At 41.3% G+C, this 72,089-nt stretch overlaps 1 protein-coding gene and 1 long non-coding RNA gene across 6 annotated transcripts; one reads left to right on the top strand and one right to left on the bottom strand.

The window, feature by feature from the left end:
* Window positions 1-14,466: 14,466 nt before the first annotated feature.
* LOC116408665 lies at window positions 14,467-16,864 on the bottom strand. The gene is made up of 6 exons (XR_004221132.1): window positions 16,095-16,864; window positions 15,973-16,008; window positions 15,815-15,856; window positions 15,498-15,690; window positions 15,076-15,287; window positions 14,467-14,612 (listed from the first exon to the last, which is right to left on the bottom strand). It is a non-coding gene; the product is annotated as an uncharacterized LOC116408665 (long non-coding RNA).
* A 15,651-nt stretch (window positions 16,865-32,515) lies between these two features.
* arl6 (ADP ribosylation factor like GTPase 6) lies at window positions 32,516-57,257 on the top strand. Of its 5 annotated transcripts, XM_031896581.1 has the most exons (10): window positions 32,516-32,644; window positions 36,165-36,269; window positions 39,003-39,153; window positions 43,513-43,574; window positions 46,666-46,734; window positions 49,382-49,476; window positions 54,405-54,534; window positions 54,912-54,967; window positions 55,108-55,120; window positions 56,812-57,257. In XM_031896581.1, the coding sequence occupies exons 3-10, from the start codon at window positions 39,031-39,033 to the stop codon at window positions 56,843-56,845; spliced, it is 582 nt and encodes a 193-aa protein (XP_031752441.1). In that variant the 5' UTR covers window positions 32,516-32,644; window positions 36,165-36,269; window positions 39,003-39,030; the 3' UTR covers window positions 56,846-57,257. The 5 variants fall into 5 exon arrangements, with proteins under 5 accessions (XP_031752441.1, XP_031752440.1, XP_031752442.1 ...); XM_031896580.1 differs by lacking the exon at window positions 36,165-36,269; XM_031896582.1 differs by lacking the exon at window positions 36,165-36,269 and having other exon boundaries at window positions 32,516-32,669.
* Window positions 57,258-72,089: the final 14,832 nt, after the last annotated feature.

The following is a 72,089-nucleotide window of genomic DNA, read 5'->3' as shown; positions in this document are numbered from 1 at the left end:
TTTTAAGAGATGCAACCCTCATTTAGTAAAGCCTAGACACAACTTGCACCCAATTTGCAAACACGGGTGCAACGCGGAGCTTGGCACCCTGCCCCTACTGCCTAAATGACCCCTTCAGGGGTGCATTCTCCTAGTCAGCGATCACCACCACAGAGTAGAGGCACAGAAGCCATGATGGGCGACAACCCTGCCAATGGCAAAATGCCGACATTCACTGCGAATCCATACCTGCGGAAAAAATTCACTCATCGCTAGTTCTAGGATTACTTTATGCCTGCTTGCCACTCTATACTCCCGAGGTCAGCCTGATGCCCATAGGCTCAATGTGGCTACCCAGTGCATTAAAAGGCTGGTTTGGTAATATGTGCTACAGTAACCTACAACATAGAGAGAGGCAGTCAGCCTCAGCGGACTATAAAGGAAGCAGGAGGGCCATTACACTGCCCCTACTGTCTAAATGACCCCTTCAGGGGCGCATTCTCCTAGTCAGTGATCCCTACAACAGAGTAGAGGTCCAGAAGTCATGATGGGTGAAAACCCTGCTGTGCAACTGCATCTCCATGAGCGATTATAAGAGAGCGGGCCCCTCCTGTGGGGGTACCCGAGACAGAAGAGGAAACTGATTCAATTTACTTTGTTCCTGACAGACAAATTATTGTAAGAGGAGGTCAACATGAATAAATACACAAGTTCATACCGCTGCCTGTCTACTTAATGTCCCCTGCATACCTGCCATCTGCAAATATTTGCCGCTCAAATGAAGCGGATTGACCCTGTTGCTGATACACACAAATATATTATGCAGAAATGACATCGATTCATTTTCCCCACCAGAGCAGCCGAGGACAAGCGTGAATTTTATAGTAAGCCTTTATACCAAATTGATTATATATTGACTCAAGATTAATTGGAGCAGCAAATCTTTACAGCTAAAATTGTATTTCAGAAACCCATTTTTATTCTCAGAAACTATTAATTCAAGATAATACACTTTTTTGGTTATGTTCTAGCAGAATACTGTGCAATGAAATTAACTTTATTTACTCATTAAGTCTTATGAAGCGTGCCATATTTGCCATATTATTGGTGGAACTGTATAGTCCCAGCTCATCTATGCCCATAAAGCATACAGTTTATACAGTATATTACATATGAGGCCAAGGTATGTTAACTGAAAAAGGACAAAATAAATTCCAAAACCTAAAAATTCCGTACCCTAAAAACACACAATAATGAGATATTTCGGGAAAAGGTAGTTAAAGGTAAAGATACCTTTCTTTAATCTACAAAGCAACAATGTGCAGCTCACAAAACCCACAGAACAAGCAGGTTTGTTTGCTTTCTGGCAGGTTTCCCAAGCAAACAGAGTCCTTCTGTGACATCAGAGATGGGTGGGTCTGGTGCAGTTCTATATAATGCCCCCTCTTAAAGAAGAAGGAACATGTAAATCACTTGGGGTGCCTATAACAGATTTTGTCATTACTTATCAGTGGATACACATGCTCCATATGGAGAACACATTGGTTTCTGAGCTGCAATGTAATGTGAATCTGAACTAATTATTAATTAGTTTTGTATTGTGACTATTATATCAAACATATGCTATATCATGCACATGACAGTCCGTAAGCTCAGTAAGTGACAGCAGCACAGAGCACGTGTTGGCAATCAGCAGAAAAGAAGATGGGGGGCTACTGTGGGGCATCAGAGATCTTCTTGCTAAAGGTCGGTGATTGTCTTGGCCTAGAAAAGAGGGACAAAAAAAAAATATGGATCATTTACAATTGCAAATGCAGTGCATATACTGCAATTTCTGACAATTTTCCTGTTTTTTACCCAGTTTGCAGTATTTTTCAAGTGTAGTTACGGCCACATGGGGGAGCTGTGCCTGATGTAGCAAAACGCTTAAAATTGTGTGTGTGTGCAGCACTTTTTTTAGGATTTTTTTAGGCGCTGGCCTGGTGTGCCTATTGATGCTACTGCAGTAGAATTACCACCAGTTTTAGGGTGGCTGTAGCTACAAGGTTCTACCGAGTCACCAGGCACAACTGCCGGAACAGAGAGTGAGACAGAAGCATTGGCACCAAGCACAACTTTAAGTTTGTACAAGGATTTACGTTAAGGCTAATGAATGGCCCCAATGTGTGCCACGATTGCATTCACAGCTGTAAGCATGGTTACGGACTTAAATGAGCCCAATTGTATAGTATTTTGAGCCTGATTATTTGTTAAACTTTAGATCTCCTTTTAGAAAGGACAACTATTCATGTACTTTAATGTATGACTGCGGTGCCACCATGGTGCCTTCTGACCCTGCTTTTACCGAGACTGGAGGGTAGAAAGTCACTTTCAGAAATGGTTTATATCTAAAGAATCATTTTGCGACTCCCCTGTAGTGTAATCATGAGATTAGCAGCAGCTAATGTTCCCAAAGCTATTGCAAGTAGAGATCATAAAGAGTCTGCCAGAGAATAGTTCTGCCCTGCCTTATTGTCACATTACATTACAGTACATTACACAAATAAACTCTGCTGCTTATTTTAGATACAAACCTTCCCTTATAAATCGGCCCGCCTGGGGCTAAAACATGGCACATTATTTCCAACATTTTTAAGATGTCTTGAATGTAAGATTAAATTTTAACAATGTTTCTGTTATGTGCGAAACTTTGTATTTTGTCACCTGCCAAAAATATAACAAAACAAATACTGCCAATGTCCTCAATATTCCATACCACCTCTTAAAAACATGGCATTATTTACTAGTGCCATATTGAAAATAAACATCCTGCCCCATAAAACTAATAGCTATCAGGGTACAGACAGGGCAAGGCAGGAGGGCCTACCATATATATTAAGTGAAAAATGATATTCTAAAGTTATGCAGAATGCACTGTATGTATGTATAACTTTATCTATACGGAACTACTATAATATGCAGAGCTGCACAATTTTACTATACACAAAAATGCACACAGGTGGATATTTAAACAAATAGATATAAATACACAGATTTTGAGTGCCAAGGGGAGCAGAAGGAAGGCATTAGCCTAGGTACTGGATATACAACAGACAACTGGACTCTTTACCATAAGGCTGGAAGGGTGCAAGGGCACACTCAGGTACTGGTACTGTGGGTTGTATAAAGGGAACTCTGTAAACATGTGGATGGTCTTGGGACAAGAACAAGGTACATACACAGTATAGTAAAACTGGAAAATTGGTACAAGCATGGGATCCATAATCTGGAAAGTTCTGAATGATTTAATCAAACAATTCAAATTTGTAAAATTTCTCTATGTAATAATAAAACAGTACCGTGTATTCGATCCCAACTAAGATATAATTACCCCTTATTGGGGGCAGAACAGCCCTATTGGGTTTATTTAATGGTTAAATGGTTCCCTTTTCTCTGTAATAATAAAACAGTACCTGTACTTGATCCCAACTAAGATATAATTACCCCTTATTGGGGGCAGAACAGCCCTATTGGGTTTATTTAATGGTTAAATGATTCCCTTTTCTCTGTAATAATAAAACAGTACCTGTACTTGATCCCAACTAAGATATAATTACCCCTTATTGGGGGCAGAACAGCCCTATTGGGTTTATTTAATGGTTAAATGATTCCCTTTTCTCTGTAATAATAAAACAGTACCTGTACTTGATCCCAACTAAGATATAATTACCCCTTATTGGGGGCAGAACAGCCCTATTGGGTTTATTTAATGGTTAAATGATTCCCTTTTCTCTGTAATAATAAAACAGTACCTGTACTTGATCCCAACTAAGATACAATTAATCCTTATTGGAAAAAAACAATCCTATTGGGTTTAACTGATGTTTAAATTATTTTTTTAGTAGACTAAAGATATGAAGGTCCAAATTACGGAAAGAGCACTATTTCAGAAAACCCCTGGTCCCAAGCATTCGGGATAATAGGCCCTATACCTGTATTATACTGCCCACGTGTACCACTGAGACCTCTGAAATAAAGAACAGGGCAGGGTAAAAATTACTAAATGCTTTTTATGCCCCCCCTTTCTTTTCCTTGAACTTTTAAAAGGAAATCTGTACTGCTAATTTCGGGAACCTTGGATCACTTTAGGGAAACTTGCTCCATTTCCCCAAAGACTTTGTACCCCAAAGTTTGAATTCTCTATCTGAACATTAAAGTACAGTGGGTTTCCGTTTTGTGCCAGTTTCTGTCACACATGTATTGTGATTCTTACAAGACCATTTAAAGAATCAGAAGTATTTTAATGAATAGACATTTCTGCCAGTATAGTTAAAATATCCCTCATTTTTTACAAGCATAAATAACACTTTATATAAAATTACATCAGAAAAATACAATAATAAAATGATTATTAAAACAAAAAGAAATCAAAGTGCACCTTTAAGAAACATGCCCAAACTGAAATGGGCTTCTCAAGCAGTTTCCATTGCTAACCACACTGCTTTTTATAGCACTGATAGACATACGAATTTCTGACGGCGTCCCACATTTGCGTTTTTGTAACCGAACATTCCCCGTAATTGTATTACCTTAACAGCTAATGAAGGATCTGCAGTATTGAGCACATAAAGCAGTTTTAATTCCACGCTGTTGTTCGTTTAAGCAGAGACTCTGCAGAATGCTGTGTGCCATGGAAAGGGCACCAGTGGGCAAAGTGACACCTACATTCTGTTTAGGAAAGAAGTAAATAAAGCAGCACATTTAACAGATATCATTGGTTTGAACTGCTGCTTATAGGCGCCTTGGAAACCAAATTAATATACTGGAATGAAAGAGAATGACTTATTACTATCTTGCAATCATTTGGCAAATTAAATGTCTGTTACTGATAAATCTGCTTAAGAACATAAGATGAGTCACAGAAATATCATGAGAGAAAATAGATAAGTCACATTTTATAATGAATTTTCCCATTTTGTTTCCAAGTACTGACAGGTTCAAGAGTCCAGTTACTGATCAAAACTGATTCATTAAAACTTTATTAAAAATACAAGTATCAGTATTTAAGGGCAACATCATAAATGATTTAATAAATAAATGACATTCCAATATTATATAACAGAACAGACAGAAGAACTGATACAAATCAAATCTATCCGTGTACAGTGCATTTTATAAAGCAGAAAACAAATCTGTAGTCATGAGAAATTACTTGTAAAGCAAAGCAAATAGTCTACCATATTTGTGACAATCTGGCCTTCAGAGGACGCTCTTTTGCTGGAGTTTATAAATAAGATATATCTTTTTTTTTTTTTTCAAAAACTTATTATGGCTGTTCTTTACATACACATACAAAAACACAAATATGATTACAAACAAGAGGCTTATCAGGCAATATAATAAATTCTGATACATTTGTTTAAGAGGACATACAGTATAACCACCCTTATAACCCTTCTTAGTACACTTAGTGCAATTTATATTATCTTTCTTTTAGATTTCATGATATAAGCACTTATTCACTGTTAATATCACAAATGTAACAGGAGTGCCCTCTGCTGTTCTGCCCATCTCTGCTCAGTTCCAGCTCTAAATGTGACATAAGTAATAGTACTGAGCAGAGACAAGTCAGGAGATGCTTCCTGCATCAGTATCTTCCCCCCAACCATGATAGAACAGCAATGTGTTTTAAATGAATTTAAAGACAGACTGAGTGCCCTTTCTGCTTGGTCTACATATTATTTGCTAATCAATACATGATACGCTCACCTATGTTAATTACCAACTACTAGTACAGTATGTCCTATTCTTAGCAACATTTTACTTGGTCATCAACATGACCAAAATCAACATTTTTTTATTGTTTTTAAATTGATCTTTTTCTTCTGTGTCTTTCCAGCTGTCAGATGCAGGTCACAGACCTACTTTTAATTACTTCTAATTCTATTCAGACCCTCTCCTATACATCTTCCAGTCTTTCATGCAAACTGTTGTTAGGTTGTTAGGGTAAACTGGGCCCCAGAAACCAGATAGCTGCTGTAATTACAAACTGGAGAGCTGCTGAACAAAAACCTACATTTTTAATAAACAAAATGTAAAAAAATAATAAATGAAAACCACCTGTAAATAGTTTTAAGATATGAATACCTACATTATACTAAAAGTTAATTTAAAGGTAAAACCCCTTTACCACCGGAGAGTAGAGGGGCCCCATTGCACATTGAATCAGACACACTTTCTGGTACCTAATAAATGTTAAGGGGACATGGAGCTGCAAGTTTCACCAATTGTAGGCAATTCTCTGCCAAGCAAAAGCCTTTAAACCTCCAGAATGAAGAACAAATACATATGCCTAATGGGAGCCAATATGGAGAACAAGTAGCATCATGGGCAAAAGAAACATAGCAAGCTGTGCCTGTTTTTTTATTTTGCACATTGCAAAATCACTTCCTTTTGTTACTGGTTTTAGGTTCCTATTAATACTTGATAGTGATTTTATCAGACATCACATTGTTATTGTAATTAAGGAATTTCACATTCTGCTATGTCAACTGCATTCCTTCACTGGTAGCTGTTTTGACTGGCTTTTTTGGAGACCTAGAAGCTCCATGAATTGGCATTTCCAACAGAAACCAGAAGGGCCGTGACAGACGGGGAGATTAGTCGCCCACTAATCTCCCCGATATGCCATCCCACCAGCTAGAGTGTAAATCGCCGTAAATTGCCTCGAGAGGTGACTAATCTCTCCATGTGCCACAGCCCGAAAAATGTGGCATTACTACTTTCCTTGCTTTCTAGACAGGACTCTAAAAATCCTGAAGGAAAATAGAAATTGTGAGTTTTCTCCAATGAGCTCTAATCTCACACTTTGATAAATCTGTCCCAACGTATTGAAGTACATTCTTTTTATTCCCATTTTGCTTGGTATTCTAGGGGGGCTGCCAGTTCCCCATAATCTGCCTTTCAAATTCTGCCACCAGTCGGAGCTTCTCTAAGAGGCAACACACACAAGGTATTCACTTTGCCTTATGGAAGAAACAGCACTGATGCTGCTACAGATGCCTAGCATTGTTCCCACCAGTGAAGACTACAGTGGGACTTCATGGAGAAGACATCTGTGCCTAAGGATAATCAAGATATAATTCAGTCCCACTGTTCATAAACTTCTCTGCTGGGGATTAAAGTCGATTTTATTCCCTTGTGGTCATTACAGCAAATACATACCAGCCTAAAATTAGCAATAACATTTGAAGTGTTCAACCAACACAGCTGTACAGGGCACCTAATGGAATGTAGGTGCAAAATGATCACCCTACTTCAGTATTTAGTGTAACACACTTCCTGTAGTTAGCTAATGTTATAAAATGCTGACATTTAATTGTGTACTACAATTTATAGCATATATAATTATATCGGATATGACTTAGGGGCAAATTTATGATTGTTCGAGGCTTTCCATTTGAGCAATCATAAAGGAAACCCTGCGTGAGTTAAGAAACTCATGTGGGGTTTCAGGGGAAAAAACTTTGTTAGTTGAGGTACTTTTCCCTGAGTAGGCTTTCTTGAATAAGAAAAAGTTTGGAAGCTTTTATGCTATTTTCTAACCGTCAAGGGGAGGCCATTGTGATATTTTACAAAGTGCACCCTAATGCCAGCTCTGCCCCAAACTTACCTGGTAAGCTAAGAATGTCTTCCAGCACATAGGTATAAGTCTAAAGAAAAGATCTTCAGGAAAAACAATCTAGCTGTGTTTGGTTATAGCCTCAGGCATGCTACTGGCTAAATAAACAGACAATTGTAAAAAAAAGTATCAAACTCCTGATGACATAAAGCAATTGATAAGGGCAGAGGAAACTGCACAAGTATTTTACATTCAGTTTTAGGAAGTCTTTTAAAAAGTTGCTCTGGAGAGCGACACATGAGATGTCTTCTCGAAAAAATCCAGCTCTGAATAACTGATTGGATCTGGTTGTGTATGCTGCAAGGGTCGGACTGGGGGGGGCAGGGCCCACCAGGGCAGCCACCAAAGGGGCCCCACACCCCCAGTGTCGGACTGGGACCCCAGGGGCCCACCAGAAAACCTTAGACCATGGGCCCACTCTCCAAACTAATTTTCCTCCTTTCCTCACTAAAACCACTTTATTCTCCAAGTCTCTTTTATTTACATGCTAGCATCTATATCTCCTCTTTGTTCCCATTCAGAAATGGGTAATAAGCATGAAACAGGCCAAATGGGCAGGAGCAGGAGGGCCCACTGGGAGTTTTCCTGGTATCCTGGTGGGCCAGTCCGACTCTGTGTATGTATAACTTTATTTGTAAAGCGCCACAAGGGTACGCATTGCTGTACAAACTCACATCATACACAATTACACACAGGGAGGACAAGTGTTATAATAAATACAATAAATATATATAAATGCACAGGGAATAAGTGCCATGTGGTATGAGACACAGGAGGAAGGAGGTCCCTGCCCCATAGAGCTTACAGTCTAAGTGGTTGGGTAACATACAGGCACAAATTGGAAGGTAAGAGTGCACCAGGTATGGGCATTTGCCCTTAAGCGCAGGACTGGGCAAAATAATGTTTTAGTGCTCCAGAAGGTAACATCTGAGTTTTTTCTTAAAAAGAGTGGGTGAGTGTTCCCTACGGAGGGATTCAGGGATAGAGTTCCAAAGGTAAGGAGCAGCGAGATAGAAAGGTTTAAGAAGGAGGGATTCAGGGATAGAGTTCCAGAGGTAAGGAGCAGCGATATAGAAAGGTTTTAGAAGGAGGGATTCAGGGATAGAGTTCCAGAGGTAAGGAGCAGTGAGATAGAAAGGTTTAAGAAGGAGGGATTCAGGGATAGAGTTCCAGAGGTAAAGGGCAGTGAGATAGAAAGGTTTAAGAAGGAGGGATTCAGGGATAGAGTTCCAAAGGTAAGGAGCAGCGAGATAGAAAGGTTTAAGAAGGAGGGATTCAGGGATAGAGTTCCAGAGGTAAGGAGCAGCGAGATAGAAAGGTTTAAGAAGGAGGGATTCAGGGATAGAGTTCCAGAGGTAAGGAGCAGCAAGATAGAAAGGTTTAAGAAGGAGGGATTCAGGGATAGAGTTCCAGAGGTAAGGAGCAGTGAGATAGAAAGGTTTAAGAAGGAGGGATTCAGGGATAGAGTTCCAGAGGTAAGGGGCAGTGAGATAGAAAGGTTTAAGAAGGAGGGATTCAGGGATAGAGTTCCAGAGGTAAGGAGCAGCGAGATAGAAAGGTTTAAGAAGGAGGGATTCAGGGATAGAGTTCCAGAGGTAAGGAGCAGCGAGATAGAAAGGTTTAAGAAGGAGGGATTCAGGGATAGAGTTCCAGAGGTAAGGAGCAGCGAGATAGAAAGGTTTAAGAAGGAGGGATTCAGGGATAGAGTTCCAGAGGTAAGGAGCAGCAAGATAGAAAGGTTTAAGAAGGAGGGATTCAGGGATAGAGTTCCAGAGGTAAGGAGCAGCGAGATAGAAAGGTTTAAGAAGGAGGGATTCAGGGATAGAGTTCCAGAGGTAAGGAGCAGCGAGATAGAAAGGTTTAAGAAGGAGGGATTCAGGGATAGAGTTCCAGAGGTAAGGAGCAGCGAGATAGAAAGGTTTAAGAAGGAGGGATTCAGGGATAGAGTTCCAGAGGTAAGGGCAGCGAGATAGAAAGGTTTAAGAAGGAGGGATTCAGGGATAGAGTTCCAGAGGTAAGGAGCAGCGAGATAGAAAGGTTTAAGAAGGAGGGATTCAGGGATAGAGTTCCAGAGGTAAGGAGCAGCGAGATAGAAAGGTTTAAGAAGGAGGGATTCAGGGATAGAGTTCCAGAGGGAAGGAGCAGCGAGCTAGAAAGGTTTAAGAAGGAGGGATTCAGGGATAGAGTTCCAGAGGTAAGGGGCAGCGAGATAGAAAGGTTTAAGAAGGAGGGATTCAGGGATAGAGTTCCAGAGGGAAGGAGCAGCGAGCTAGAAAGGTTTAAGAAGGAGGGATTCAGGGATAGAGTTCCAGAGGTAAGGAGCAGCAAGATAGAAAGGTTTAAGAAGGAGGGATTCAGGGATAGAGTTCCAGAGGTAAGGGGCTGCGAGATAGAAAGGTTTAAGATGAGAGAGCGCAGTGGGTGTGGATGGTGTAAGAAGACGGAGGCTCTGAGAGGAGCAGAGGAGACGACCAGGAACATGCAGGGACACCAGTGAAGAAATGTAGTGAGGAGCAGAGGAGGGAAGGGCTGAATATTAGCAGAATGTATGCTATGTATGATTAGGCTGATCATTTTGTACAGCTGAAAGGGCCACAGATTATTGCAGCTTTACCCTGTGGGCGGAGAGGTGCTTTATGCTTTTGCATAAATGTTAGTGATTGATGTTCTGGGTAGCGAACAAAAAAGTTGCATTTTGCTAATTTTTAACCGCTTTGCGTTCTGCAAAATGGGACAGATTTGCTCATCGCTAGTTCTAGGTTATAAAGCCTGTCTGTAGAATCTTATTAAAGGCAAACTATACCCACAAACAATGTAAGTCTCTATAAAAATATATTGCATAAACAGCTCATATGTAAAAACCTGCTTCATCTAATTAAACCATTTTCCAAAAAATATACTTTTTAGTAGTATGTACCATTGGGTAATCCTAAATAGAAAACTGCCATTTTAAGTACTAAGGGCCGCCCCCTGGGATCATAGGATTCACAGTGCACACAAACAAGCCAAGGCACACATACATGCTAGGCCCCATCAGCCAATGAATGGACAGAGTTCTGCCTTTTGCTCCCACACTACTTCCTGTTATGGTTAGTACACCCATGTCTGAAGCAGCCATATTGTTCTGAGCCACCATTCTAATAGGCAACTAAGGGTCTATCAGTAGTGATGAGTGAATCTGTCCCATTTCAATTCGCTGGAAAATTTGCGAAACTATGTAAAAATTTGCGAAACTACTTGTTTTGACGTGACCACACCTTTTTTTGATGCGGCCGCACCCTTTTTTGACATGAAAACATTTTGTAGGAGTTTCGCAAAACAGTTTGCCAAATGCAGATATTGAATGTGAATCCATGCCTGTCGAAATAATTCACTCATCGCTATCTATCAGAAGAAAAATAACTTACCCCCCCAGAAGCCCCATGTGTCATTGCTGTTAAGGGGATATACATTGAGCTAATGACCCCTCTGACCCCCAGACACCTCACAGGCATGGTCTCACCCCCCATGTATAAATTCCCCCAACATTGGCCATCAATAGACTTTTTCCCCTTACATTTACAGTAGTAGTGAGAAGCTGAACATCCTTGTCTGGAATGTCCCCCGTCAGGGCCCAGCTGTTCTCTGCTTACACAGCCATTCCCTTCCTTGTGTACAAACAATCCAGCATCTCAGGTTTCTTCCTTGGGCCTCTGGGTCCGGCTTTCCTCACATCTCTGTACAATGTACAGTATGTATCTGTGGGGCTTTTATCTTGGGATGATTAAAGGGGTTGTTCACCTTTAAAATTAACTTTTAGTATGATGTAGACAATGATATTCTAAGACAATTTGCAACCGGTCTTCATTTTCTATTATTTGTGGTTTTTCTGTTATTTAGCTTTTTGTTAAGCAGCTCTGTAGTTTGGAATTTCAGCAACTATCTGGTTGCTAGGGTTATATTTACCTTAGCAACCAGGCAGTGGTTTGAAAGAGAGACTGGAATATAAGTAGGAGGGACCTGAATAGAAGAATAAGGAATCAAAATAACAATAGTAATAGAAATGGAAGCTTACAGAGTAATAGTTCTTTAGCTGCCGGGGTCAGTGACCCCAATTTGAAAGCTGGAAAGATGCTGAAGAGGAATGCAAATAATTCAAAAACTCTAAAAATGCACAATAAGGACCAGTTGCATAGTTTCTAGGAACAGGACATTCTGTAACATATTAAAAGTTAATTTAAAGGTGAACCACCCCTTTAAGGTCTGAACTAACATAAAGGAACCTATGGCAGGAGAATGCAGATGTGTTTAGAGGCAGCATTACGGCCATGGGTACCCAACATACACACACGGGTACCCGACTTACACACACGGGTACCCAACATACACACACGGGTACCCGACTTACACACACGGGTACCCAACATACACACCTGGGTACACAACATACACACACGGGTACACAACATACACACACTGATACACAACATACACACCTGGGTACACAACATAGCATTACCCCTCTAACCTGGCACAAACACAGTTATATTGCACTACTTGGCTCCTCATTTTATAGCAAAACTACGTTTGACCCATTTTTTGGAGCAACAAAAGTTCTTCTTTATGGTATTGTTGTGCTGCTGTGTATGACTGAATAATTCCTTGTCCATCAAAAAGAGACGTGCACGACAAAACAAGGCACGGGTAACAAAAAAAGTTACGCGACAAACGCATTTTGCAGATTTTTCCTCGAAGCAAAGCGGGACAGATTCACTCATCACTACTGATAATTGTCTCTACATGTGTTTTAGCAGAGGCAATTCTCAGTACTGTCTATGGCAGGGGATTTTCTGGCGTTTAGTAGCCGTGACAAGTAGCTGCTACTAAGTAGCTCTGTGTGTCTTCACCCAACAGACTTTTTTTCAGACCTAGGGTATGGAGATGTAAATTATGGAAAGACCCCTTATCCGGAAACCCCAGGTACCAAGCATTCTGGATATAAGGTCCCATACCTGCACTAAAAAGTTAATTAAAAGGTGAATTACCCCTTTAACACTATGTAGGTGCAACAGCACGTACAGCCTGTCTGTCCGTCTATCTATGGTTCCTGATAGAACTGACCATAGTGTATGTGAATGTGTCAGCACTATATAAATAAAGGCTAATTAATAGAATGGATATTTAAACACTTATAAAATTAAATTTTAAAAATGCACATTTTTTTCTAGACAAGAGCCTATAAGATTTCTCTTATATAGAAGTCACAGTCTCAAAAAAGTCACAACTTTTCCCCACAACGTTTTAGGTTTGAGACATTTTTGTGTCAAAAACCTGAACCGAAAAAGCTATTTAGTAAATGCCCCCCCCATAGTTTCTCGGTTGTGTCGGCAACAAAAACTCCAGTCCCCCTTCCCTGTTCCACCAACCTTTCCCTGTCTCTCTAATAAGCAAACAGAGCTGCTCAGTGTCACACAACAATGGAACATTTATTATATAAATGTGTCTCTTTATAAAAAGAGAAAATATGTCAGGCTGACTTTTATTTGATTTAGCATCAGATGCACTTGGCAAGTGTTTTCTGAATTCCATATTTCTTTCCTTTGTTGCAGAAGAGGCTAGCCATCGGGGACCAGATGTTATTGTGGGGCCCAAGGATGACAAATGGGCCCCAATGCCCCTACCCCACCCCCCGATGGCTGCTTTGTAGTAGAATTTAGTTTTAAACAACTGGACTTATCTGAGTCTATCTTGGGAACGTTTCCCCAACTCATCCGAGCGGCTTCTTCAGTCCAGATGACTGGTAGGGAATTCCTCGGCACTCAAACCCTTGAGGGTAGTACAGTCACAGACATCCAATCGCAATAGTTCCATTGGACTTATTCAGTTAGGTGTAGATAGATTGCTGAGTCTTCTCCTTTTTGTTTCCTGTACACTTCAATATCCAGGTTCCTCCCCTCTTTGATGACTATTACACAGCCCAAAAATGCCAGTTTCCTGTCTTTCACATCTTCTCTTGTCAACCTGATGTTTTTGTCCAGGTGTCATCCACATATCTTCCCTTGAAGGTGTCCACGGCTTTCTTTTCCACTTTTTCCATGTAAGGGTTCGCTACAATTGGAGAAACAGGCAAACCTTGTGCTTGGAGTAAGTGGTATTGAGACACAGGTCAAATTTGTTCTGGATTCAGCTTTGTTCTGCTGCTGAGGGTGGTGTCTTGTTTCAGCCATTTCATCGCTGGTTTAATTGCCTCTGTAGTGGGCATGTGTGTGAACAGAGGGGTAACGTCATAAGACACCATTCTTTCATCAATTTCCAGCTTTACCTCCTGCATGTTTTTGACAAAGCCCATTGAGTTCTGAATGGGGTGTACTGCCTTCGGAGGAAACTTCGGCTACTTTGGCAAATCTTGACGCCGCGTATTCCATCCCATTGCAATTTACATTCTAGCCGGTGGGATGGCATTGCGGGGATATTAGCGACTTATCTCCCCGTGTGTCTCGGCCCTAAGGCAGAAGCCCCGGTGGGCCCTGCACCCTCCAGTCCGAACCTGAACTTAGGGAACACAGTACACCAGGCTGGAGAAAACATCCCTTAACAGAAGAGGGGCCCTGAGACACCGCTTGGCATCAACATACAATGCCGCTTTGACGTCTTTACCGCGGCGGTTTAACAACAGTTCACACTTCCAGTCATGTTCATTGAAGGGTTAACGCCTGCATCAATAAGAATCCTGGTACCATTGTGACTGGAACAAAAAGGAGAAGACTCCGCAATCTATCTACACCTAACTGAACAAGTTCAATGGAACCATTGTGATTGGATGTCTGTGAGTGTATTGCCCTCAAGGGTTCAAATGCCGGGGAATTCCCTACCAGTCATCTGAACTGAAGAAGCCACTGGGATGAGTTGGTGAAAAGTTTCCAAGATGAACTCCGAAAAGTCCAGTTGCTTTAGACATAATTCTACTACATTCTGCCTCCAGATGTTGCTCGACCTGAGGAAGACAAAAGGGTTTTATTATATGAATTCAGTGTATTAGGTAAAGTGTTACAATAAATATATAAAGGACAAGGAATGGTTAAATCACTGTTGGTATATCATTATCTTAGGTAAAATTTTAGTTGGGTTCTCACATCTAGGGGGAAATATATAAATAGTTCGAGTTTGATTTTGATGATGTCTGTTATTTATTAAGTGCAAAAAGACCTGAAACAAAATTGTGAAACTTCACCATCTAAATGTGAGTTTATATAGAAGTAAATGGGAGTTGTCCTAGGCAAAGTCATGCCATGTTATTTTCAAATTAGAATAGTATATATAAAATTTTGAGGTATTCGAGTTTTCCTTATTAATAAATAAGAGCTTTCGATATGTGAGTTTATTAAATGTAGAAAAACAAAGAAATTAGCCAATGATATATATAATGGATACAATAAAATATGTAATATTATCCCTACCTCAGGCTGGCTGATCTTATTGCCGTGGCCTCTCTGGACCTGGTTTAAACCAGTCAATGTCCATCAAACCCCAACAGTAGTCCTCGCTGTCCTCATCCTGTTTATAAAAGAGAGAAGATCAAAAATGAATATTTCACAGGGCAAATGAATGCAAAGTTTGTAAAAGTCTTTTTTCTGCTTACACTTGTGTCACTGCTGTACTCCTCTGAGTCCTGTTGAAAAGACAGGAAAAGGGATTAAAATTAAATCTTTAATCTTCTAATCTTTAGACTACAGTCTGTATATAAAAACTATTCACATCACTTCAGCCCCACAAAAAACTACATTAACTTAGTTCCCTAGAGAAGGTGCTAAAATGAATGTTATGTAGTGCGATTTGATTCTGAGATTGAAGTTATAGTATAATTGTCGTTGCTGGTTACCTCAGAGGCAGGCTGGAATGGTGGAATGTCCCGCCTGTTTTCCTCGCAGTTACAGGAGTGATGTGATGATGATTCGTCCTGGTTATAAAAAGAGAGAAGATCAGAAACAAATATTTCACAGGGGAAATGAATGCAAAGTTTGTAAAAGTCTTTTTTTTCTGCTTACACTGCTGTCACTACTCTCCTCTGAGTCCTGTTGAAAAGACAGGAAAAGGGGATTCAAATATTAAAATCTTTAGACTACAGTCTGCATATTGCAGTCTAACGCAACATATAAAAACTATTTGCATTTTAATATAATTGTCGTTGATGGTTACCTTAAAGGCAGGCTCGAACGGTGGCATGTCCCGCCTGTTTTCCTGGTTAAGATAAGAAAACATCATTTTATAACTCAGATCAGTAGAGAATATGATAAAACAAATCTTTAACATTTCTTTAATGACACTTTTCGGCTCACTGATTATGTTCTGCTTACCTCGCAGTGGCACGAGTGATCTGATGATGATGAATCCTGGTAAAAACAGAGAGAAGATCAGAAACAAATATTTCACAGCACAACTGAATGCAAAGTTTGTAAAAGGTTTTTTTTCTTCTTACATCATCAGGGGACTCCTCAGGTTGATGTTGACACTCCTAATGAAAATACAGAAAGGGGGGGATTAAACTCAGCTCTGTTAAAATGATTAAAACATGGACTGAGTATTGCAGTGCAACACAACATACACAGTAAAAGTAATATAATTTGCCCATCGCTGCTTACCTGAGTCTGAGCTTCATCTGGACCCTCCTAGTTTTGGGGATAAAAAAGAATGATATTGTATTAACTTAGCCCCATGAAACATTCTGAAACAAAACTTCTATAAAGGAAAGTAATACATTCACAATACACAATACTTAGAGATGGCATTTTCAAAATTTGGCTCCCTTCCCTTTTACTTACTTGACAGATGTTACAGTCTGAGGGCTCTTCGGGTTCCTCCTAGTTAAGAAATGAAAAAGGCCCATATCAGATCAATTCAATGTACTAATGAGGATTTTGAGACATTCCCTAAAATTATTTTTGGTGTTTTTATCATATTATTTCTTCTTACCTGGCAGGTCTCCGCACCAGATGTTTTTGGGTGCTCCTGGTTGAGAAAGGGAAAATAAAAGATGAGCAAAGTTGTATGATTTCTGTTGTAAATAAGCTGATTGGCTGATAAGTGATTATGATTTACAGTTATTCCACTCTCTTAAGGTGGCCATACATGTAAAGATCCGATCACCTGGCGAAGTCGCCAAGCAAGAGGATCCTCTCCTGATATCCACCACCTACGGATGGGGGATATCAGGTGAATTCAGGCTAATTCGGTCGCTTGGCCCTGGGGTCAAACGATCGAATTAGAACACCGGTAATAGGTGCAATCGGTTCTGGGACCGCATCAACAAGCCCCGATCCGACAGAATTTTTTAACCTGCTCGACCGATATCTGCCCGATTGCAGGCTAGATGTCGGCCGGGTAGGCCCGTCATTTGTGCCCCTATACGGGCCGATAAGCTGCCAAATCGGTCTAAGGGACCAATATCGGCAGCTACAATCGGCCCGTCTATGGCCACCATTAGCCTTATTCTTACCTGGGAGACCTCGTTGTCAGGAATTATCTGCTCTTGCTCCTCCTGATAAAGAGGGATACAATTAGTTATGTGATCAACTTCCTTTAGTTCTGTAGTTCATTCCCTTTACTAAAGCAAATGAACTCAGTTTCAGAAAATAAAACAATTTCTATTTGTTTCTTTACTACTTACCTGGCTGATGTTAATACCAGGGGGCAGGCAGATTTTGGTGGTCTCTGGAAGAGCCTGGGTATGAGATAAAAAAAAGTGATGTTATTTTATAGAATTATTATTGCTAGAAGATAGGAATCTATTTATTCTGCTATCAATTCAAAGGTGAAGGGACTATCTCTTGCCGGGGAAAAAGAACAGATTTAAAAAGGTTTCAACAATACAATTATATATTTTCATATGTTATAGAATGTGCCATATATGGCTCGTGGTAATGAATGATTTTGTTTTTTACATTTAGGTCTAAAAGTGAGAAAGGAGAAATGACGGGAGAATGTGGTCAATTGTGAATGTAAATTCTCAGCGTCATCAAGGTCTTTGGACAACATCACATATAAATCTACAGGTCAGTAAATTAAAAGGTTTCAATAACACAAATAGGAAAATTGTGTTTTTTAATTTTGTTTTGCCCAAATTGCTGCTTACCACAATGATGTCGTCGATGCTCTCATCTTGGTGTTGCTAGAAAGAATAAAAACATGTTTTATTGCAAATATAAATGAGCAAAAATGGCAAACTATAATTGTAAATCCAATGGCTGGAATAGCACAAATAGTGAGCACATTGTGATCATTATATTGTGTTAACCAGTTCTTCTCTGCTTACCACGACGATAGCAACGACTTCATCTTTTTGATTCTAGAAAGAATAAAAACATGTTTTATTACAAAATTAAATGGGCAAAAAGGCAAACAAATTCTAAATGTGTGATTTTTATATTGTGTGAATCAGTTCTTCTCTGCTTACCGCAAGCAAATCACGGGGAGTTTTATTCCGCCGTTTCTAGTAAGAAATAAAAAAAAAGGTTTTATTATAAAAAGAAAGAAATAGGCAAACTCGAATGAATTCAGCAATACAATAGGGCGACCAGATCACTTAGAAATTCAGGGACATGTCTAAAACTTTAATCAGTGCTGCCCTACAACATGTATTTATTAGACGTGTTCCTGAATTTTCAAGTGATCTGATCACCCTCCAATAACAATCAAACTTAGCTCAGTTAAAAGAAAATGTCTAAATATATAGATAAATTTATAAAGGTGAAGGTAAAACTATTGGCTGTGTTTTTCTAGGTAAAAGAATCACATTTTATATACATTTTGTATTTAATGTAATTTTCAATACAACGTGCCATAGAAGCACACAGCCTTTTGTGGTTTTTAGTGGAGATGCTGTTATACGTTATTATATAGCAAGGCTATGAATAGCATGAACAATATATGCGATATTAGAGTAAAAAGAATAAAGTTCTTACCCTTGGAACACAAGGCAAAAACGAGATAATTCTCCGCCACATATTCGCTCAAATTTCTTTCTATGGAGACAAAAAAAATATCACTTTAGTTACAATAATTAGTGATGAGTGAATCTGTTCTGTTTCGCTTTGCTGAAAACGTAGCAAAACTGTGAAAACATATGTGAAACGCCGTGGATCCATACCTGCCCAAAAAATTTTAGCTCATCTGTAACAATAATGTGCTGCCTATTCTGTGTATGTGTATGTGTGTGTATATATATATATATATATACAAAGTCTGATGGTTAAGGCCCCCCAAAAAAAGAAACAAACTAATCAGTAAACCTGGGTGCTACCCAAGCCAGTAGTACACAGAATCACAATACAGATGCACACCAGTATTTTTACTAAGAAAAAACTAAACTTTTAATCAGCATCATTAAAAAGAAAACAGGCAGACTTTTCGGCCCCCAACACTTAAGAAAGGTCTGAGTTGGGGACCGAAATGTCGGCCTGTTAACTTTTAATGATGCTGATTAAAAGTTATGTTTTTTCTTAGTAAAATACCTGGTGTGCATCTGTATTTTGATTTTATATATATATATATATATATAAAGTCTTTTGGTAGTACAGCACCCTGCTCTTTTAGCAACTAGATGTGTGGTGCACGTCTTCAATGGGTTCCGACTCCCATTATAAAATAGACATTTTGCAAAAAATGGACAGCACACACTATTAAAGTGCAAAGAGTATATTGTATAAAAAGATGTTTCGAGCCTGGCCGGGCTCTTCATCAAGGCTTGTGAGCAGTAACTCCATATATCCATTACAAAACTAAGTATTTATACTCTCAAGGGAGGAAATGACAACATCATAATTATATATACCACACATATATATATATATATATATATACCACATACTATTATAACATATGCTGTGAATTGAGATCCCACTGTAATTTCTAACATATTCACAACACAACTAGCATTCTCTAAGTTCACACAGTACCAGTATTAAAATGATTAGTTACTTTTATTTCTTATTTTTGCACAAAAATACCCAGAGCTCCACCTACCTCAGTCGCCTGATCAAGAATGAGCCAATTTGGCCCACTGCTTGGTCACTTTGACTGTGTCTATTATGACATCACAACATCACTCACAACAAATGCTAATTAAATCTATTCCAAGCTTTGTGAGGGTCAAACCATTGTGACATGGGAATGGTATGTAGTACAATAAGTAATAACATTAAATAAAGACAACGACAATGTTAATTTTGGGTGGATAAAATTGGCCGCAGCTGTTTATTAAGATTTGCCTTAAACAAAAGCATAACATTCTCTTAAAGCCATATACTCTTTAAAACAGAGGACAATGTTGTTCTTAAACTTCCTAGCCAGCCCAGGGAGAACAAATAGTCCTAGGCCGCCTAATTATTTAAAAGAGAAGAGTACTTAGCCCCGCCTTACGTTCCAAGCCGGGATGTAGCCTCAACCCGAAAACCAACTTATCACATACAAATCCCTCCAGCTGCGACAATATACATTTTTTTTTTTTTTTTTTGGGTGGGTGGGTGGGATCTTGAGAGCATTCCGACGATCTTGCAGCCTCCAAGCCAGCTCACAGACGAATGAAGGTAAGTATGCTGCGGGCCCCAAATATATAGCCAGCCGATGTCCTTACATGACCCTGGACCACCAATGCAAAGAGACTCCTGAACTCTACCCTCTGACCTCACCGTCCAGGCAACAGGATTCAACCAATAGGGTGACAGCTGTTCTAAACCAAAACTTTACCTCAGGAAAAAATTCCCCGTGTGTTAACCCTATGCCTGCCAACCTTCCCATGTATTATTACAAGAACTAAGCGTTCTTGATAATAGCATTACATGTGCAATTGATGACTGGGAATGTGGGTTAGCAATTAGATAGTGATTAGTGGGACGGTATCAAATATTGCAGATCACTGGGTTGTGTTTGTTCCAAATAAATGTAAAATGTGTGATTTTATAGTGCCTGCATCATCATGGCACCATTAAAGCAGGTATAAAATATTTGTAGAAGGAACTGTGCCTTTATTGTACAAATAAATATATCACTAAATAGACTAAATTAGTATTGAGTATAGAGAATGCAACATTGACTAATAGTCTAACTGAGCTACCATGGATCCTTGCTGATAGCGAAACTATAGTTGTTAAGGTTCAAATATTTTTTAAGTATCCACAAGTTTCCATATAAGATGATCATAGGGAACGTGCTGTTATTGAATGTACATAATATCAGTATGGGAAATGCTGCCATTAAAGTATGCATATGAATTCAGCATTGGGAATGGGCAATTATATGTATGAGATATCAGTGTAGGGAATGGCACAGTTGTATAGACAGTACAACATTTTAGTTCAAAGTCAAAGTCGCAGTAATTCTATATATTTTATCCTATTGACAATCTCTTAACCGACAATCCCCAACAGCCCAATACCGAGAGCTCTACTCACCTCAGTCACCCGATCAAGAATGAGTCATTCCAGGCTGCTGCTAGAGATTCTGCCTGTGCACATTGTGACATCACAATACAGTAACACAGACGCTGCATTGGCTTCATTACTAATTAGCCGCTAGGTATCATGTTACAAATACAAATGACAGCTTATGTTTAAAATGAAGTGCGATGTTACTGTGAGTCCATTCTCACTACAAGCAGTGACGCTATAAATGGCGCCATTATTGCACCAATAATATCCCATTGCAAAGAATACAGGGATCCTGCCCATTTTGACACCTAAAACAGTTATAAAGCAGGAAATATTGCAGCTTTATTGATTCACACTTTGCCATAATTACTTTGATGGATTGTAGCGCAGAGAGGGATTTTTTTAGAAACGTGAAATTTACCACATTTGAAGAGGTTTGCAACCTGTGTCAGAAGATACCCCGGTATCTGCGGGGTATCTTCTGACACAGGTTGCAAACCTCTTCAAATGTGGTAAATTTCACGTTTCTAAAAAAATCCCTCTCTGCGCTACAAGGGCAATTAACCACCGTTTGTCGTAGACCCATGAATGAGGTGTCAAACCGTGCGGCTTATTCGGGAATAGGGTGCTATGACTTTTCTGAGGGGTGGGCGGTTAATTGCCCCAGCAGGGGGCAATTAACCACCGTTTGTCGTAGACCCATGAATGAGGTGTCAAACCGTGCGGCTTATTCGGGAATGGGGTGCTATGACTTTTCTGAGGTGTGGGCGGTTAATTGCCCCAGCAGGGGGCAATTAACCACCGTTTGTCGTAGACCCATGAATGAGGTGTCAAACCGTGCGGCTTATTCGGGAATAGGGTGCTATGACTTTTCTGAGGGGTGGGCGGTTAATTGCCCCAGCAGGGGGCAATTAACCGCCCATAGACTTAACATTGAGACCAACTTTGACTGAGTCCCGCACCGTTCGTCGTAGACCCATGAATGAGGTGTCAAACCGTGCGGCTTATTCGGGAATGGGGTGCTATGACTTTTCTAGGGGGTGGGCGGTTAATTGCCCCAGCAGGGGGCAATTAACCACCGTTTGTCATAGACCCATGAATGAGGTGTCAAACCGTGCGGCTTATGCGGGAATAGGGTGCTATGACTTTTCTGAGGGGTGGGCGGTTAATTGCCCCAGCAGGGGGCAATAAACCGCCCATAGACTTAACATTGAGACCAATAATGGGGATTTTGGCAAATAACTAGTTTGTCGTAGACCCATGAATGAGGTGTCAAACCGTGCGGCTTATTTGGGAATGGGGTGCTATGACTTTTCTGAGGGGTGGGCAGTTAATTGCCCCAGCAGGGGGCAATTATCCACCCATAGACTTAACATTGAGACCAACTTTGACTGAGTCCTGCACCGTTTGTCGTAGACCCATTCTGGAATGGGGTGCTATGACTTTTCTGAGGGGTGGGCGGTTAATTGCCCCAGCAGGGGGAAATTAACCGCCAATAGACTTAACATTGAGACCAACTTTGACTGAGTCCCGCACCGTTTGTCGTAGACCCATGAATGAGGTGCGGCTTATTCAGGAATAGGTTGCTATGACTTTTCTGAGGGTTGGGCAGTTAATTGCCCCAGCAGGGGGCAATTAACCACCGTTTGTCGTAGACCCATGAATGAGGTGTCAAACCGTGCGGCTTATTCGGGAATGGGGTGCTATGAATTTTCTGAGGGGTGGGCGGTTAATTGCCCCAGCAGGGGGCAATTAACCACCGTTTGTCGTAGACCCATGAATGAGGTGTCAAACCGTGCGGCTTATTCGGGAATGGGGTGCTATGACTTTTCTGAGGGGTGGGCGGTTAATTGCCCCAGCAGGGCAGCAGTGTCAAACCGTGCGGCTTATTCGGGAATAGGGAATTCAGACTTTTCTGAAAAAGAAAAAGTGGGCACACCCACTATCTACCAATCACAATTCACCTATTGACTTTTATTGGTTTAAACTGCTGCCGTTCTTTAACTATTAATCCTAGGGTCCCTAAACTTTGCAGTTAGTCACTGGGTAACTGCAGTTCCAGGTTAGAAAAAGAGGGCGGGGCCACCAACTGCCAATCAGATGTCACTCATTGACTTTCAGTGGGGAAATATAAATTGCTGCCATTCAGACACTATTAAAACCAGGGTCCCCAAACTTTACACAGGGGTTTTTACTATATAATTGTCATCCAAGGTTAGAAACACTGGGTGGAGCCAACAACAGCCAATGAGATTTCATTCAGTGACTTCACATTTTTCAACCAACATAAAGTTCTCAAACTTCCCTTTCTAGTTGGAAACTGAAATTGCAACCGGCCCTGTGGGAAAAATAGGCCTAGTGATGGCAGTCAGATATATGTACTAACTGTGTATTCCTGTTATAGAAAATACTTTAACCTTTAAAGCAGTGGTCCCCAACCTTTCAACAACAACGCGCTTTCATCCTCAGGGTGCTACGTGTGCGCCGCATATCCACCACAGCCGGGAACAGGGGCAGCCCAGTGGAAAGCAGCCCACGGCCTGGCACTGGTCCACGGCCCGGCAGTTGGGGACCTCTGACCTCTGCTTTAAATGATCATTATAAAGCTTAGTAAAATTAATATGTGTCCAATAGTGATGAGCAAATCCTTCACATTTCGCTCCAGCGAAAAATTTGTGGAACTACTAAAAAATTCTCCAAACAAGGCTACCTCACGAGTGCAACTTATTTTATGTGTCTTTTTTAACACAACCGTGACTTATTTGATGCAATAGAACCTTGTTTTGACGCAACCTTGACCTTTCATGGCGAAATCAGCAAATCTGTAAACAACAATTTTCAAACATCTTGCTTACCATGATAACAAACTGAAATTTTTGCATTATTCACTTATTCCTTAACAATATTACAAATGGTTTTGTTTGTATGTATGTATGTACAGTGTCGGACTGGGACCCCAGGGGCCCACCAGAAAACCTTAGACCATAGGCCCACTCTCCAAACTATTTTTCCTCCTTTCCTCACTAAAACCACTTTATTCTCCAAGTCTCTTTTATTTACATGCTAGCATCTATTTCTCCTCTTTGTTCATATTCAGAAATGGGTACTAAGCATGAAACAGGCCAAATGGTTGGGAGCAGGAGGGCCCACTGACACCTGGGCCCACCGGGAGTTTTCCAGGTATCCTGGTGGGCCAGTCTGACTCTGGCCCCCCCCCCAGGACCCCCCCCCCCCCACCTGGGAGTGCCCAGCAGGAATCGGTTTTGGGCCAGCAGGGCCCACCGGGTGTCTCACCGGCCCAGTCTGACCCTGTATACGGCATGTGTACAGAATAAAGGTGCAAATCCTCATCTGCCTGCACACCACAAGACTTGTGTGCACCAATCATCATGTTACGATTATAACTAGGTTGTGCCATAAGCACACTGATATTCTGCACTGTATTTTCTTAATCACTTTTTTTTATTTTCTATCATAGCGGTGGGCACTGATTTTTTTTTACACATAACCCTTATGGTATTTGACAACATTTGGGAAAAAGGACAAGGGCCCCAAATTACTGTATAGCCTTCCTCACTTATTAGAGATTTCAGCTGTCTCTAAACTAACCGTAGAAATTTGTGACCCTGGAAAACGGAATATATTAACAAAAATACACAGTTGTATTTGTAATTGCCAATGGATTGTACACAGAAGGCAGTTGTCAGTGATGCATTCTCTCATAGTAAAGGGGCTCACCAAAAAACAATTTTAAACCATTAAGCTGTGAGCCCAAAATTCATTCAAAGGCAAGAAGTGCTTTTAACTCTCCCATTATCAATATATTTTTCTCAACTGCATTTCTCAATGTTGTACTTCCCATCACTCTCAGCTAGGTAGCCAATAAAAAAGTTTTAGGTAACCCAGGTAAACTTTGGTCCCTGTGAGAAATGTATAATAAAGCAGAAGAATTCTTAATGAATCAGATGAAAGTGAGTGCAGAGCTGGCCAGGCCAGGGATGACTTTGACATAGTTGGCCAGCTTGTATGTATTGCAATATATAGACAAAAAAATCCCTTTTTTTAGGTACAAATATAGGAGAAGATTTGCAGGACAGTGCAGAAACAGAGCCAGGTGTTCAAGGAACAGTAACACCAAAAAATCAAAGAGTATAAAAGGAACTACAGTATAATGTACTGTTGCCCTGCACTGGTGCGACTGGTGTATTTGCTTTAGAAACATTACTATAGTTTAGTAAATTAAGCTGCTGTGTAGCCATGGGGGCAGCCATTTAAAAGAGAAAAGGCACAGGTTACATAGCAGATAACAGATAAGTTCTGTACAATACAATGGTGTTTTATCTGTTATCTGCTATGTAACCTGTGCCTTTTCTCCTTTTTCCAGCTTGAATGGCTGCCCCCATGACTACACAGCAGTTTTTTATATAAACTATAGAAGTGTTTCTAAAGCAAATGTGCAAATTTTACCAGTGCAGGGCAACAGTGCATTGTATTATGATTACTTAAAAACAATTTTATTTTGTGGTATTACTGTGCCTTTAAGGTGCCAAAGCAGGCTTAGCCTCCCCAAGCCTTATTGAAAATCCGCCTTACTGATATTAAAATGCAGCACAGAGTTTATCCATGCAGAAGCAAATTAAAGGAGTAAATCATATAAAAGATGCACTGACTTTTTGCTGGAATTAGATCTATTCTATGTAAAGGAGCAACACATGTGCAGCATGAATTTTTAACCTTTACATGAGCTACTCTCTCCATCCCCTATAATAAGGGTCCCCAACCTTTCTTACTCATGAACCACAGTCAAATGTAAAAAGACTCGGAGAGCAACACAAGCACCATAAAAGTTCATGGAGGTGCCAAATAAGGGCTGTGATTGGCTATTAGGCAGCCTCTATGCACACTATCAGCTTACAGGGGCTTTATTTGGTAGGAAATCTTGTTTTTATTCAACCAAACTTGCCACCAAGTCAGGAATTTAAAAATAACTACCTGGTTTGGGGGCACTGAGGGGCTGGGGAGCAACATGTTGGTTGGGGATCACTGCCTTATAACTTTCTCTCCTCCCTTATAACTTTCCATAGCCCTTCTGTTGTGTTATAATAGCCAAATGGGGTCCATGACTAAATCATGTCGGGGGACCATGAGCGAATCTGTCCCCAAAAAATTCGCGAAACGCATTTGTCGCACAATTTTTTTTTTTTTTTTGTCGCCCGCATCTTTTTTGTTGCCTGTGGCTATTTTTTGTCGCCCAACCGCGCCCCTTTTTTACGCAACCAATTTGATGCGACCGCACCCTTTTTGATGCGCGAAAAAAAATTCAGTGCGACTAATTTTTCCATGACGAATTTTCACGGACGTTTCTCAAAAGAATTCGCCAATGGCGGAAATTCGCTGCGAATCCATGCCTGGCGAAAAAAATTCGCTCATCACTATCCATGACCTATCATTCCAAGGAGTAAAATAGCACTGTACCTAGAAGGGAAAGATGCCTCATTTTTTATTATAGCCTGTAATGAGATGTACAATAAAGGCATGCCAGCACAGACATTCTCCTATAAGTAGCACTATTCAGCAGGAAACATTTAGTGTAATGACTCTTAAATAAAGTCAATTGCCCTCTGTGCCCCTTCCCCACAAACTACAGGGCAAAACAACATTGCAATAGGTTAATAAATGCATGAATAAAAAGAGTGGGAGCTCAGCACTGAGCAGAAAAACATTTCGGCCTCCAAACTCATTTTAGGAACATAATTGCAAGGAGATTGTGTACAGTTAGCTCACACAATACAAGGCACTGGCAGAGGTCTCAGTAGAAGCCCTGTACAGAAACAAATTATTTGTGCTTTATGAACTACAAAAAAAAAAATAAAATGAACAGTTCTTGCCAAGCTGAAAATTCCCCAAGATCCTAGAACTCCTACCTTAAGGCCACTAGCAACGTATCCACATTTCATATTAAAACGAAAAATCACTGGGTTCCATGTGGGGAGGGCTAAGCCTGTAGCTCTAACAATTACTTAGACAGCTCTAAATAAACAAAAGAGGCCACTGCATGAAGGCGAGTTTCTGTGCAGAGTATATTAGGTGCTGCAGGGCAGGAAACCTGCCAACAAGCTAGAAATGCTCATGTTAGAATCTATAGGATTATTGTCGGCCTTCTAATTCTCTTCAGTTTACTTAAAGGACATGTCAACCCAAAATAATTCTAAGCAACTCTCCAATATGAATTTATTTATTTTTAACGCCTGGTTATGATTCTTTGAACAATGTTGCAAAAGCCAGTCTCCTCCAGCAAGGCAGGTCTGTCAATCTGCGGCCTTGTGTTAGATTGTCTCGAAAGTTAGAGCCAATGGCGCAGGGAATAGAAAAGGACAGAAAACCGCTGCTTTTAATTGCAATTTTTATATACATATATACACACAGGAAAAGACAGAGCACACCCTGTTAGTAATCAAATGCCCAGGGTGCTTGCAAAAACATGTGAATAGCAAGACAAACCTGAGGAAGAGCACAGTTGGTGCTCGAAACGTTGGATATTTTTCACTAAATAAATTTTTTGTTTTTCAACAAAGTCCCTGTGTGTGCGGCTCACTGTCTTGCTATATATATATATATATATATATATATATATATATATCCATCTTCTGTAACAATTAAAGCGGCATGTCCGGGAATATGTTTTGGTAAAATTGGTGTGGTATTTAGCATGTGACCAAAATTTTTTTATGCTCTCTACTTAAACAGCCCCCCTAGTTATACAATTATGTAAGTAGTGAGTGACTTTATGGATTTTGCCAATAAACTGGCTCCCTAAAATCTTGGCACCTAGTTATTGTATACAACCTTAGGGGGCCATTTACTAACCATCAGGTAAAAAGTCGCAGAAAAAAAGCCCCCACTTTTCTGAGATATACAATGTGTTAAAACGGCTAAAAATCCAAATCCCACAAGTAAAACTTGCCAAGAATTTTGTAGTCAATGGCAAATGTACCCTTCCCTGGAGGATCTTTCTTTTGCATTTAGTAGTGTCGGGATCAGCCAGGCTTGTGTTCTGACTATGTGCACCTACCTCCTGAGCCACTGGAGGCGCTTTGGGCTGGCACCTGGGGATAAAAAAAAGGGACCACCAACGAGCTGGGCTTGAACCAGCGCCCTCCGGATATTGCTGGATATCTGTTGCTTTACCACTGAGCTCCGAAGGGATCACTACTTGTAACTGCCTCAGGCAGGATTCTAACTATCACCTATTTACATATTAACTGGCAGCTTTCTGCTTCTTCAGAAAATATTTTACATAAGCCAGGCAGAGGGAGACAGAGAAAGAGAGAGCCAGAGACAGCATGGGAGCAGCAGGAAAGAAGAACTTTGGGGTTGGGATTCTTCTTGTGCAAGTATATGAAGGTATACTGTAAATTTGCTTACAATTATGTTTTTCTTTTATTAGGCAAAAAAAATATTTTTGAGTTGACATGCCCTTTAAAATGCAGATTGTCTATTTTCAATAGTAATTATACTGCCACATCTGGGGTTAATATGCAGATTGTCCATTTCTTGTAGTATTTATACTATCATGTCTAAGGGTTAATATGCAGATTGTCCATTTCCTGTAGTATTTATACTGGCATGTCTAAGGGTTAATATGCTTGTTATCCATCTTCTGAAGTAATTAAACCGGCACGGGCACATGCTTTTCTCTTTTTTTTTTACTTTTTGGGTCCCTCCCTACATACCCCATGCATAAATCTATGCATATTGGGCATCAAGCAGACTGTTGGCATTCATACTGAGTAAATTTTATTTTTGTATATAAGTATATGTAGCAAATTGCTATATTTTCAGGTCATTTTCTACAACTTCATATAAAACCCAGGGCCGGATATCTCAATAGGGCGCCCGAGGTCGCCCCCTTTTGCCACCCACCTCCGCACACAAGCCTCACGCATGCGCACCCATCCCACCCCCCAACTCCTGCTGCGGCTGCGCATGCGCCACTTAATTCAGAGCCGTGGGAAGAGGACACACTACAGTTTCTGTGCATCCTCTCCCCATTACTCCACATGCGGGCAAATTATTTTGGTGCGGCTGGGCTGCATGGGCTGTATAAACCACTGTCTTGAAAAGCTTTGCAGTTTGGTAGTTACTAGTAGAAAGACAACTTTACCCATTTTGGATTAATCAGAATATGTACTTTACCAAAATATATGGTTTCCAGGGGTCGGCATACTCTTGGGGGCTCTTATGAAAAATAAAATGCATGCAGCGTACTTATTTTGCAGCAGTCAAAATGTTAACCATGAAAACGTACATAAATTATTTTCATTTTTTAGAAACTGCTTTCCATATATCTGAGTAATCATATGTGACTGCCTTTTAAGGTCCAAAAACAAGGCCACGTTTTGATGTAAAATGAGAAGATATAGTGCTAAGAAGCATAATCTTTTTCTATAGAGAGATTGCCTCAGTAAAATAGTAGGTATGGATACAGTGAACAAAGTCAGAGGCAAATTGGGCATGTGTGATACCAAAAAAGGACCAAAGACATTTCTAAGTAGCCAAAAGCTCCTGCCTTTTCTGCCAATACTAATTACAAATCTAGAAAAAAAACTAAAGATAAACTCAAGATAAACGTTGGCCAACTTTAGTCATTGTATTCTCCTATATTAGCCAGTTTTGTCCCTTCTGTAAAATATTTCCTTTGATTGCACAAAATACACTTTCCCTTTTGCCCAAATTGGGAGCAGAGGCTCTAATGGCAATGGGTACTGTTGGCAACCAGGAAAAAAAAGGTGTTTCTTTTTATTCCATTGTTAGAGCTCTAAGCAGAGTACGAAAAGATCATTACACATTTTAGTCAAAGTCAGTAAAATAGCAGGATGGCAACCCCAGTCTTCTACATTAGCCCTTATTTTGTCCTTAAATTTTGAACAGTATCAATCTAGTTGTCACATAAAACACATAAAATGTGTTTTTGGGTAACCAGTGTCGGACTGGGATGCCAGGGGCCCACCAGAAAACCTTAGACCATGGGCCCACTCTCCAAACTGTTTTCATCCACTTCTTTCTCAGTCTCTATATTTTCCTAGTTTTTTTTTATCTTTGTATACTTTAATCCAATCTTCTATATATTTAGTTGTTTTTTTCTGATAGAAAAATAATTAATGTCCATGAATTAGGCCAAATGGCTAGAAGCGGGAGGGCCCACTGACACCTGGGCCCACCCGGAATTTTCCTGGTATCCCTGTGGGCCAGTCCGACACTGTGGGTGAATATGTGTGATATCTGGCATGGTCTAACTAGGGTTGCCAGGTCTTTGGTTTAATACAGGCCTTTAATTAAGTTGGGCAGTGACATCACATGAGTAGGAATGACATCATGGGTCATGGAAATAGGTAGGGCCGGTATAAGCAGGCCTGTCCTATAAGGAGTAATCTGGCAGCAGAGAGGGTCAAGGAAGGGAGGATTTCTAGAATATAGATTTACAGAGACCCAAACCAAGCAGCAACCCTACATCCAGGGTTGCCAAGTTGGCGGGTTCTCCGCCAAATTGGGCTACTAATTTAAAGCCCAGGCGGGTTTCCAAAGCACAAACCCGCCAAGGTACAAATTTGGGCTAGTCTTTGGAGCCTTGGCAGGTTTGTAGTTAGGAAACTAGCCAAAGTTTTTTTCCTCTGACATGCCTATCCAAGTGCATGCTGAGTAATGTAGTTTGTCTCTTACAATTAGCCTACAGCTAAGATTAATATAAAAGTACTGTAACACTATTTTGACTTAGATAAGGCAAATCCTGGCTAGTAGCGTAGTGTAGAGCATGTGTTACATGCGACCCTTAATACTTAGGCATGGGCCTCCATTAAGTGGGAGATTTACTATGGAGAGAGGGTGTAGTTGAACTACAACTAGCTGAGGTTGTGTGGTGCAATAGATATAAATGGACGCCAGAGGATTCTTATGATGAACTATAATACAGGGTTGTCATATACTCACAAACAGTAGATATAGAAAGTCACAGTGGTAAACAGCAGTTGTGACCTTTAGGAACAGTATAGCCCACAATGGAGATATGCAGAGGTAGTAGCTAGGAGCCCTACAGCCAACGGTGGTTCAGGGGTAAGTACTGCCTGAGCCTTTGTCTTAACTGTGGTCCCTATAGCAAGGCATACAGAGCCTGGGGTAGGCTAAACCCTTAGAGTCTCCTATGGTGGGGCTAATGGCTGCCCTTTCTAGATAAAGCTGACTATGCTCACTTCTCCTAGAGAGTGCTATTAAAGGAGAAGGAAAGGCAAAATCTAATAAGCACACTATTAAAAAGTAATACTATTGCTGCGTAAAATCGCTATATTCCTGGCTTGCCTAATGAAAGATTTACAAAGATACACATACTTGAACTTACATGCTTGTTTCAGTGAACGGCGCCGCCATCTTAAGGTGGCCATACACGGACCGATTTTTTACTTACAAACGACCGATTCCCGAACGATCCGATGCTATCGTTAAGTTATCGTATAGTTGGTGGTGTACGAACGATCGTCGGCCCACTAAACGAGCCGACATTATCGTCCCCAAAATCGATCGGCCAGGTTTAAAAATTTTGGTCGTTTAAGGTTTTTTCTCTGTTTGGCTTCTGATCTTCTGAACGGGTGAAGTATGGGGAGACTTAAGGGCACTATTGAGAGAACTGAAGGTATGCCTGCAGCTTGAGATTAACTCTTTACTAGCCTTTCCTTCTCCTTTAAATGTGCTGCTGTGCTTTCTTATCCTCATTCACGGGGCCCTGTCCCCGACTTTAGTTGTTCCAGTAGTGTTACTGGGGCCTTGCTGCCTCCAGGCTCAGATGGAGCTCTGCTTGGGACAGAGGTAGGGGTAAAGCCATAGGGAGCTTGGCCCTATGGGTCCCTACAGTACACTACCCAGAATGCCATTGGACAGTATAGACAGAGGGTCCCTTTTCTATTCCTCTTTGTTGAACCTGAAGCAGCAAAACTACAAATAACCAGCATGGACTGGGCACACAGGGCAGGGAAACATCAGTCATCCCAGTAACTGGAAAGGGGGCACATTGCGCTATTTTCAAAGTGGCTAGTTGTGGGCTGATTTTTGAACTGATACCCAATCAGTGCCATTTTGGCGACAAAAACATTTTTTTAGTGGTACTTACTTGGAACTTGCACACTTCAGCATTAGGACCAGAATAACTAGGAATAAAGGACTACTCTCTAGCCCCTCTTGGCGCAAAATACACCCATCTGAGCCCACAATTGCTCTTTACTAAACTCTTATGGTTTCAGGTATAACGTAAATATATTTTTCCAGACAAAACTAGGAGCTGCAAGCAAAAGAAACAAAAATTGTTGGCAAACACCCGCCCGAAATACACTATCGCATGATATTAGCAAATAACCACAAAGTTCGCCACTAGCAAAGTGCGGCTCTGGGCGGCGTCACTGCGCTTATATACACGGTGCGTGACGTCACAATCTCGCGAGATGAGACCTGCGGGATTTGGATTAACTCGCCGGCCGGAGTTAGGGAGCTGGACCTTACCGGGGCTGAGGGACTTTTACACAGCGAGTCTGGACTGCGAGAAAATCGGGACAATTGGGCGGTATGCCATAGGCTTGTTATGGGCCGTATGTAATTGCTTAATTAATTGCTTAATTTTGTATGATTCCAGTATCATTTAGAAGGGTCAGTGAATATATAACATTTGGTGTAGCGTACTTAAATAGTGGGTAACCTTTAAATGAGATTGTAATATGCTGCAGGGAGTCTTCTTCTGAGACAAACTAGTGGTCTTCATTTTGTTGTGTTATTTTTTTTCAGAAGCTATGTGGTTGCTAAGCGTCCATGTTACCCTAGCAACTAGGCAGGGGTTCCAATGAGACACGGAGAGGGCCTGAATAGGAAGATAAATAACAATTACAATAAAGGTATATCTCCACAGGGCAGTAGTTTAAAAATAAATAGGATGTGTTTTACATAGGAAATAAATATTACTGGTGATGTTTTCCATAGCAACCAATTAGACATGTATGTATATCTTTATTTATAAAGCGCTACTTATGTACGCAGCGCTGTACAGTAGGATACATTAATACAAACAGGGGGTTAATAAGATAATAGATAAATACAAATTATAACAATAAATACAGATAAATACAGTTGCAATAAGTTAAGAGTCAAAGACACAAGAGGATGGAGGTCCCTGCCCCGTAGAGCTTACAATCTATATGGGAGGGTAACTTACAGACACAAATAGGCAAATATAAGTGCTGTAGGTCACAGTGGGTGACAGTACAATAAAAGTGCTGATTCCCAGATCATGGCCACCTACAAGAGAGAGGACAAAATTGGTTGCTATGGGCGGCATTACTGTTGGTATTTATCTCCAATGTTAATAAAACTGATCAAAAAATGCTGCGAATGGGACATTTGGTAACGGTGAGCGACCCTATAATTACAGTCACAGACTCCCAGGAAGTCCCATTTAAAAACTATTAACACCAAATGTGTTGCTTTGCTATTGGTAGATCCCTTTAGACCAGTGAGGACAGATGCCTGTATCCTTAGTGCTGGTTTATTTGTTTCCCCAGTAAAGACTTTATTCCCTCCGGGGCTGTGATTGTTTCCCTGCTTCATACAGTACAGCAATAAGGTGTGATATAAGGGGTTATTTACAAAGTGCATTAAAAGGGTTTCAAACTGCTATGTTTTTCGCACCCTGCCCTGCACTTTTTTTTAATTGAAGTTCCTGCGCTCCAGAGACCCGTGTTTGGCAGTGTTGTATTGTTGAGGAGCAGGGGCACTTACCCATTCCCTAACTTACACCTCATTCACACATGTAGGTACAGGCAGCAAAGGAGCCCTGTATGGCCATAGCTGCCATGCATCCACCTGCATTGCCCTCTGCACTTCGCTCTGGATTGAAATTTAGTGCTAAGTGCAGAGCAGCCAGACTCTGAACTCAAGTGCTAAATGAGGACTGATTTTGCACCTTTTAGTCAGGGTTGCCAGATTGGCGGTGTTCCCACCAAATGGGGCTACTAATTTAAAGCCCTGGTGGGTTTCCAATATACAAACCAGCCAAGGTACAGTTTTGGTCTATTTTTTGGAGCCTTGGCGGGTTTGTAATAATAATAATAATAATAGTTTGTAATTTGGAAACTAGCCGAAATTTTTGCCCCCTAGTGTGCCTGTTCCACTGCATGCTGGGTAATATAGTTTGTATCGAACAATTGGCCTACAGCTAGGATTAATATAGAACTACCATACCCAGCATGCAATTGGATAGTATAGACAGAGGCTCCCTTTTCTATTTCTTTTTTTTTTTTTCCTTTCAGGCTCAATCCGTCTATTCTACAACCAGCTCCCTGCTCTATAGGTTATGTGATTGTACTTTCTACTGTGATGTGGGAGCAGCTCTGCAGTTGGTCCTTAAAGAGATACTGACATCAGAAATGAAACTTTATGTTTATATTTATCACAACATTGTCTTTGCATGCTATTTATAATGTTGTCTTTAAAGCACTTGTCTGGTGCTTCTACATTACCTACATGATCTTCAATGTTCCTCTATGAGGGGGCTGCCATATTTGTGCAGCAGGAGTCCGATAGCATTAGAAGCTGGAACTGGTAAGCTGAAAAGGGACACAGTCTGGTTGGCAAAACAGTCAGGTTTAGGAACTTCAAGTAACAATTACTTACAGAAGCAGCCCTATCAGTGAAAAACGGTCAACATGATCTATATGTAACCTTTAATGTACATTAATATTTTGAAGAGTAGTTTTTAAGTGTCAGTATCACTTTAAGCTATAACTCTCAGGATATCTTGGGGCGGCTGAGAGTTGTAGTGCAATGCACCCATGTATATCATGTCTGGGGTTAATGCAACATTCAGAATCTATTTCTGTAGTGACTTCCCAGCTGGTCTGGGCACAGAGGGCAGGGAATTATCAGCCATCCCAGTACCTGGAAAGGGAGCACATGGCATGGGTAGTGCTTATAAGCTTTAAAAAGGCAGGGTTTCCCCATATATACTTTTATTTTCTTAGAATTTTTTTTCATTGCGCATATTGGACTATTTGTGGGCTACTTTCAAAGTGGCTTTTGGCTAGTTTTGGGCTGGTTTTAGAACTGACTTTGGCTAGTTTGGAAAAATAAATCTGCCTACCCTGCTTTTAGTGCTCCAGCAGTTGCATCAGGGGTCATAGTAAATATATAACCCTTATAATGTTTCACTAGTGGTGTAACAGTTCTTTGTGTGGCCACACATCAGAATTGTTCAGGGCACTCCCTAAACTTTGGAAATGAATCATATCAATACATAAAATGGTTAATTGGTCAGTCCGTTGTTTACTTTCCCTATATTTAGTTAGACACAAGCAATCCTGTGGGGGCGGAATACTTGTAACTGTCATATTTTGTCATAGCTGTGTCCTTGTGGCACCGTGTAGACTGGGCATTGTTCATTTGTGCATGAGTTAGTTGGTGTATGAGACATACCGACACTTGGGGGCAGATTTATCAACACTGGGTAAATTAGCCCATGCAGGTGGCTGGAAAAAGACCACTATACTATAGGTTACTATAGGTTACTGCCCACAGGCAAATTTGCACAGTGTTGCTAAATAAATCACCCTGTGCTTTGCTTGGTCAGTGACAGGAGTAAAAACCCTATAGTGGTAAGGCTTGTGCTATTTAGTTAAGGACTTTTGCACATGGTACTGCATCCCCTAATTGTAACATAGGACCATTAGCTTTTAGCAACCTTATAAAAAGGTTAAAGCTGTTAAAAATACAGTATGTGGCACCGCCTAGACCCTGCCAACATTAGGCCATGCGTTTAAACTCTATGACTTGGCAAAGCTACAACTACTGTATTTAAGAATTCTGACCTATTTAGGCTGACATACAATCAAAACACTGTAGCTACAATGGTGTAATTGTAGGTGCAGTTAAGCATTATGTGTCGGCTCAAAAGCTAAAGGGAAACTAAAGCATTCTGAAAACTTAAGGTGAATATGCATAATGCTGGTCTAAACACTTTTGCTATTTGCTTAATTTGTTTTAAATGAGAATGTATTTTTTAATAGAAGAAGCTTTAATGTGTTGTTTTTTCGGCACAGAGATTAATTACCTATGTACAAGGCCTCTCCCATCACAAGGGTTCCTCATAGGCAAAGTCCCCAGCCTGTGGCTACAGGAGACTACAGGCTGAGTGGTTTATACAGGTCTGTGAGATTTTTCTTTATTTATATATTCAAGTAGGGGTTGCAATATTTATTGTAATGTGTTTTAGTGAGTCATAATATAAAAGAGACCTGATAAAGCACGATTATCGCCATCATTAGGCAACATATATAATTATACATTTTACAATTTATTTATAAGGCTTATAACGGATTGATAATATCAGTCAGTGAGTTCTAGATGCGCTTAAAGAGGACTAAACCATAAAAATTGAATATGGCTAAAATGCCATAATTTATATACTGCAATGCAGCAGTGATCCGGGACCTCCCCATCTTGGAAAGTGTCAGTGACACTGCAAATGCTCAGTGGGCTCTGGGCAGCTGTTGAGAAGCTAAGCCTAGGGGTCATTGCAATTTATCAAGCAGAAAATGAGGTTTGTCCATCATATAAGCTGATGCTACAGGGCTGATTATTAAATTCTGATTGTAGTTGCACTGGTTTCAGAGCTGCCGTGTAATAATTATCTGTATTTATTACTAATTGTGACATTTATATTCTATATATAGAGTATATTGTGAGTGGGTCCCTAAGCTCAGGTAAGTGACAGCAGCACAGAGCATGGGCAGGGAATCAGCAGAAAAGAAGATGGGGGGCTACTGGGGGCATCTTTGGGGGCACAGATCTTCCCTCCTAAAGGGCTGTGGGGGCCTTGGGCTGGTACAGAAGCCCAAAACATAATGTACAACATTTCTAGCCTAATTTTTTAGTTAAGCTTCAGCCTTTACAGAGTGAGTTAGTCGCTTGCAATAGATCTCTGCTACTGTGGGCAACTAAAATCCAAAATACCTACACATCGATTCGGCTTTCTGAAGTAACGCAAAGTTGCCTGTAGGAGGAAACTTTGTGCGACTTGGGGAAGCTGAAGCAAAGCATCTGGAATCCATGGAGGGGGGCAATTGTTAGGCACCCCTCAGTGGTTATAATCACTTACCCAATATCCATGGTGCTTGCTCAGAAGTGCCCCGGGCTGGTGCAGTTTTATGCTAATAGGAGCACAGCCCAGGGCACTACTGAGCAAGCACCACGGAGCAATACTCTTTCTTTTCTCTTAAATCTTTAGTAAAAAGTAATAATAAATATATGAACTAGCTAGGAGTAGCCCACTGGCTGGCTTTTACCATTAAAGTGCCAAATCCACCTACCATACTGGGCAGAAAATGGTGTTTAGATGGTCAGGTGTAAAAAAGTGAACAGTGAAAGCTGCTGAGGAAGAAAAGGTAGACGAGGAATTGTAATGTATAAAGGAAAGACTAACAGTACTTCTCATTTGAGCACATTTACTGTGGGTAGCTGAAAGTGCTGGGGTCAAAATTGCACCCCTCAAAGCGCAGTCGCCTAAGCTGTTGCACCTACCCACAGCGCAGTGCAAGCAGCACACCGTGTCTTACACCAGACTGAGAATGTGGAGCACAATTGAATTTGTTCTAAATGTCTCTTAATGCACCTTGCAAGCAATTCTACTTGTCATGAATGCAAGTACGGGTAAAGGTGGCCATACATGAGCAGATCCGCTCGCTTGGCGATGTCGCCAAGCGAGCGGATCTTCCCCCGATATCCCCACCTATGGGTGGGCGATGTCGGGGAGCCCTGGGGCCAAACGATCGGATTATGTGGGCGGCAATGGGGATCTTCCCCCGATATCCCCATCTACGGGTGGGCGATGTCGGGGAGCCCTGGGGCCAAACGATCGGATTATGTGGGCGGCAATGGGGCAGTCGGATCGGGGACCGCATCAACGAGCCGATGCGGTCCCCGATCCGACCGGATTTTCTAACCTGGCCGATCGAGATCTGGCCAATTTCAGGCCAGATATCGGTCGGCCAGGCCGCTCTGCTCTCCCCATACACGGGCCGATTAGCTGCCGAATCGGTCCAAGGGACCGATATCGGCAGCTATAGTCGGCCCGTGTATGGGAACCTTAAGCATTTGAATGCACTTTATTGCCACAATGCAAGGGGCACAAAGAGCTGTATGTGACAGTCTGGCACAATTAGCCCCCCAATCCCTATGTATATGCTTCACTACAATAAACAGAACAAGTTTTAACATGTAACTTTGAATAGCAGGAGAGGAAGGTACAGTAATACCTGTATCTAAGAGACATGGTATAAATAATCATTAGCCTTAAGAAGCCAAACCCATTTATTTAACGCTTAAACAATTTTGTAGTAGACTTAAGGTGTGGAGATCCAAGTTACAGAAAGACCCCTTATCCAGAAAACCTTAGGTCCCAGACATTCTGCATAACAGGTCCCATACCTGTAACTGCATTGAAACACCCCATGTGCCATTACCATTAGATTTAAACATTTTCATTTTATGGTGTTGCTTGCCCTTTGAAATGTGTTCATGGAAACATGGTGGTTTTAAAATGGGATGCCTTGCGTGTACCAAATACAGACCTTAAATGGCTTTCTGAGTGATTAGTAAGCAACCTGCTCTGGGTGGCAGTGCCCTGGCAATTGCACATGTCGGTATTAGCATTGGCACGCCAACTGAGCACATCTTGCAGCATATGTTGCTCTCACAGATGCTGTCAGTCTGATTAGAAGGCAGAGCCTTTTCTTTTAATGAGCTTAAAGCTGTCTGCGTCCCTGCCGTCATAGTGTGCCTTTGCCTTTCTCAAACCTAACACTAGTGGCTGTGCCTTTATTCATACTCCCAGTTTATGGCTACTGTTTGATGGTCATCCTCTGTGTTCTTGATGCCAGGTACAAAGAGGACTCTTGAGTGAACACCATGGGATTGTTTGACAAGCTGGCAGGATGGCTGGGCCTGAAGAAGAAAGAAGTGCATGTCTTGTGCCTTGGATTAGACAACAGTGGGAAGACTACAATAATCAACAAACTGAAACCTGCCAATGTGAGTGCCCTTATCATGTTCCGCATTATCCTGTTATGCCGGGTATATTCTACGGAGAGGTCACGGCTCGCTGCACTGCATTACATTTACGACCTAGAAAATTCCACCAAGAGAGGGGATTATCTCCTGCACACTTTGCCCAGCACAAGCAAAATCCTCCAGTATATTTAATATATTCCATCATGGCTACGCACCAGCTACGGGTTAATTCTGCACCCCGCACAGTCAGACCAGAGGCGTCCTATTGCTTTAACTGCGCCCATTGATGGCTCTGTGAGAATGATTGCGCAGATTCGCACAATGGTAACGCTGGGAACAATTGAACCACGGGGTGTGCGTGGATCCCACAGAGTCACACTAATTGTTTTAATAAAAATAAACCTAAAACGGAGGCAAGAATACTCTTCCTTTGGATTATCATTTATTTATTTGCATCATTTAAATGCAGACCATTTACTGCTGCAATCAAAGAGTGCAGAGGGAAATCAATCTGTGCATAATGTTTATTTGTGGGTGGAAAATGTTTCTTGGAAAGGACTGCTTATTCAGTGGAAGCACATAAGATGCATTTGGTTGTTTCTGCGCATCCTTAGGGCAGCACAAGAGCCTCTCCTCTCACATATGCTTCTCTTGACAATCTCTAATACTTTCTTGCAGTGAGATAAACTATATAAGGTTACAATAAACCCATATAATGCCTATATGCATATAGTTTGAATAAATGGCATTTCCTGCTGCAAGAGGGCATGCCTGTCGAGCATTCATCATGCTTAACGTGTAGCAGTCAATAAGGCACAGAAGAATAAGATTGCCAGTGCTCAGTTTGCCTTTAAAAATAATTTTGACGAAAAATTAGGTGTTAGTACCATACTTTGGCCAAAATATGTAATCTCATGTGCTACATCAAGGTCCCTCGTTGTACGTGAATCCTACACTGCCTATTACCATTCTAAGTCTGTAGTGCATTTAAAATCAAGGCCACCAACAAACAGTGTAATTGAGTAGTAAGACCATGTTACACTTAACTCAGGAGCTCTAGTGAGCAAGCAGGGAACTTTTAAGCCCATGACAATTCAGGGACAGAAGGCTGATAACTAGGAAAGGACAAGTAACACTGCAATACCCACTCATATAATACATGCAGGTATGCACAGAAGGTATCTCCTGTGCACATAGTAAGTCATGCTCTCATACCCTACTCTCATTTAGGGGCATATTTATCAGTGGGAAATTAGAGCTCGACACAGAAAAACTCACCCAGTTTCCATTGATTCCTATGGGATTTTTAGAAGCATATGTATCAATGGTAAATGTGAGTTCACCATTTGATAAATATCCTACTAAAAATCCCATAGGAATATATTTAAATTTGCCCCTTAGTGGAGTCCTGTAGCGTGTCAGGTACCCACAGGTTGCCCACAAGAAAAGCAGGTACCCTGTGGGTTGCGGCTAGGATTTTCAGCTTGCAGGCCTATATTTCTTTTTTACTATCTTAGTTTACTCCTTTTAAACATTTTTTTTTTTAAATTTTAACCCCCACTTACTTCTGGTGATGTCACTTCCGGTTTGCAGCAACAGCACTTCTTGTTTAATGGTGTTCAGCAGGTCGTGTATCGGGTTGAGGATAAGGCCCTTGCTGGTCAGGTAGCTGGTCCAAGCGAGTAAAAATGCAGGTTGCGGGCTGTGGGTCCAGATTTCAAAAATTGGTTTCGCACGGGACTCTACCCCCTAGTATATATTTTTGCTTGAACATACACAACAGTCCTTTAGCAAATTGTAGAGGGCGTTTAAAAAAATTAGTTATCAGTCATGTTAACATTTTTCTTTCCTGCAGACAACCCAGTCATGAGGTTGATGTGACTGCAAAAAAGTGAACTTTCCTCTTGTACCTGGTGGCAAAAAGTAGAGCTGCTTAGTAGGGTTGGAAGCCGCCATATTTGTTTAGGCCACTTTTGGTCCCAGGCTTCACTACGGTGATTGGTTTTTAACCAGATGTTTATTTTAGTTCAGTTCCTGGTTAGCTATATACCCAATACACACACCGGATCTAGTTACCAGTTGCCCTGAGCCTTTTTTTTTCCTCAGATACCTGTGGTGTGGTTGCTGGCACATACCATACACAGTACAATAAAGTCCAACTATTAGCTATACAGGTATGGGATCCCTTATTCGGAAACCCGTTATCCAGAAAGCTCCGAATTACGGAAAGCCCATCTCCCATAGACTCCATTTTAATCGAATAATTCAGAATTTTAAAACTGATTTCCTTTTTCTGTAGTAATAAAACAGTACAGGTATAGGACCCATTATCCAGAATGCTCGGGACCAAGGGTATTCCGGATAAGGGGTCTTTCTGTAATTTGGATCTCCATACTAAAAAATTAATAAAACATAAAACCCAATAGGATTGTTTTGCATCTAATAAGGATTATTTATATCTTAGTTGGGGTCAATTACAAGGTTCTGTTTTATTTCTACATAAAAAAAGGAAATCAGTTTTAAAATTCTGAATTATTTGCTTATAATGGAGTCTATGGGAGATGGGCTTTCCGTAATTCGGAGCTTTCTGGATAACGGGTTTCCGGATAAGGGGTCCGATACCTGTACTTTGTAATTGATCCCAACAAAGATATAATTAATCCCTATAGAATGCAAAACAATCCTGTTGGGTTTAATTAATGTTTTATTTATTTTTTAGTTGACTTAAGGTATGGCGATCCAAATTACGGAAAGACCCCTTATTCAGAATACCCAGTCAGTGTGACAAATTGCCACCCCCAGTGAGTTTTGTGTCTTATTTACATTTCTTTACAATCTGTAGGCACCAATCATTATATTATGTAATCAGACTTATTATTAAAATGAATTATAGGAACTGTGTCCATAATTCTGGTATTTATGGTCATAGAGAAGCCCCTCCGCAAATGCCAGCATACACAATATTCTTTTTTACAACAGTTTTTCAGGGTATAGAACCCAGCTTTAGTTTACCTTTAAGATATGGAGAAATAGGAATTGTAGAAAATCTTGCTAAACTGTATTTTTCTTTCTACTGTAACGGCAGCAGGTAATGTTCTATAATACAATAAAAAGGTGGCAGTGCCGCCGCTGCTGATTTAATAAGAAGCACAGAACTTGCACAGTTTGTATAAAAATTAAAGCGCTCTCCTGTAATATGGACAGACTGCATTATGATGCTGCATTCTCTGGAGACGCTTGATGTTCTTTTTCAAGCTTTTCCTACACAGCAGCGCCTGGCTCTCCGGCGCTCATCTCCACCCCGCCGTCCCCCATCAAACAGCTTGCAGAAGATTTTTTGATGCTGTCCTCCCATGAGAAGAGAGCAATGACGGAAAATCCGTCTTGTCACAATTTTCTGGTCCCATCTCAGTGGTGCATTCTAATTTACCGTTTATATATACAAATATAAGCTACAAAGAGGGAGAATATAGACAGCACGCATATTAAACTTTATTCTTGCTTCAGCTCACAGACATATAAATCATGTTTTTATTGTCGCACTGGATGTAGCTTATATCAAAATATACTCAATGACAATATGGTACGGGGGCGAGCTTACTGTGTACACAGATCATACTTCAAATGTTCACATGTATTTAAAGATATCCATGGGGATTACTTTAGTATGAGCCTCCAAAATGAAAGTCTCCTTAGGGTGTAATGATTACAGCACTTTCATGTGTTTATTGGGCTAAGGCACACAATGCATTTTATCCATAAGATGGCAGCAGCAGATAAAATACCCCTGTCCAACTGTCATTTTTTCTGATATGTGATTCAACGTCACCTTATTGGATGTAGTGGTGGACAGCAAACCCCAGTGTTTAAAGTGCCCAAGGGAACATTTGACAACAGGGTGTGCCTGTCCCCACTTCAAGTGCATTCTGTAGGGCTCTCTGCCTGTTACTGTCAGGGGCAGTAACAGGCAGATGGGGGATTGTGATCACCACTGTTTTCATTTAGTGCTATTAGGAGTGTTCTGACTGTACACTACCAGCACAAAGCTCAGTTCTTAACCCAGAGGAACACTGCCTTTTCCATATCACTGCATGCATTTGGACATGTACTAACCATATCACTGTCATGCTTGTATCTGTAAATGCCGCTATGTACTGAAGGGATGAACTATACACAGCCTGAAACATATCTGTGCATGATTCTGTGAAATTGAACAATAAATAGAGCTGGCCAGTGTAACCCTGTGTTTATGGAGGACTGGAACACATCCCCTTAATGTTTTCCCCTGCTTCTTCATAATGTTGTTTTTGCTTTGTGTACTGAGGAGCTATACCCACAGAACCCTGATATGAATCTCATGCTTGGAATTTTTATTTTTAGGCACAGACCCAGGATATAGTCCCGACCATTGGATTCAGCATAGAGAAGTTCAAGACATCTAGGTATGCAATCTAATTTGATATCTATATATATGTGTATGGGTGTAAAATGCACAGCGCCTTGGACCTGTATTCAGACCCTTGACCTATTCTCTTATTTTCAGCTTTTATTAACATCTACAATTGTCCTTTATTTGTATAATATATTTAAATATAATTTGGTTATTGCAGAAAGTTCTGTATTTACTGCCCCCCCTCCTTTACAGACTCTCATTTAATAATATCCCTAAATACTATGGGCTTATTTTCTAACTCCCAAAATAAAACTAGTTGAAAGGAGACTAAAGAACAGACCTAGAGTAATTTCAGCAGATCCTGCTTTTTTTTTTTTTTTTTTTGTCTTTCGCGGCGCTGGAAACTAATGCAATATTTACACATTAGAAGTGTTCGGATCGTCTCCTTGTGATCTCCTGCTGGGTATTACACCAGTGTTTGCCTTGGCATCCCTGTAAAGCAATTTACTGAAATGATGCTAAACATGCAGTATAAATGTTTTAATACAGCGGATGTCCCAATATGTCGTATTTATTGCATGGCACTGGAATTGGTTCACCTTTGTAATTTAAAAATAGTTATTAAAATGAATATATATCTCTGTTATGGTCAGGTCTCTTTAAATGGTCAGAGTTGTCTTAAGAGGGTGTAAAGAGCAATGACCATCTCTTACCTCTCCACTTTTTAAAGCCCTACAGAACAGAACACTGTTGCAAAGGGAATGTTGGAAAACTCCATTACTCTCTCTTGTTTGGCGGGATCTTGGGGATAGTAAGGCAGGTACCCAGGGCAGCCTGTAGCCTGAGGGTTATGTACAGCACATCCCTTAAGCATCAGTAGTAGTGGTAGTGATAGGCAGGTCATAACATTCCAACCCACACTTAACCCTAACCTGCTGCTTTCTGACTGGTGTTTAACCCTTCCCCAAATCCTCCTCCATATTTTTAACTTTCACCCCACTGATCACAGCCAATAATGTCCTAAAGGGTGGGGGGGGGGGGGGGGGTTTGCAATATGACTACACAAAAGCAGAGTAGCATGCCAGTTTGGCCTGCTGCCCACCCAAGACCATCTCCCTTGGCCTCAGTTTCTTTGCTCAAGTTATGTAATGAAAGTGTTCTTAAAAGGAGCAGTTCAATGTAAATATTAAACTGGGAAAAATAGACAGACTGCGCAAAATAAAAAAATGTTTTCAATATAGTTAGGCAAAAATGTCTGTAAAGGCTGGAGTGAGCAGATTTCTAACATAATGGCCAGAACACTACTTCCTCACAGCTCTCTAAGCTGTTAGCAGTCAGTGCCAATCAGTGACTTGAGGGGGTGCCATATGGGACATAACTGTTCAGTTAGTTTGACCTGCGTGCTCACAAACTAACTGAACTGTTATGTCCCATGTGCCCCCTTCCCCCCTAAAGTCACTGACTAACTAAGGTTAGAGAGCTGAAAGCAGGAAGTAGTGTTCTGGCTATTATGTTAGGCATCTGCTCACTCCAGCAATTTTTGCCTAATTAACTATGCAAACGTTTTTTATTTTGCACAGTCTATCTATTTTACCCAGTCTCATTTTTACACTGAACTGTTCCTTTAAACTTTGGGTCACCACATGCTTCTGGACTACAGCTTTCAACATGCGCCAACTTATCATCCAATGTTAAAGTGTGAAATTAGGAAACTTGGGTTCAGCATATTTGCTTCAATTCCTTATAGTTCCTTCGGCAACAGAGATATTATCATGCAGCTTTCTCTGACCCTCTGTGTATTCTCACCTCTCCTTTGCTATCAGCCTACATCTCAATTTCATATGCAAAAGGATTCTCCATAAAGAGCCCTGCCTGCTCTTTGCATGCCCCTTGAGTACAGGCCTTTTGGCCTTTACTAAAATAGATTTAAATGATAGTGTTGAAAAGTTTTAAGTTTTAATGATAATTGAGTTTTGGTGGTTCTATTTTCTGTTAAATTCTGTCAGTATAGAATTGTTAAATTCTGTCAGGGTATAGTTGCTACAGGGTTTGGAAGGAGACTGTTTAGTACATAGTCTGCCCCATACAGGTGGGATAACATAGCCATACTTGGAGAGAGATCTACCATATTACGCATATCTTTGATATGAGGTGAAAAACATTCAGCCTTATGCGTACCCACCAATCATGTAACCAGTCTTCCTGGAACCTACAGCCCCTCTAACAAAGATCAGGGGAGCTGGGGAACTAAACTAGCACATGGAGCCATTCTGTCGGCCTCAATGTAGGCAAACGGAGTGGATTTCAGCAGCGAAACCTGTGGATTTCGGTGTCACTGCACCCAGGCCAACACAGTGGCTCCAGGTGCAGTCACAGAAGAAGGCTGATACCAGCCTCCAATTATCTGAAGGCCAAGAATCCGCTCTGTGTGGCATTTTAAGTTGGTGCTACAGGTATGGGTGTTACTTGTACTGCTTGTCTGAACACAGGAAACCCCTGCCAACTGCATTGGTTGAATTTATCTCTCTTTTGAAAAGTTCAGTACAAAGCGGAAGTTAAAATTATAAACATATTGCTGAAAAGTTGGGTCTTGTTAGAAAGCAGCAGAGAAATAGGCTTAAATCTCTGATGATTAATTTAGAAAGCAAGTTTGCAAGGTACAGTATAATAATGATATGGATGTCATTAGTTTGTTTAGATCTTCATTGTTAGTCTGCATTCTGCCACAATATCAGTCTGCCTGCAGCTTACGTAACTATAGTATGTGCCTAATGTGCTGCCTATCTACAGAGTCTGAACTGCTATGTGTATTTGTTATAACATCATAATGGTGCATTAAATATGAATACATTTGCAAAGATGCTGTCACTGTAATACACACTATGGTCAGTTTTATCAGAGGCCAATAAACCTGCTTGTATGTTTTGGGAGTGTAGAAGAAAAATGGAGTACCCCAAAGGAACCCTCACAGTCATTGGGAGAACATACAAATTCCTTGCATATTCCTTTTTCCCATGTCCCCAATTTTTCAAATGAATCTTCAATTAAAATGTTGACTTCTTAAGTCTTGTATTAATGAAACTGTTATCCATGCATAAAATATGAATCATTTTAACACATTTCCTCCCCCTATCTTTCAGCCTGTCATTTACAGTTTTTGATATGTCTGGACAGGGGAGGTACCGAAATCTCTGGGAGCATTACTACAAGTGAGTCACTTTGTCTGCTTTGCTATGCTCTGTATTATAAACTTTAATTAAAGTAATTTAAGAATAAGCTAATCATAAACTAAGAATAAGATTATACATCAATCGGGGACGGAACTAGGGGTAGGCAGAAGAGGCACGTGCCTTGGGTGCAAAGTTACGGGAACACCAGCCACGTATGTCTTCTGCCTGCCTGCCCCTAGTTCATAGCTCCTGGGGAGGATCCTTGCACCACTCACTGGCCCACGAGGCACTGCTCCCTTGCTGCACTAGGGGGGCCGAATGTTAGGAGTGCATTTCCTTAGGTACGCCTATGACTTGGCCCAGTCCTGACATCATTTATATCAGGACATGTCAAAATGGAGCTTACAATCTAAGACCTCATTGCAGTCACACATACTAAGGTCAGTTGTATCAGGAGCAAGTTAACGTTCCTGTGTGTTTTGGAGCATGGGTGGAAGCCAGACTACCCAGAGGAAACCCACTCTAGCTCATTCAGAACATGTTGAGGTTTATTCCTATTGGTATTATAGCCAGAATAATATAATAAAACATTCCACCCATACCAAGTACAGTGGTATGCCAGCCTGCATGCTGCTTCAGTCCTCTTCATCCCCTTAGGGTGAGGGCACACTGGGCATATGGTCTGCTTCTCTTTGTAGGCAAGTGGATCAGCTCCTATATGCTGCTGTGTGTAGCTGCACTAATAGGCACGAGTTGGCCTGAGTTAAGCTAGAAGGAGCGGAGATCGGCCCGGAAATGCATGCTTTTGAGTTATTTATGCTGATCTCTGCTCTGTGTAACTGCACTAAGGCCAACGCTGCATTTGTAGACGGGCAGAGAGAAGCAGACCATATGACCTGTGTGCCCTCACCCTTACAATTTGCAGTGTAACTATTGTCTGGATCTGCAATAGATAGTTATACTACTGCATTTTTATTTTAATTTTAATTGTACTTTAATTTCTTTCAGAAACAATAAAGCGACATGTACTAGACATTTAATTCTCATACCTGGGAATAATTTAATCCTATTTCTAAGCTCCTAGCTATCAAAATGTCAGAAGCAACGCAATATGAATAATCAAAGCAATACACCGTTATCAAACAGATCAGATCACAGAAACGTTTAGAAGTCCTTGAAAGGCCACCATTGTTTTAACCCGTTTCTAATACCTTTTTCTCTCTGTGAAATGTCTCTTCTGATTTATATCGCTCTGGTATAGTTTCGCTTGGTGATCTCAAAGGCTGAATGATTGAAGTGGCTGCCCTTCTCATAAAGGCTATAAGTCAAATGCATTTGCAAGACTGAAAAGAAAATAGCTTTCTTTACCCCCAAAATACTTCAGTCCGCTGAGATTTTTAAAGCTTTCCAAAACAAACAAACAAAAAAAAATATATACTGTATGTGTGTGTATATATATACAGGAGCTGTCCAAGAGGATGGCTGAGTGTCATGTTAGCAATACACAATGGTTTACAATGTCTGTATATTTCTGGTTGCCAGGGTCCAAATTACCCTAGCAACCAGACAGAATGGAAGATGTTTAAATGGCCTCTATTAAAAGACACACGTTGCTATTACATTTTTTTGTGCGGCTTTAAATTGCAATGAATTCACAAAACTAAAGTAAATTTTACCCTGGCTTTGTAGTCCATAGCAACCAATTAGAATTTTGTTTTATCCGTCCTATTATTGTTGACCAGTTAAAGCTACTTGTTGATTGGTTGCTGTGGATTTAAAACTCCTAGAATAAAGTTGACTCTGATTTTGTGAATTCCCCTCAAAATATTGTAAAGGGTAAGTTCACTTTTAAATTAACTTTTAGTATGACGTAGACAGTGATATTCTGAGACAATTTGCAATTGGTCTTCATTTTTATGTTTTTACATTTTTTCGGTTATATTATAGCTTTTGCTAAGGAGCTCTCTATGTTGGTATTTCAGCAGCTATCTGGTTGCTAGGGTTTTATTTTCTCTAATATCAAGGAACTGGTTTGAAGGGAGAGGGCTTAAATAGTTGGATAAGTAAGAGGATAACAGGAACACTAAAATTTAGCATTACAGAGCAATACTTTTTTGGCTTACAGGGTCAGTGACCCCCATTTGAAAGCTGGAATGAAGCAGAAGAGGAAAGCAATTCAGAAACTATATTTAAAAAAAAGAATGAAAACCATTTGCAAAGTTGCTAGACATTTTTAAAAGATACCTTAAAAGTGAACCACCCCTTTAATTAAGACAATCAGGGTTGGACTGGGCTAGTGGGGAACCTGGAAAAAAACCTTGTGGGCCCAGACCTGATCCCCACCGGCACTCCCCCCACTGATCTCCTTCCCCCAAGCGTGCTGAGGATAAGTATACGCATGCTCGGGGGATGGGCCCCCAACCCTGAAGACAATTAAACGATTAGTGTCAATATCACTTTAAGGGCATCATATTTTCAATGCTGGACTTTTATTCGTTGCCCAGTGTATACAATTGACAGTCTAGTCATTTTATCAGATAAAGGGCAAGTATTCCTTCCAAGGGATTCCTAAAGGTGAGCCGGTTAATAGGAACAATGGTGATAAAACTGCTTTGCTCTGAACCTGTTCCTGTACTGAATGATTTGCTTAACTATAAATCTATTTCCCCTTCTTCCCACTCTGCAGGGAAGGGCAGGCTATTATTTTTGTCATTGACAGCAGTGACAAGCTGAGAATGGTTGTGGCCAAGGAAGAACTGGAGACCCTGTTAAATCACGCAGGTAAGATTGCTCCGTCTCTCCCCCCCCCTCCTCTCCTCTCATCAGGCATTTTAGAAAAACTCATCTTGTCAGTGTGGCTGCTGATGGTTGTGACTCAAGAGCACTCAGCTCAAATGATATATGTCAGCAGTTCAAATACCTTAAGTCTTTCTTGACTGATTTTAATCTTGGCTTTCTCAGCTGTGACGGCTGTGCATGCAAGTTCAGCAAACAGGGATCCTAATGTTCTAGTGTAACTAGCATGTTCAGTAATGCAGGGCACAGACGCCATGGGTATCTGGGTATTAACATAAAAGTACTGAATATAGATGCCTTACATCTTGAGATTCTGGTTTCATTATATTACATTATTACATTGTGCAGTCTTTTTTATAAAGTATCCACTCATATTATTATTATCCTTTATATATTCATCAGTGCTGAACAATATATACACACTACTCCCTAGGGTAGTAGTCCTAGTCTCCCTGGGCTATCCTAGAGCAGTCGTAGGGGGTGTAAACCTAGATTAGTTTGGGATATATTAAAGGCCAGTACTTATTTATTCTTCTAGATACACCTGAAAGCCCATCCCCAAGGTCAAATACTGGCAAGATGACAAGTCTACCTGACTGTTTCGCTACCTGACTTTCCTTTCTCAACCCAACGGCCTAATGCTGCGCAAGTATGGCAGCGCCCTTATAGAGAAATAAGGGGATCGGATAAGTAATTTAAAAGTATCGGGCAAATAATTCTAAGATAAAATTATAAAGAGCATGAAAAGACAATTATGATAGATGTTAAAAAAAAAAAAGTAACATTTTTTTGGTGTCAGTATTTCTTTAAGTTATATTGGGCATCTACAGTTACTGTTACTTTCTCTCCATCTTCAGCTCCTTACTGAAACAGAAGTGAGACATATAAAAGGGGAAAGGGATTGTGGTTTATTGGCTATGGCATACATGGTATTTTGACTGTTGATTCATTCTCAGGGGGACAATAGGCTGACAGAATGCCAGTATCGGCCCCTTCTAAGGGCTCAATAGGCACAGCCGCAAGATGCATGTGTTTTAGATGCAGTTTTACTTCTTTATGGCACTTAAAAGACTTACTGGAGTCCTCAAGCTCTGCGTTTATATAGGAAATAGTTCCTTAAAGGGATAGCATATACCTAAAAAACACCTTTGCTAACAATTAACACAACAAATAGGACTTGTGTTGAACTTAAATTCTGCCTGTTGTTTTACCTATTGTTTTTGCCATTATAAAGCACTAAGTTGAGCTATTTTCACTGAACTCACTTTGCCATTCCTTTATAAACAGGACAATTTGTTCAGAGCTCCCTGTCTACCTTTGAACAACAAACCACTCCCTTATCTAAACAGCAGCCTTTGAGCAGCTCATTATTAGGGGTTTCTTGGTGGACTGGTAATTAGTCCTTCTACCATCAGTATGTGACTGGAAATGTTAAAGTAAAACTGGCTTCATATTCTTGTTTAGTGCGAGACATAACAGAAACCATAGATATTCCTTAATTAAAACAAGAGGCAAGAAGTATCTTCTGCACAAGCCCAGTTCATTGAGCGCATGTTGAAAAAGGCTTTATATTCTCCCTTTAAAGGGAAAATATACCCTCCTTTTTGACATGAACTCATTCAATTATGTAAAAAAAGATGCATAAACATTATCCAAACTGCTGGGAATAAATATAAATATTTTTTTACACAGACACCTGATTCCACAGATTGAAAGGAAACTATGATGGTTCCTATGAGCACAGGCAAATTATTGGCCTTTTCCCCCCTTAGACTCATAGTGTAATGCAACCCTCCTTTACCTTTCCATTGTAAAGTAACAGACATTGTAATGTAAAGAGGGAATTGAGATCTCTCTGCTGTCAAGTGAGTGTTGCACAGACTCTCTGAGTCCCCAAATCCATTAGTTTACAATGGCAAAAGGTGAGAGAAGGGGTTGCATCACACGGTGAGCCTAAGGGGCCTGGGGAACTGGCCTTAGCCTTCACTCGCTACCATGGCTTCCTTTCTGTAGGATCAGGTATGTCTGTGTAAAACTGAATAATTAACTTGGCATAACAGTTTATTGCAGTATCGTAAGATATTTGTGCAAAAAGCAAATTAACCAAACAAAACATGACTCTTTTTTTTTTAAGTAACTAAACGTGGCTTGTTTGACCATGTATTGAGGCTGGCCACAGCCATGCCAGCATTTTACTATACTTTACTTTATTATACAGGAACAACTCATACCTCCCAATGTTTCCAAATAAAAAAATGAAGGCCATGAAGCCACTCCTCTTATCGGACATGGCCGTGCCCAATTACACCCAAGCCAGATGAATTTATACTGTTAAAAGTGTTCCAAAAAAAATATGTTGGTACTGTTATTTTACAATTAATGATGGTGTTTTTCCAGTAAATACAAATGAGCTGCACGCCTACACACATACATTGTAAGCTCAGCACTTAATAACAACGCCTTGGTGTCCTGCAGCTGCAACACCATCTGTAATATTCCCTTCGGCTCAGCGTGTTTGTCTCTAACTGAGAGGAGAGGCTCCATAGTGCTCCTTTCTTTCTTTCCTTCCCTTCTTTTTCTTTATTCAGGGGTGAACCTCACCGTACCTCCTTTAGCAGAGGTGGCAAAATGCCAGCTGTACCCAGCAGATCCTTACCCTTCAGCAAGGGCCCAGTAACTGCCATTCTCTGGCCAAGGCTACAGGCAGAGCTGGCTATTGTGTGTGTGCTGTACATAAGCATTAGCTAAGCCTGCCTGTCTATCAGACCCCGTTATTTTCCCGTGCAGCGCGGCGTGGCTGTTTCTCTTCATCCTTACCTGCTTCTGAATTCTGCACCCGTACCCCATACACTGGGCACTCTCACAAAGTGAGTTCAGGTCACCCAAGTAATGGGCATCGGTGGGTGAAAACTTCCAGCCTGAAGTAAATTGTTTCTGTCAGTTTCTTTGATGTTTAAATCCCTCGTTCCCTCATGACTGTAAATGCGAAGGGAAAGCACTTTCTTTCTCTCTTTCTTGTTTTGCATTTGGTAACTGACTGCTTTACCCTGATTATTCCTCTTTATTATCTGGCATAAGTGTAATCATATCTTCTTCTTCTCTCCCATAGACATTTATCTCCTAGATGTCTGCCCAGAGAATAAATAACATTAAAGATTAGGAATGAAGGGATTATTCCTACCCCTATATTCTAGAGCAGGGCTGTCCAACTGTAGGGTTTGTATTAATGTCTTATAGTTTTCTGATTAATGATGTTATCAACAAGAAATCCCTTGGAATCCCTTGCATGGCACCATATTGTCTGCATGACAATGATTTTAATACAACCTGGGCAACGAGTATATGGTATATCGGATTACTGGCCCACGGGTATATGGTATATCGGATTACTGGCCCACGGGTATATGATATATCGGATTACTGGCCCACGGGTATATGTTATATCGGATTACTGGCCCACGGGTATATGTTATATCGGATTACTGGCCCACGGGTATATGTTATATCGGATTACTGGCCCACGGGTATATGGTATATCGGATTACTGGCCCACGGGTATATGGTATATCGGATTACTGGCCCACGGGTATAGGTATATCAGATTACTGGTCCACGGGTATAGGTATATCAAGATTACTGGTCCATGGGTATATGGTATATCAGGTTACTGGTCCACGGGTATATGGTATATCGAATAACTGGCCCCCGGGTATATGGTATATCAGATTACTGGCCCCCGGGTATATGGTATATCAGATTACTGGCCAATGGCTATATGGTATATCGGATTACTGGTCCACGGGTATATGGTATATCGAATAACTGGCCCACGGGTATATGGTATATTAGATTCCTGGCCCACGGGTATATGGTATATTAGATTCCTGACCCAAGCAGAGCACAGTGCCTATTTGGTATCCCCAAAGAACTTTTTTTCATGTGTGGCTCACCAACACTTTTGACATCTGAATGTGGCTCACAAGACAAAAAGGTTGAGGATCCCTGATATACGGTATTAGTACCCATTTCTCTGTGTTCTCCTAGTCGTCCCATGGTCTGTGAATGTTCTGGGGCAGCAGCTGTAACCCCTAATGGCTCCAAACATCTGCCTCCCCTTTAAGTCTTATTGTCTGCTCTGTGAAATATTCCTGCTTGGAACAAGGTAAAGAATGGAGTGTATAAGGTATACAGAGCGTTGGCTGATTTATGTATTATTGGGATGCTCCTCTCCTGCGCTGCACTCTATCACTGCTGAACATAACGCATCGTGCAGGCCTGAGTATTATCTCTGACACGCTTTCCCCCTGTTCAGAACTGACATGAAAAAAAGATTTGCAGAAGGAAACCATTAATCTGTTACTAGTGTAATATTAACTAGTAAGAGCCGTGCTCCATCCATCCTATGCAGCCATATTTCATCCAGGAGCACTATGAACTCCCAGGGAGAGGCAGCCAGGTGTAGATGTAGAGCACAGCGCAATAGCATTAACCACTCACGTTACTACATTAGTTTCCATTTCTTCTATGCACCCATAAACACAAAGCAGACGTCAGCTATAATTAAAATAGTGTATATTTTCACTTTATAAGATCTCTTTATTTAAGGTGGAAGTTCGTCTTTCAGAATTTTTTTTTTTTTGGTATAGAATATACTAAAACTGACTGTATAATTGTGTATGTATGTGGGCAGTGTACCGAGGATACCATTGAATCGAGGCAGTTAATGACTGTGGCACAGACAGAGGTGATCCAGTCACAGTAGTTTTCCTTGTATCATAAATATGGTGTAAATTCCGGTAGTCCTATAATGTCCAGTGTAATAACCTTGCTTTACCTTCCCTTAAAGTGACAGTACCAGCACTTCTTCTGCTCTCTCTTTCATTTAAAACCCTTTCTTTGATTCCATCCCGCAGACATTAAGCACAGGCGAATGCCGGTCCTGTTCTTTGCTAACAAAATGGATCTAAGAGACTCGCTGTCATCAGTAAAAGTATCTCAGTTGCTGAGCCTGGAGCATATCAAGGATAAGCCATGGCACATTTGGTAAGCGCTTCCATTACTTGCAAGTGTTTGTGTAGAAAGGGCCCCTTCTGCTGGGGTCTGTGTGCTGTTGTCTGGAGTAAATAAAATACAGTGAAAGTTTGGACCGTGCTAAGTGCATATGCACTGCCAGGCCACTAGAGGGCAGATGGATTAGGAGAAAGGAATAGGTATCAGCACACAAAGTGGCTCAAGTGGGGGACAGGCCCCTCATGTTTATTAAGTCACACAAAGTAACAACATTTTTTCAGGGGCTTGCTCCTTCGCCAGGGTTGGGTAGCGGGTCTGGCTATAGCGACATAGTGGGTGACAGGTGTAGGTGGCAGTACCATATTCTGGTGCATTTAACCCTTATTTCTCTCATTATTACTGTTTTTCAGTGCAAGTGATGGACTCACAGGAGAAGGCCTCCAAGAAGGTGTAGACTGGCTCCAGGGTATGTATGTATAGACGGATGGATGTGGTGCTGTATCAGTCCTATCACCACGCAGTTGCTTCCATTTGCCTTTTTATTTCTGCTTTATTTTCCTTTTGTTTATTCATTTTTTTTACTATTTCCATTTCTTTTGCTACCAGACCAAATCACACAGTGAGTAAACTTCTAACATCCCATCGAACCATTATATCATCAATATGGCATCAATGTTATTAAAAATGAATTATGTTGTATTAGCCAACTACATCATTCAACATATATATATATATATATATATATATATATATATATATATATATATATATTATATATATATATATATATATATATATATATATATATAATATGGGGCTCTAACAAGTATTTGGAATAATCTGCCATGGGTAGGGACCCTCCAGAAGTTACTGAACTTCAACCATATTATCCACTAGGAAGTGCCCAAAATAACTATGTCCACCTACGACTCACTTAAATGGAAAATGTGGGGCAACACAGATGCTGGTTCCATTACACTACATTAGTTAGAGCACTGGAGGCTGTGCCTGCTCTTTTAGTTTAGTGTTTGAGTTTATTTAACTCTTTGTGAGCTGAACATGCCAAACAACATTCAGGAAGGTCCCATCCCTGCATCTAAGTAAGAGTGGGGGGGCTCCATCTACTGACCACACCAGCAATTTCTATCAGTTCATTTGTACTTCGTGATAGTAACCATTCCAACATGAATAGCCTCAGATTTCTAGCAAGCAAATGACTTCACGGCTCATTAGTAGAGGGGGTAGAAGAGGCAGTTTGTGAATGGAACAATAATAGTTAAGTTCCTTCTTGCAGACCCAATAAACGCTGCAGTTAATCTGATGCATTTTATCTGCACACTGTCAATAACATTACTTCAGGCTCTGACATAGCTTGCTCATGTAATAGTGGCTTTGGTGATACTCAGAAAGGCCACTAGATGTCACTAATGTCATGTCACTCGTAAAATGTATCCACTATTTACAGTAAGCCACACACTGCGAGGCAGCTTTTTGTTCTAGGAGTTACTGGAAGTGCAAACCTATCTGTTTGTGTGTGTGTATGTGTGTGTGTAAGTGATTTAAGAGAAGGGAATTCTGGGGAATGTAGTCTGGTTTCCATGTAGCTGCACCTTGGCTGGGGCAGGGCTGTGTGAATATTAATATTGTTCCAGTTGACACCTTATACAGGTATGGGACCTGTTATCCCGGGACCTGGGGTCTTTCTAAAATTTGGATCTTCATACATTGTCTACTAAAAATCATTTAAACATAAAAACCCAATAGGATTATTTCTAATAGGATTGATTCATGAAACTTTATTAGGGATCAGGTACAATGTACTGTTTTGTAACTGCGGAGAAAAAGAAGCTCTGTTTCAAATTTTTGAATTATTTAATTACAATGGGGTCTATGAGAGATGACTTTCCTGTAATTTAGATATTTTCTGTATAATGGGTTTCCGGATAACAGAGTGATAGATATGGAGAATGATAGATAGATAGATAGATAGATATGGAGAGAGAGATAGATAGATAGATATGGAGAGAGATAGATATGGAGAGAGAAATAGATAGAGAGATATGGAAAGAGAGAGATAGATAGATATGGAAAGAGAGAGATAGATAGAGAGATAGATATGGAGAGATAGATAGCTAGATCTTAGATAGATAGATATGAATATATAGATAGTACAGAAGGCAGTACATATACAGAGAATAACCATAAACAAATTCAGTTTACTTCTTCATGTGCTATTTTGGGGTGTACGCTTCTTTATAGGGGACTCTGCATGTAACTCTGCTATAAAGATAATTCTATATTTACCTTTAGATCAAATCCAAACAATGAAGACCTAAGGAGATAAAGAAACCCTGCAGAACTGTACTGTACTTATTGGAACCAAAAGGAGGATGGGCGCTTTCCAGCTTCAATGAAGATAATTTATTTTATCTAGATTCTCAGGTATATATATTGTATAATAATAGTGAATCCAGTCTTATTGTTACATGTAATTAGCGCAACTTTTATTTTCTGTATATTATACTGTTTGTTAAACCCATGGAATTAAAATGTGTGAATTTTGTAAATACCAAACACCATAGAGCTGGTGCATTTTACTCTCTAATTTATTATGGAAAATTCTGTGCATAAACGAGCTCTACATGGGAAGCTGTATATTAAGGTCGTGTTGTAGAGAATATGAAATTGTGGTGATAATGATGTGAATTTGTTATATTTCATGTTTGTCAGTAAAATATATATATATATACAGACAATATTGTATCATCATTATTGATATTGTGCCAGCCACAGAGCTTTTACAATCTAAAGGTTTGGTGTATTGTGCTGACTTTTATTTAGGCATTCCTTTTACTCTTTCAGTCTTCGATATTGTAGTTAATAGTAAGAATAAGCGCGAATCCCAAGATATTTCACCATATATCCACAGTGTGATAGCAATCGCACAATGTCATTAAGAAACAACGCAGGAAACGGCAGCACTTCAGTCTGCAATTCACCTTTTATTGGTGCACATCACATGTTTCGGGAACTTGTCCCTTTTTCAAGTGAAAAAAAAAAATTCCCGAAACATGTTGTGATATGCACCAATAAAAGGTAAATTGCCGTACAATATTTCCAGGCTTCACTCCATCATACTGTGCTACTGGGATTTTAAAGGGTAACTATACAAGGGAAAAATATTTTTAAACTGTCTGTTTATCCCCATACGCTTATGTTTATTTTCAATTTTTCCAGATCTTGATAGCCTGTGTCCTGGCAATAAATCCAAGCTAATCCTATATCCTAATGTAAATATATAAAGATAATAGAGTTGCCAGGTGTCTCTCAAGGGGAGGAAACAATCTCTCAAGTGGATTCACGCATGGCAGATGCGGCGGGGCAATTTCAGGGAATCTTTTTCGGCGATTTGCGCGAAATCGCGCCGCCGCGTCTGCCATCCCGCCGGCGACTTACATGTTCGCCGGTGGGATGGCAGGGGTAGGCAACTCGGGGAGATTAGTCGCCCGCGAACAGGGAGTTAATCACGGGCGACTAATCTCCCCCGTGTGCCAGAGCCCTTACACTTTAATATATCTGGAAATGGTCTTGTTGTCCCTGGTCTTGTTGTCCCTGGTCTTGTTGTCCCTGGTCTTGTTGGGTCCCACCACCCCAGGCACATCGCTGGGCAGTGTGACATGGAGGAAGGCGGATACTGGATAGCTGCTGGCAGGTATATGGCAGCTAAGGGGGATTGGAGCAGCAAAGTGTTGCAGTGTTACATGTAGACGTCTGCCCCAAATATGGCTGCACAGGGCAGTATTCATTAAAGCACAAATTAGTGCTGTCTCCTTTTGTTATCCTTCTACTTAAAGTGATACTGACACGAACAAAAAACTTTTCAAAATATGAATGTACATTAAAAGTTTCCTATAGGTCATGTGATGAATGTAAGTAATTGTTACTTGAAGTTACTAAACCTGACTGTTTTTCCAACCTGAGTGTCACTTCTTAGCTATAGCATCTAGGAGCAGAGTGAGGTGAGTGGTGGGGGGGGTAGGAGTAGAGTGAGGTGAGTGGTGGGGGGGGTAGGAGTAGGGGTGAGGTGAGTGGTGGGGGGTTAGGAGTAGGTGAGTGGTGGGGGGGTGGGTAGGAGTAGAGTGAGGTGAGTGGTGGGGGGGTTAGGAGTAGGTGAGTGGTGGGGGGGGTAGGAGTAGAGTGAGGTGAGTGGTGGGGGGGTTAGGAGTAGGTGAGTGGTGGGGGGGTAGGAGTAGAGTGAGGTGAGTGGTGGGGGGGTGGGTAGGAGTAGAGTGAGGTGAGTGGTGCGGGGGTAGGAGTAGAGTGAGGCCTTGCTGTGCTCTGTGCAATTTTTGGGGGGACCTTGGAAAATAGGCTGTTAGGTGTCATGGAGAGCAGCCCTAGACTGGCAGTTTGTGGGAATGCCATAGACCGTTGCTATTTAGATGGGGCTGTTTGGGTCTCTTTGTATTTGAAATGCCAGGGCCTGTTTTGAATCCCAGTCCAGCCGGATGGAGAGCCCACTAACCAGTTGGGCCAAGTAGTCAGAATGGGCCAATATAATTCTGCCACATAAGTCACTTCCCACATAGAAACTGATGCCCCAGAGTGACACCCGCTCTTGGCTCTGAGCCTTCCTGCCCCACACGGCTCTGTACAGAAAGCATATCATGTAAATGCAGCTGTGCAGAAAAGGAATGTTCTGAGCAGATAGTAATAAGCCGTGCCTTCCTATTTTACAGCCCATTTAATAGAGAATAAGTAAAAGAGTAAAAAAGAGTAAGCAAAGGAGGGCCCCTATTGGACAAAGAAATACTAAATCACTGGGGGGAGAGGTGCCAATATATTACCCACAGTAATCTAAATCACAAAGTTTTTCCACAGGCTAGCACTCCCTTTTAGTAGAAAATCACTGTCCCAAGGCATTTCTAAAGCATAGGCAATGTTATTCATGGGGGGGGGGGTGACATATTGGCTCCATCCAGTACATTGGGGTTTCCTTCTCCTTTAAGACTGCTGTTCCCATGAGAAGCATCAGATTCACAGACAAATGACGTGTTGGAACCTTCCCATTAAGCTGCACCATTGTGTAACCACTAAACCAGTGACCAAAATTGGCAAATACAGAAGTTTGTTAATTTCTCGCTATGTTAATGGGTAATTCTGCGCGGCTGGTTACATTAAGGCAATTTGTTGGCTTAAGCACAAACACATTTATTATCCATTAAGCAATAGTCATTAATAATGTATAGGTTTCTCACTCCCATCATGCGGGTGGGAATAGCAAGAAGCAAAACTGATTTTTGACAGAAGAACTTTACCTTTGGGAAAAATATTTGTTTACAATTGAATTGGGGACTGGGGTGCATTTTGCTGATTTATCTGCATAACCCCCGGCTGCTCCCTGCAACACAGCTTTCCCTGCACTGTACCATCTGCCTCCCAGTGTGAATTTCACCAGAACGGCCAGTAAAACACCAACTAAGGCTGGGGATGGAATCTCGTATTTACTGCCAACACCCTTGTTTTCCTCCAATTGTTTTCCTCCAATTTTCCTCCAATCCCCAGAAATCCAGTTGCTGCCCCCATCCTTCCCCCTGATCTGCTTTGGCCCCAACCCCTCACATCGCCATCACCAAGAACTGAATTGCACACATTCCTTCTGAGTAACCTGAACAACATGAAGAAAATCTGTCTGCCTCTGAGTATGGGCCAAATCACTCCCAGGCAGCTTGCAATGGTGATATATAATTGTAACTAGGTGGTCCCACCAAGTATTGACTTGGAACTGAATACTTCTCCAACCAACAAATGTCAGCTCCTTCCCCATATGTAATAAAAATAAATGGTCTAAATTTTCCCAGGTACAGTAACCCTTGGCAACCATTAGAAGTTTGCTTTTAAACAGGGAACCAAAATGCTATGATGGATATAGTTGGAGAGATATTGATAAATGGATATAGTTGATAGATATAGATATGGATCAATGGATAGATATAGATGGATTGATGAATATGGATGGATTTAGTTGGATGGATGGATGGATCTAGTTGGACAGATATGATGGATATAGATGGATCAATAGAGATGAATGAATGGATCTAGTTGGATGGATGGATCTAGTTGGACAGATATGGATGGATATAGATGGATCAATAGGTAGATATTAGATGGATGGATACAGATGAATGAATGGATCTAGTTGGATGGATGGATCTAGTTGGATAGATATGGATGGATATAGTTGATGGATATAGATGGATCAATGGATAGATATTAGATGGATGGATATAGATGAATGAATGGATCTAGTTGGATGGATGGATCTAGTTGGATGGATGGATCTAGTTGGATAAATATGGATGGATGGATCTAGTTAGATAGATATGGGTGGATATAGTTGGATGGGTTGATCTAGTTAGATAGATGGATCCAGTTGGATAGATATGAATGGATCAAGTTGGATGGATGGATATAGTTGGATAGAGATGGGTGGATATAGTTGGATAGATATGGGTGGATATAGTTGGATAGATATGGGTGGATCTAATTGGATAGATATGGATGGATCTAGTTGGACAGAGATGGATGGATATAGTTGGACAGAGATGGATGGATATAGTTGGAGAGAGATGGATGGATCTAATTGGATAGATATTGATGGATCTAGTTGGATAGATATGGATGGATTTAGTTGGATAGAGATGGGTGGATATAGTTGGAGAGATATGGATGGATCTAATTGGAGAGATATGGATGGATCTAATTGGAGAGATATGGATGGATCTAATTGGATAGATATGGATGGATCTAGTTGGATAGAGATGGATGGATATAGTTGGATAGAGATGGATGGATCTAGTTGGATAGAGATGGATGGATCTAGTTGGATGGTTGGATCGATGGATATAGTTGATAGATATGGATAGATAGATGGATGGGTTTAGACAGACTGTACATGCCTAAATGCCCCACTCACTCACACACTCACTGCCCCACTCACTCACATTAGTTCAATCCAAATTAATCCACGTCGGTAGGACTTTGCTAACCACCCCTTTAAAGGTTGGTTACACTTTCTGGACAAAATTGTGTTTACTACTCATCAAATTCAGCTGCTTTTAGGCGCCATGCCAAGTGTGCGAATGCTCTGTCCCCGTAGCTGCTGAACAATGGAAGTGTCACTTTAAGGAATACGATTTTAATCCTGATGAACTTTTCCTTTGAGTCTGTAGAGAGGTAAGTACATAATGTGAGTCACCATAACAGGCACAACTCGTTCTCAGGAATGTGCGTATCCCGGTGTGTTTGCTCATGGTGGCAGCATGTACTAAGGAGCCAGCGCTCTGTAATCTCCAATCAGCATCTCCGCTTTGTACAGTTAAAGAGCGGGGCTGGAGCGCTAATTACATACGACTGGACCCAAGGGCGCTACTTCCAAAGGCTTTAGATGCTCGCAGCCTGACACTGGCACCCTGACTCTTTTTATTTCAAATTTTAATACTGAAAGGTTCTGGCACGGGGCAAGATTTCTGCATTTTTCCCATCATGGTCTATACTCACCCCCAAACAAAATGCCCACAATCAGCCTTCTTTGCTCACAATTGGGACCATTTGGAAGCTATTTGCCTAAGGACATGCCAAGTCACAACCCCGCGGTTCTGAAGAAGAATGCTGGAAGATCCGTATATCATGCACTTGCTTCCAAAAGTTTGGAATTATCCAGAAATGTTCATGTTTTGATAGAACTGTATACTTATATTTGCAGAGGTAACATTAAATTCATCCAAAATGATAGTTAATACATTGGCAATGCTATAATGTTATATAGGGCTCATTTATGAACAAAAGTGCAATTTTTGATGCAATTTTCTGTTTTTTCAGTGTTTTTTTTCCACCAATTCCAGCATAAAATATGTCAAAACATGAACAATTGCACTTGAGTCAGGATGTTGTAATTTCTGGCAATTACTATCAAAACGATTCTGTAAAAAAATACTGACCAGTTTCTCTATTAATACCATTGGCATCAAGTAACACTTTTACCAGCCAAGCCGCTAATATACAAGCCAGGTGGCAACCCTAGCTACACCTATAGATGTAGCCCACAGTGGGGACCCTGGAATTAAAGAGAGCTTCAGGTTGCCCGACGATAGCTTCAGGTTGCCCTGCATCAACAGGCGGACAGTATGGAACACTAGGAGGATGGATGCCGCTGGGCTGTGCATAACTAAAGCAAAGTGCAAGTAACATCTGTGGACACAAGCATCTTTAATAAATTGCGTCAGTAAGCTCAACATTTGCGTCCGTTTTAGTGCAACTGCACTTGCAGAAATGACCCATCAAGTGTTTATTCTAGGGTGCAAGAGGCTGATCAGAGAACATAGACAGGAGCAATGGGGGTTTGCACACAATGTATATTTTGTACACTAAATATAAGGATATTTATTAAAGCAATATACACTTTATATGGGGAATGGGATGAACCAACCTATTGTAAAATATGAGCTTCTTCTACTATTCTCATATCCTCCAAGTGCCAGCATGGTATAGTAAATATCTATTTCAAAAAAAGCAAAGTTATGCTCAAACTTTCTGGGATAGTATCATTTCTAGCCCTCCATCAAAATGACATCTCTGCACTGCAAAAGTTCGCTGACCTATTGGTGCTGCCTGCAGTGGGAATTCTGGAATTACTGCCTGCTTGAACCTAGTGATAACTCCAGCATTCTCCTACATCAATAGGAACGCTCACATTCCATTTGGAACAAGAGGTGGGGCAGACACACCGGTGCCGAGCGATGTGGAATGCAAGAAGCGCCTTTGGATGCAAGTACCTTTATTAAAATGATATCGATGAGAGACTGCAATTATGCCCCTGGTTGTAATTGATTCATGTATTTCATATAACTGTTTATGAAACTAAATTAATCACAGGTTTCCAGCTTTGTGGACCATTTTATCTGCATCCACCGAACCCCTTCCATAGCTCTTCCCAGAGGTGCAACTGGCTTATAGGGTGTTTCTTTGTTGACCTTATGATGAGACTCTTCCCCCATGGGCCTAATAGGTGATTGTCCAAGCCTGTCCATCAATGACTAGCTCTGTTTCTTCCCCAATGGGCACTGCATAGCTTAGTAGTATACTTTGGGTCCTCATCCAGCTGCATGATGCCAACAAAGGGCTGACCCCATGGGACAGAATGATTTAAAAACATCCAAATATCTTCCATGTTCCTGAATGCCAATGTATTTTGCAACTTCCGCTATGTGTACAAACTATGTAGCCCACACCGTGCCTGTTCATGACAAACACCCACAGCATTTTATTGAAGGAACGGGCGCCATAAATCAAACAAGTTTATTTTATGAGTTATAACCAAAATTACACCCAACATGATTGTCAATACAAGCACCACTAGTTTTTCTTGTTTTGAATTAAGTTTGTTGCTGTTACTTAACTATGTAAAATATGTCAAAGATGGTACACTCTACCTTTAGAGTTTTTACCAAGGCTACCACACAGCAATGAGTGTGTTAACTGATTTTCCACTCCAGGTCCATATCTTTAAAGTGAAACCTAAAGATTAACTGAATCTTCCCATAGGGCAGTCAAGGGTATTGCCCCTTATTCTCCCACCATTTAACTTCTGTCTACTTATTCATCTTACTTATCTCCTTATTCATCTTATTTATCTCCTTATTCATCTTGCCAGCCTTCCTCCTGGTGGCATCAGGTGAGGGCCCAGTTCTGACAACATACAGACATGCTAGACTATTGGCCACAACTATGCACATACATGGGACTGCAGGTCAAGAGAGGGGTTGGTGGACAGAAACTCCAGGGCTATGTAACCATATATCTTGTTGCATTTGCTATTAAGTGCAGATCATGATCACCTCTGTGGGTGGACCAGAAACACAAGTGGCATTGCTAAGCCGTTGGATTATGCTGCTTGCCAAATGCAATTCTAAGTCTCCGTGGGTAAAGTGGCCATACATGTAGCAATTCTGATCTTTCGTGCAACCATTGGTCCCACGAAAGATTGTTCCCACCCTCCACTGATGTTCAGGCTGAATCGTCAAATATGGAGGTAGAAACAATAGAAATTCTACCTCCACCTGGCGATTCAGCCCTGAATGTAGATTTTGCTCAGGCGACCGATCAAAATCTTTTAACTTTGATGATCAACGAGTCGACTGATATCCACAGCCTTCTGCGATATCAGTCGCCTCTTCGAGCTGCCATACATGCACCGAATATCGTATGAAACAAGGTTTCGTGTGTTAATATTGGTGCATGTATGGCCGGCTTTAGGGCCAGGAAGAGGAGTAGAGGGAGCAATATTTAATATTTAACAAGGTCAAAAGTTTCTGGTGCTTCAAAATATCCAGTGATTTGTTCATATCTTGCCACTGTGAAAAGTAAGTCTTTTCTCTGTTTGCTGGTTCCTTATTAGCAAAGTCTTGTACCGTGTTAGCCATTGATCTAAACACAAGAATATAGAGTCAGTGAACCTTTATTGGCAGAAAAGGTTCCCTGCCCATTGTACCCCAGCCTCTACACATGGTGGAAGATCTACAGTGCCTGGCATAAGTACCCACTCGATTGGGTTTTTCCATTTTTATTGAAACACAAAAGTTATAGTAGCATCAGTACTTGGTAGACCCATCTCTGATTGGATGGTAACTAATAGTCAAAAGCAGTTTGTCTTGCCACTGATTCTCAGATTGCAGACTGGACTTTGACTGGACATTCTGGTTCTTGGGTTTAAACCACACCAGTGTAACTTTGGCTGTGTGTTAAAGGTTATTGTCCTGCTGGAAGGGACACCTCTGCCCAAACCTCAAGTCTCTTGGTTTTAACTCAAAAAAATGTGAAAGGAAGGGGAATATTTGTGCAAAGTGCTGCATTGGGAAGGATACAGAGGCTCTCGGCACAGTAGTGTTACATTTCTCAGTATCTCTCTTAAAAATGATTGGTGCTCTTTAATACTCTGCTGTTTGTAGACTCATTTGGTTAAACTTTACCTCATCTCATTTGTCTTCCATATGTAACTGAGGCCTAGGGGCAGAAGGTGGTTGTGCAGCACTGAGAGGAATATACCAGTAAAACAAGGTAATCTTGTTTGAGATCTCAGTAGAAATGTTTACAATGATATTTCCTAGAAGTTAGTTGTCCACCTGATAAAAGCCGAGGGGTCATTTACGGTCGCAAGTGCGTGTAAAACCCTGTACTTTGGTCAAAATGCACCCCTTGCACTCCTGTATAATTGCACTCAAAGCAGCTTCCTTCTTCCTGTTCCACATTAAGTGCTGCTGTGCCAAATGAGGAGCTACGACCACCTCCATACCAGGTGGTAGCTTCTGGGTTCCCTCAGCCCCTTGTGTCAATAGGAACAGCTCACTTGAATCTAAAGAATTGGTTGAACACATCAATCTCACGCTGAACTTTGAAAAGGACGACAACTGGACTTGGAGCATTTTCAATGCGATTGCGTCCAATTTACATGATAGTATAAGTGCAATTGTTCTTACCTGAAGGCCCTGCTTGAAGGTCAATCAAGTGAAAATCCCAATTTCAATGCCCCTATAGAAGTTTCAAGGTTGTGACAGCAAGATGTTATGCCAGTGTTGTCCAGTCTGAGGTCCTTCCAGCAACCCCCAGCATTCACCAATAATAGTGGTTGTTCAACAGCCACAGCCCTACAATACAACCACAATATGGTTTCTAGACACTGTTGGTGTTGGCACAAAGAGTTAAAGAGGCAAGTAGGGTTCCCCATCTTTTGTATAAGTTTTCTTGGTTAGATGCCCTTTCCTTTTCCAGTCTCCAGTTCTTCTAAAGCAAGCAACCTACATCTAATATAGTTGAAAAATCAGCTGTCATGTCAAAAAGCTAAAATGATATATCAAAGGCTTTGGTGGCAGCAGCAAGAGGTGTGGCCAGAACCACAGTCCATTTGTCACACAGCAGAAGGGCTCAATAACTTCATCCATATCTACCATTTGCCGTCAATTCCATTCTAGCAAAGCCAGTAGTATGTTTTTCCATATACAAAACTGATTTCATACCAAGGCTGGCACTTAACTGCTGGCTAGAGATAGTCACAGTGTAACTCTAAGTTATGGCCCTGAGACAAAATAGTGTAGGACCTGCAGCCCAAAAATCTGTTTATTTTACATACACTGAAGTTGTGTCTTAGTTAGCACCTCCTCTGGGATCACAGAGAGCAGAAACTGTTGGATATCATTCTGTGTCTATTGTAGAACTCTGCCCTATGGGGCTCAATTACCAACTGTGGGCAGATTTGCATTGCCAAAAACCTATAGCAACCAGTCAGTGATAAGCATTTTGTCATTTGGTTGTCATGTGTCATGTGTCAAGTGCAACTTTGCCTATTGTTGATAAATGATCCCCAAATGTCATTGGACCATTATTCAACCCTCTTTAGCATCACAGAGTCACTCAATCCCTTGTTCCATGTAGTAATGATGGGAGGTGGTTTTGCACAGATTCTATGTCCCAGCCTAAGGGGTTGGGAAGTGGACCATATGACATCATTTTACAACCCTCGTTGGGCTCAAAGAGTCATTCCATGTTCCATGTTGTTCCATGGTGAAGTTATGGGTGAGTGGTGCAGAAATTCTCTGGACATCAGATGGACTTCAAGTTCCAGCATAAGGGGGTTGAGAAGTCAAAGGTACAATGGGCCCTATGTGACCATTTAGGCTCATAGAGTCATTCTAACCCTCCCTCACCTTGTTCCATATTGAAGTGATGGGTGGGTGGTTTGCAGATTCTGTGGACATCAGAGAGACTTCAAGTCCCAGCCTAAGGAGGTTAGGAAATGGGTGCTATGAGTCAAAGGCAGATTGGGTTCTATAAGATCATTTTCCAACTCTCCTTAGGCTCACAGAGTCACTCAAACCCTCTCTCTCCTTGTTCCATGTCGATGTGATGGGTGGTGCACAGATTCTGTGGCTTTCAGAGGGGCTTCAAGTCCCTGCCTAAGGAGGTTAGGCAATGGGAGTCAAGGGCAGACTGGGTTCTATGAGATAATTTTCCAACTCTCCTTAGGCTCACAGAGTCACTCAAACCCTCTCTCTCCTTCCATGTTGATGTGGTAGGTTGGTGGTGCACAGATTATGTGGATTTCAGAGGGGCTTCAAGTTTTTGCCTAAAAGGGGTTGGGAAATGGGCTCTATGAGTCAAAGGCAGTCTGTAGAGTTCCCAGACTCAGTTGGGGTGACACTCCCCAATGCAGACACATTATTGTACATAAGGGAAAGTGAATCATTCAGAATGTTGGAAGCTCTTTGTGTGCGCATCAATAATGGATGAGGAACAAGTTAACCGGGATAAATACAGAAGAAGTCAATATTTATTTAGTTGCTTACTGCAGAAATGCAGATTTTGTACCTCTGTTTCTGACCTGGGAGAGTAAGTGCCCTCACCGGCCCAAAGGAGACAGGCAGTTACCGGAAACTGGCATCACGTGTTTTACTGGCAGCCGTAGGAAAAATGAGGGGCATTTGATATGATAAAATAAAAATGCTCCTGGCAGGACATGAAGTGCTGTGAAGAGCCGGTTATATAATCATTCCTGCAATGCCGAACCCTGCCTCGGCCCTCTTTATCTGATAGCAAGCTCTTCCTGTAGGAAAGAATATTTATTATTAGCCCATGTACAGCCCATCACTGATACACTGACTTGCTGCTTCGCTCACTGTTGCTACATTTAAGGATTTTATGTTTGAAAGATTTTCAACCACAAAACATGATTCAAGAATCCCTTTGTACTCAGCATTTCTGCCACTAACACGATTTCCTGCATTTCTTTGGCCTCTATGGTCTGTACATGAAGCCATGGCATGTTATGTACATAAATGAATGCTGCCCTGGGCAATGAACAGGTTAATAAACTATGCCATTAAGCTATCATACAGCCTGGGTATCTAAATGATGGGCAAACTAGAGGCAATTCCAGCAAAAGACCATGTACCTCTTGCCCACTATGAATGCAGCACTGCCAAAAACAGGCAACTCTGTATTCAGAGAAGGAGCAATCAATTTTAGGAAGGCAAAGAAGGCATCATTACCAGCTTTGTAAATGGCCCAAATATTTTTCTTCTGGATTTTGAAGGATTTTCTTACCATTGAATTAGGTTAAAATATATATATTGGTGAGGTCTGAAAGTAGAACAGTCAGTAAGGCAGGGGTTCATTATTTCAGGGTACAAACAGGGTCGGACTGGGCCATCAGGACCCTGGGAAAATACCTGGTGGGCCCCAGACCCGACCCTATTGCTGCTTCCTCTGGCCTCCAATGTCCTCCCCTGATGCGTTTCACATACGTGCGTTCAGGGGAGGATGTCAGACAGGGGCCCCTGTGGGGGGGGTTTAGGGGTGTGCGGCGGGGGCCCCTGCAGGAGACGCGGCCGGAGGAGGCACCTTGGGGGGGTGTGGGGCCCCTGGGGCGGCAGCCTGGTGGGCCATGCATCCCCCCAGTCCGACCCTGGGTACCAACCTCAAGCATTTGGCCATATATCCAGTGGTTACAAATATACCCTCCAGAGGGGAGCATACAGTGCTAGACATCAAATAGCAGTCAGACACCCTGATTGGTCTTGGCTTACAGCTTCCCACCAACTGCCTTATAATCTAAGTCCCACAGTTTTGGAGTCAGTTGTGGTCATTTATTAACACTGGCCAAATTTGCCCATGGGCAGTAACCAATGACACCCAATCAAATTGTTGCATTCATTTTTCTACCTGCAGCTAGTTAAAAAAAAAAGCCAGTTACGGATTGGTTGCTATGGGTTACTGCCTATGGGCAAATTTGCCCAGTGTTGATAAATGTGCCCACTAGGCTAGTAGATGTGGCCTTCCTGCTGGAGTCAATGGAGCCATGTATGCTTCCCTGCCAACCGTGCATGTATCATGAGCACTGATAGATATATATATATATATATATATATATATATAATATATACCCTTATTCAGTGACTAGCAGCATGGGTGGGAATCCTGTGACTTTTTGCAGTATAAATAAATGATGATGATTTCATATGTGCTCCCATAAATAATAGATAGAGCCGGAGTGCTGCCTAAATACAGTCCATATCCCCCACTGGCAACATTACGTATGTATGGGAGAATGCAGGATCCACACCATGTGAAGATAATGAGCTGCTGAATAATGCACAAGGATGGCCTTACAGACTGGAGAAAGACTGGGGACCCCAACTGAGTTGGGGGGGGGGGGTGTAATTACATGAATCAAATCAGGGATGCCAGCCTGCTCCAGCTGTTGTTGGGTCAATATTCCCAGCATCCTCCAATAGCCTTTAACTGTTAATGCAGCCACAGCTAATTGGACATCCCTGATGTATATACCAAGTACATCTAAAAACTGTTATTTAATAACACTTGTCTTTTCTACTTTTCCCTGTAATTCTGGGGGCTTAGAGCCTATGCCCATTGGCCTTGTGTTAAAACCAGCTTTCATAGTACTAATGGAAGTAAATGCCGGATTGGTTAGTACAGTTTGCACCTTGGACACCTAAGGGGGTCATTTACAACTTCAGTGCTGTGGGAAAAGCACAATTTTGGGCACAAAAAGTACCTTTAACTAATGGCGGCAATAAGCACATTATTGGCCTCCATTCTAGCATGATGGCACTGGTGGCTTGTAGTGTTTTTTCTGTGGTGCAAGAGGCAGTTACAGACACTGTTACCTGTGGAGGAGCTCAGGGAACACAGACCGGAGCAGTGAGAGCTGGCGTATGGTGCCATGTAGGTTTTCTGTAAGAAATAACCCCACTACCATAGCATAAGATATTTTTAAAATAAAACATAGGGTGTGGTGTCCCTGTGTAATCACTGTACAATTTATATAAATGTTAAGATGATATACGGCAGTGTCTCCATTATTATTTAGCTGGTATAAGTGCCAAGTACCAGTGTAGTGTAGTAAATATCTGTGTTGGAAAGTGAACACTAATACAGTGCTACACCCTTATAGACAGGAGAGAAAAGGAAGACTCTATACGCAGCCGAGGGGATTGGAACTCAGATACATCAGCCTGTAGCCGCCATTCATAGGCTCATGGTTGTGACTACAGGCTGGACCTGGTTATAGCTAAGAGGCACCTTCGGAGGCCCGCCACCTCTCAGGCAGCAGAATGGAGGTACAAAAGGGGTGACTTGCTGGAGAAAGGCTGTCAAATGTGACTCTGTGAAACATCTGTATGTGGTTTGGGGCTCAGCGGCTTCCCTTTATTATAACTTTATGTAACAAATGTGTATCCAGGGCTGGTTTTAGAGCAGGGGAGGGGTTTCCCCTGGGCCCTCAGAATTCCAGGGTCCCCATGGGAGAGAAAACATTGATCAAAGTCAGGCCTGGAATGGGATTTAAAATAGGCTCTGGCGACTGCGCCCCTGCACCCTCCGCACAATAGACGCCGCACAGTGACCAGGCTCACTAGGTAACCCGGCTGGCCACCGTGCCCCTGCACCCTCCTCGCAATGAACACCACACAATGACCAGGCTCACTAGGCAACCTGGCTGGCCACCGTGCCCCTGAACCCTCCTCGCAATGAACACCACACAATGACCAGGCTCACTAGGCAACCTGGCTGGCCACCGTGCCCCTGCACCCTCCTCGCAATGAACACCACACAATGACCAGGCTCACTAGGCAACCCAGCTGGCCACCGTGCCCCTGCACCCTCCACGCAATGGACACCACACAATGACCAGGCTCACTAGGCAACCTGGCTGGGGTCTACCATCTGGTAGACCCCAAATTGTTACAAGATAGGCAGCTCAATTGCCTCAACGGTGAAGTGCAGATGCGTGTGAGGCCTAAACGATTGTTAATGCACTTCGAAATGTTTATACAAACGCATACCTAAACACTAGCCGAGCGCCAGAGAATACAAAACAGCGCATTTGCACATTCTAAGCCCATTTCTTTGTATAGACTTCTTCCATATATGCTATGTGAAGCACAACAAGAATGCTCCAACGCCCATGTGTACATAGCCGTAAGTTCTGCCCTTGGGCCATGATCTCCACTCACCTGCTTGGGCCAAGAAGTGGATGATTGTTCCAATCCGTCAGAGGTAATGGCACAATTCATACTGACACCCTCCCATCATTTTACTGTGGGGGCTTCACCAAAATGTAGAGGTTCCTTCTGGCTAAAACTAGGGACCACAATCTATCATAAGAATTTCCACTATGTGTCCCATACATACACAGGGAAATATATCAATGTACTCTCTATGCTGTGCATTTATGCCGCCCCTCTTCCACACAGTCATGGCTAATTGTGGAGCAGACATACAATTTTGCATGGAGGTGCATAATTACTGATAGTCCTTATTTAGATGTGATGGTCCTCATGGGGCTTATGCTATGGTTACCAGATTTTCAAAATGAAATAAGGGTCCTGCAGCACCACACCCACTTTTGGCCACTCCCTCATTGCCATACACTGGCTCAACATCACAGCCACATATTTTAATCTTAATATATCTCCTTAGAAGAGCTCCAAAATAATTAGAAGAATGTTTGCAGGATG

Source organism: Xenopus tropicalis, chromosome 2 (assembly GCF_000004195.4).
Source record: "Xenopus tropicalis strain Nigerian chromosome 2, UCB_Xtro_10.0, whole genome shotgun sequence".
Classification (NCBI taxonomy): Eukaryota; Metazoa; Chordata; class Amphibia; order Anura; family Pipidae; genus Xenopus; species Xenopus tropicalis.
This window is presented reverse-complemented; position numbering and strand designations above follow the sequence as displayed.

Bases quoted from the DNA above. Each gene is read 5' to 3' on its own strand.
- arl6 (XM_031896580.1), top strand. From the start codon at position 39,031: ATGGGATTGTTTGACAAGCTGGCAGGATGGCTGGGCCTGAAGAAGAAA. The intron at 43,575-46,665 runs GTATGCAATCTA...CCTATCTTTCAG, and splicing joins GAGAAGTTCAAGACATCTAG to CCTGTCATTTACAGTTTTTG. The intron at 46,735-49,381 runs GTGAGTCACTTT...CCCACTCTGCAG, and splicing joins CTCTGGGAGCATTACTACAA to GGAAGGGCAGGCTATTATTT.